Genomic DNA, 70262 nt, shown 5'->3' on the forward strand with positions numbered 1-70262 from the left:
TAGCCCAGGAAGGCTTCAGGGAGGGGATCTGTGAGATCAAAGAAAATACTGTTCTACTCCATATACTTCATAGTTTTGAGTTTCTGAATTGTATTCTACATGTATGATCACTTGCATATTTGTAATACGTTAGGAAGAACAATGCAGGAAAAAACATTCTCCTGTCTCAGTCCCCTGACTTCTGCGATTATAGGCATGCACCACTACACCAGACTCAAATGTTTCTATGGGACAGGAGGCTTGAGCAGAGCTGGGATCCAGGCCGACCTCAGCAGGAGCTTGCTGCCTCAGCCCCTCTGCATGCAGCAGCGGCAGGCCCCTCCCTAATCAGTTCCCTGCTTTTCTCAAAGTCAGGTACAGGAAGCCTCACTCACTTCCCCCACTGACTCCTGTGCCAGGAAGGCATGCACTCTGAGCCAGTTCCTGCACCAGTTAGAGAACATAACGATGAATGGGAGGCAGGTCCAGGACCAAGTGAGCGCCTCACAGAGTGGCATAGTTAGGGGTGGGAGAAAGAGCCGTACAGAGAGCTATAAAACCGAGGCCATGCAGCACAGCAATAAAGATTAATAGGTGGCCATGTGGGAAGGCAGTGACAAGCTTGACCTTTGGAGTGCACCACGCCTGGTTTGAGGGCTGCTCGTTAGCCTGTCCCAGTTATGTGATCTCCCCAAACTTAAGTTTCCTCCCCTACAACACGTGGGCAGTGATAAACTCAGCACAGCCCGGGCTAAACACACAGGCCTTGGAACCAAAGTGGTCCTGGGGGGAGACAGGTCCCTGTTGACCTAAGACTGTGTCCTGTGAAACCAGTACTTCTCTCCCCCCCACACACACACTCACATGCATGCACACACAAACCATGCAGTCCTTTGAGAAAGCCTGATGAGAGGTTCTGCCTTCAAATCATGTCCATAATCTAACCACCCCTAACCATCTCCACTCTGATCGCCAGGGACACTCTCCTCTCTCCTTCCCTCCCTCCCTCCCCCTCCCCTCACATGCACACACGTGTGCATGCACACGCCCTCACACACAAACCATGCAGTCCTTTGAGAAAGCCTGATGAGAGGTTCTGCCTTCAAATCATCTCCATAATCTAACCACCACTAGCAATCTCCACTCTGATTTCTAGGGACTCTCTCTCCTCTCTCTCTCTCTCTCTCTCTCTCTCTCTCTCTCTCTCTCTCATTTCATCTCTATTCCACCTCTTCTCAGATGGCTGTCACTCCTCTGCTTGGAGCCTGTGTGTGTTAGTCATGCTCGTCAAATTGTTGACCTTGCAGTGTTTGAGGGAGCTGAGCAAACAATGTCAGAAAAGCAGGGCCTGGCCCGCCGTCAGCCCCAGTGTTTGATAGCTACTTCTCACCACCACCAGCTCAGGGACTGAAAGGCATACGCCCATCATGCAAAAATAGAGACAAACCAAACAGCAGGGGTGGGTGTTTCCACAAAGCCTGGTGGGAACCTGCTCCCTCTGCCCCCCCCCCCCCCCCGTGTGGTGGGAAGGAGAGAGCTGGCCTGGGTCTGAGGAGGGTGGTTCTGCCACAAAGAAAGCTTCACAAAGGACCCTGGTGCAGGAGGAAGCAACGTCCTTAGAGAATGTGCAAGGAGCAGACAGAGTCCTGAGTGAAAGTGAAACTATTGACCTCCAATTCCTCAGACCCGTGGGAACTGACACAGCCTACCTCTGGTCCATGTGTGAATTCTGACGGAGTGAAGGGAAAGCATCTGTCTCCCCCACTCCCCTCCAGATGCCGCTGCAGGGAGTAGCTAATTCCTCCTTCCTGTCCTAGTGTGGTAAACTACCAAGGTTCAAGGTCAGCTTGTAGTTGGTGTCTTTCAGCGGAGCTCACAGTCTGCTTGTCGCCCCTGTCCGTTCAACCCCTGAGCCGTGCAGAGCAGAGCAGGCTGGCATGGGGAAAGAAGGTGGGGTGTTCAGATGCAACTCAGGATCAGAACATAGAACCAGGAGAGCGTTAGAGGCCTAAGACAGAGGAAGGCTGGAGAATAGAACGGCACTGCCTCTGTCACCAGCGGTGACACTGGAAGACACTTTTGGGTAGACGGTGACAAGGACCAGAGAGGGATCAGCTTTGAACAATGACGCTCTGGACACCCAGCATGCCAACCCCAGTCAGTCTTGATTTTATAGCTAAAATCAAGGCATCTTCAGAAGGTGTTCTTCAGGAGGCTGTGGGGCAGAGGAGACCCCACAGGATAACCTTTCCAGCTGCAGAGACCCCTGAGTTGTCCGCAGTGGCCCCTTCCTCCACCTGTTTCCACAGCTGGACATGGTAGCTCATGCCTGCAACCCCAACCCTCGGAAGGCTGAGGCAGAAGGATCATCCATGTGTTCCAGGCCAGCCTGATTACAGATTAAGATCGCATCTCCCAGACAAAATAAAACTAGCTTTTCTGACCTCGGATGCAGTGCTTCCCCGAGCCCTACCCTAACCCTCAGGACACACTTGACGGGGATAAGGCTCTGGTCGTGTCAGGTAGGTTTTCTAGCCCTGCTCCCCAAAGCCGTGCCTCCCTGCAATCACCCCAGGGAAGCTGGCATGGGGCACTTAAGTCTTCACACTCCATCTTTGCTCAGCAGGCCATCCCACCTGCAGCGCCCTTCCCTCAGTCACCCCATGTCAACTCTGCCACCTCCAATGCCATCTGCTGATGAGCAGCCCTCCGAAGATGCGCATGTCGTGTGAATATGCACCGGGAATATGCACCGGGAAGGGCCATTTGGGAAGTCAGTGTTAGTACCTTCCTCATCCTGCATGGGACAGCCAGCCCATAGATTCAGCCAAATGGGACACAGAAGGAGGTAATTAAGTCAGATATCCTGAGACAGGAGGTTATCTGGTTGAGTGCAAGGTCGTGACAAGGTCTTCGGAGAGTGAGGCAGGGCTATCTAAGTCAGAGAGAAGGGATGTGGCCGTGGACACAGAGGCAAGGTGATGCACCGCGGGGAAGGGCCCTCCAGCCACGGAAAGAATCCAAGCAGCTCTAGAAACTGGACAAACAAGGAAGTGGTGTGTTCATTATTTTTCTGGTCGCTATGACAAAATACCCAACAGCAGCACTCCAGCAAAGGAAGCATTTATTTCTGCTCAAGGCTCGAGGGGGACAGTCCGCCGTAGCAGGGAAGACATGGGCACCAGGCAGGTGGTCACATGGCACAGAGTCAAGCGGCAGAAGCCATGTGCTGGAGCTTAGCTCGGTTGCTGTGGAGTATCCCCTAGACAAGACGACTCAGACACGGGCTGAAGCCAACAGAAAGCCTTGATTCGCCGAGTCCCGAGTCTTTCTCAGGCTGAGCTTTAAAACACAAAACTATGCCCTGGGTTGGTATAACTCAGTTAACAAACAAGAACAGCTGTTAATCAGACGCGGAACTACAGAAGCCAAAAAGCAAAGTTTAGAGACTTTCCCAGAACTATATATAGACTTTGGTGAATTAGGTCTTTGTTTTCATTTTGGCTGGTGGTGCTGTCTATGTGCCGAGTTTTATGGCCTGAATGATACTTCCATCATGTTGTTAATTGTGCTAAGGTCTGGGGACCTACTAAGGTCTGAGGACCTGTTACACGATGTCTTTTTGGTTTTGGTTTTTTTGTTTTTCAGTCCTGGTCTCTACCCTACAGATGGTGCTGCCCACGTTTAGGATGGGTCCTCTGACTTCCCTTAAGCCTCTCTGGAAACAAGCTCCCAGACACACCAAAGGCCTTGCCTCCTGGCTGATTCTAAAACCAGTCAAGTTGACAGTTAACCATCAAAGTGGGTTTTCTCGGCCCTCCCCACCCCGGCATTTCTTACCTTCGCTCCGATTTTAGCCATACAACCCGTTTCAGACTTTTAAACCACCACCCACCCAACCCTGAAACAATGAGACAGCAAGTTTGAAACAGGCCTGGTGGCACACCTGCAGTCCCAGCCAGCACTCAGAAGATTGATCTGAGGCAGGGGGATCCTGGACTGGACGACAATCTGGGATACTAGAGAGACCCACCTCAGAAACAAAGAGATGGTGTATTTGTATTGGTTTGTGTTAAAGCAGCGACCAGTTACATAGAATCTCTTCTCCCAGGAAGCCCCCTAAACTGGCCCCAGGCCCCTCCCTCCTCTGAACTCCTACTGTGATCCACCTGAGCTTCTCTCTCTTCTTTCTTCTCAGACCACTCAGGTACCCCTAAGCATCTATCTAGTACCGATGGGACCAAGCGTGTCTGAAAGTCTACATAAAACCTAATACACGTGCGGCCTGTGTCTTAGAAGGGGTGGGGGACCGTCATGAGCATCCTCCTCCATTCTTCCTCCAGTTCACAGGAAGGAAGGAGGCCTTGATGACCAGGGTTCAGGGAAAACAGGAAGAAGAAGGTTGCCAGCCCTCCCTCCCCCATCTCAGAACCCCACACAGCCTCACAGGTTGAGATTTCCAGGCCACATTTCTTTTTCACCCCACCCCCACCCCATGAGTTAAACAGGGTAGGGCAAGGCCTGGTCAGTGGGTGGGGCTGGCAGGGTGCCATGCCCTTCCCCAAGGCTGCCACCCTCCCTGGTTTGACTGTACCTGGTGCTGCCAGGCAGCGGGAGTCTCCTCACTCCTTCCGCATCCCACCAAGCTGAGCTGGGGAGCCAGTAACTCATCCTACAGCCCTCCTACCTGCCCTGTCCCTCACCCTGCCAGGCCTCTGTCCCTCTTAGCTCCATGTCTGCACTACACTGATTCCTGGCCTTCTAAATGCTTTAGCAAGGCCCAGCCCCACTCAAGTCCAGGACACGACCTCTCATAACCTCTCTGCCTGCCTCGAGGAGTAACAACAAGTTCTGACTGTCCCAGCCCAATCTCCAGGGATGAGCCCACACATAAAATCCTAGCTACCCACCCCCCACTCACTGTCTCTTTACAGCCACTATGTGCTTGCCTTACCACAGCCTTCCAAAGGAAAATGGTTACCACCCATTTCACAGATGAAGAAACAGAGGCTCATGTGTTTGTAGCACTGACTCTTCATAGCCCCTGCCTTCCACCACTTTCACGTACTTCCTAAGCAAACTCGGGAGACATGTAAGGGTAAAGACAGCCTTAGAGGCCAAAGCCCTACAGTACAGGCTGTGTCGTTTACCCATGGCCTGGCTTTGGAATGTGTGTATGGCAGTGATCAGCACTTTCCAGGCCAGCCTCTGCTCCAGACGGAGGCAGCTGCTAGCCTTTCTACAGGTTTAACAGCATTGACCCACCCTGCAAGCCCCTGGACCAAACTGCACTTCTCTCTGGGTCTCCAATACCAGATAAGGGGAACAGGTCTGGGTTTTGATTCCTGAACAGACTGGGAAACATTTTCAGGGAAGCCGAGAGCCTCACTTGCACAAGCACAAAAGCAACTAACTGGAAAAACAGGGACCCTTTGTTTTCAGGTTGCAAAACTTGGTCTTCCCAGATGGGGCCAGGGCTGGAACAACTTAGCTCCACAGCACCCCCTAGAGGCCAAAGAGGATGTGACACTCAGCAGCCTAGCAGGCTACTTCCTCCTCCAGCTTCTTTTTCTGCCCCGCTGACCGAAACTTACGCTGACCAGAGGAATCATGAGAGCAAACATGTCACAGCACAGCAGAACCCACACTCTGGACTGCCCCCCTGGCCTCCCTACAGCAGCAAAAACGATTGAATTGATAAGTATTACGAGAGGAAGAACCCAGAAGGGCCAGAATTCCAAAGTTCCACCTGTGCAACTCTGGGTTTACGTCTCTTCATCTCTGGCCAACAGAAGTATAGGGGAGGTGCTGTCTTCCAAGAGGGAGCACTTCCCTCCCAGCTGGAAAACTAGTTTATCGGACAATTTCCCGGTGTGAAATATGGCCACAAGGGGGCGCTGCAGCCATAGCTGTGAGACAGCCTGCGAAGCCGCAGGTTCACTCTGCTCTGGCCTGCCTCGGGCTGCCTCCAGAACAGCCCAGCCTCCTGCCTAAGAGTAGCTGGCCTGCTACAGACACAGTATATTCAAAGCCACAGTCCTCTCGCGTCTCATTTCTATTGGCAGTAGAGTTCAGGGCCACCCTTGGGTAGCAAAACTGCGGCCACCTTGGATAGACTAGGAACACACATTCAGTGAGATCCAGAAGCGTGACTAAGCCCCTCCACGTAAGGTTTGAGCCAGGTGCCTGCAGCAAATCCCACATGGCCTCAAACCCAGGTTCTGCCTACCTCAACTAGCTGTCTGTCCCTTAACAAGTTTGCTAAAACGCTCTGAGCCTCAGCTTCTCCCTGGAGCACCTGACAGGAAAGGCATGCTGGAACAGCCATTAACTCTGGCTTAGGGGCCTCCACCACACACAACCTTTTTCTGGTGTCACCTACACAGATAGAAAACGTGGGCACTGGCAGGAAGGCCTCAGGACTCTGAGATATGAAAGTTGGTGCCGGCATCCACAGCCTGAAGGGAGCCTGAGTTCTCAACTCCAATGTGGCTTTTAGTAACCATTCTCTCTCTTGCCTCTGGGTGTGTGTGTCCTCACCTCCTCTTCCACCTCCACCACCCCCTTCGCCTTTCTCCCATCTTACCCTCCTTCCTTAGCCCCCTCCCCTGGCCTCCCCCCCAAGTCTAGATCGGTGACCCAGTTCCACACTCCTTAGCTTGAATATCTCCCCCATCACAGCCTATGGCTTCTGTGTCACCTGCAGGTGGCATGGGGTGCCATGGAACAGGAACTGTGTGCTGAGCATTTGTGGACTACGTGGGTCACTGGACCAGCAAAGTATGAACTACAGTGTAGCCTTCCGGGAGCAGTGGCTCTAAGGCCAGCCTCTTTTTCCTGTCCTCTTAGCTCTGTCAACTTGATTCTACCCCGTGGATTTCATGGGCTTTGTGTCTTGTTTGTTCCCATAGTCCTCCTGAGTTTGCCAAACTTTTCCTTTGTGAATCCCAGGGTAGCAACTGTGTCCTTGCTGTGCCCCCTGCAAAGGGGGACGGTGCCAGCTCTGGAGTTCAACAGGCATGACAGTGAGGTCATCAGAGAAAAGCAAGGGTGATGGCCTAGCCAGGGCGCTTGGGATAATGACATAGTTCCTATCTGATCATTTGCTGGGAGGAAAGAGACACTGAAAATTGAGGAAGTGGGCGGCATAGAGGAGGCCTCTCCCTGCCGTTCCTCGTGAAGAGTTTCTAGGACAAGACGCAAGTGTCTTCCTTGTTGCACACTGCTGTGGGTGAGAGCTTCTCAGGAACTATGAGTGCTCTTGTGACCTTCTTCATATTGGGGACCCTGAGCAGTGTAGACATTTCCCACTCAGCAAAGCAAAGTGAGTTGAGACACCCTGGTTGCCCCAACAACATCCTTCAGAGGCCATCATTCCCATGGCTGCAGTAGAGCTCAGATAACCTGGGAACCTCTGAGAACCTCTGGGTACTGTTTCCTCTTCTTGGGAACTCAGAAGGCACGGTAAGGACCTGAAACGTTTGAGAGTCCTGTAAACAAGACAAGTAACTCCTTCATGATGAGAGTATTGGGGAGATCAGGGATACAAGGAACATACCTAAACACAAGAAAGCCAATATACAGCAAGCCAATAGCCAGCATCAAACTAAATGGAAAGAAACCCAAAGAAATTCCACTAAAATCAAGACCAAGACAAGGCTGTCCACTCTCTCCATAGCTATTCAATGTAATACTTGAAGTTCTAGATAGAGCAATAAGACAACGAAAGGAGATCAAGGAAAGGAAGAAGCGAATTGGAAAAGAAGAGCAAAACTTGCGCTATTTACAGATGATAGTACACATAAGTAACCCAAAAATCCACTGGGGAACTCCTACAGCTGATAAACACCTTCTGTACTGTGGCAGGATACAAGACTAACTCAAAAAAAAAAAAACAGTAGCCCTCTTATATACAAATGTTAAATCAGCTGAGAAAGAAATCAGAAAAACATCAACCTTTACAATAGCCACAAATAGCATAAAATATGTTGGGCAACTCTAACCAAACAAGTAAAAGACCTGTATGATAAGAACTTTACTCTTTGGAGAAAGAAATTGAAGAAGATGTCAGAAAATGGAAAGGTTGCCCATGCTCTTGGATAGGTAGGACTAACGTAGTAAAAATGGCAATCTTATCAAAAGCAATCTACAGATTCAATGTAATATCCATCAAAATCCCAGCACAATTCTTCACAGACCTTGAAAGAGCAATGCTCAACTTCATATAGAAAAACAAAAAAATCCAGTATATCCAAAACAATCCTGTACAGTATAGGAACTTCCAGACGCATCACCATCCCTGACTTCAAGCTCTACTATAGAGCTACAGTAATGAAAACAGCTTGGTATTGGTGTAAAAACAGCACATGGATCAATGAAATCAAATTGAAGATCCTGGTACTAATCCAGACGCCTATGAACGCCTGATTTTTGTCAAAGAAGCCAAAATAGTACAATTGGGGAAAAAAGCATCTTCAACAAATGATGCTGGTATAACTGGATATCAACATGCAGAGGAATGCAAATAGATCCATATCTATCCCCATGCACAAAACTCAAGTTCAAGTGGATCAAAGACCTCAACATAAATCCAGTTACACTGAACCTGAAAGGAGAGAAAGTGGGAAGTGGCCTTGAACGCATTGGCACAGAAGAGTGCTTCCTAAATATAACACCAGGAGCACAGACTCTGAGAGCAGCAATCAATAAATGGGACCTCCTAAAACTGAGAAGCTTTTTTAAGGCAAAAGATATGGTCAATAAGACAAAATGGCAGCCTACAGAATGGGAAAAGATCTTCACCAACCCCACATCTGACAGAGGGCTATTCTCCAATATATGTAAAAAAAGAAAAAAAATCTCAAGAAATTAGACACCAAAACACCAAATAATCCAATTTTTTAAAAAGGGGGTATAAATCTAAACAGAGAATTCTCAACAGAATTCTCAAATGGCTGAAAGACATAAGGAATTGCTCAACATTCTTATCATCAGGGAAAGGTAAATCAAAATGACTCTGGGACACATCTTATACCTGTCAGAGTGGCCAGGATCAAAAACACTGATGACAACTTATGCTGGAGAGGATGCAGAGTAAGGGAACACTCCTCCACTGCTGGTGGGACTGGAAACTTGTACAGCCACTTTGGAAATTAATGTGGCAGTTTTCCAGGAAATTGGGAATCAGTCTACCTCAAGACTTGGCAATACCACTCTCGGGCATATACCCAAATGATACATACTACAAGGACATTTGCTCAACTATGTTCATAGCAGCATTATTTGTAATAGCTAGAAACTGGAAATAACCTAAATGCCCATCAACCAAAGAATGGATAAAGAAAGTGTGGTACATTTACACAATGGAATATTAGTCAGCAGTAAAAAACAATGACATCTTGAAATTTGCAGGCAAATGGATGGAACTAGAAAAAAAACAATCTGAGTGAGGTAACCCAGGCCCAGAAAGCCAAAACACAGTATGTACTCACTCATAGGTGGATATCAGATGTAAAGCAAAGGATAACCAAGCTACAATGCACAATCCAAGAAAAGCTAGGTAAAAAGTGATACTCTAAGAGGGACACACATGGAGGACCCAAGGAAGGAAAATAGTTAAGATCTCCTGGGTAAACTGGGAGGGGGTAGAAGGTAGGGGATGGGGATGGGAACATGAGGGATCAAGAAGACCAAGTCGGAGGAGGGATAGAGAGGAGAGCAATGAAAGAGATGTCTTGATAGAGGGAGCCATTATGGAGCTCTCTGGTTTGGATATGCTGTCGCCTTCTTCAGTGAGCCATCTCCCTAGCCCCTGGTTATTTTACTCTTTGATGAGAAATGATTTTACATTTTTAATCTAAGTAGCCCTTAAAATATTTGCATTTCACAGTAAGCAAAACACAAGACTGTATACAAATTTAAGCAGTCTTAGGAGCCAATAAAGGAAGAGGAAAATTATGGCCGGCCACAAAGCCCAAGGGTATGGTTATTGATGCTTCCATGAACTGGGCGTGGTGGAGCACAGCTTTAGTCCCAGCCCTCAGGAGGCAGAGGCAGGTGGATCTCTATGAGTTCCAGGTCAGTCTGGTCTACAGAGTGAGTTCCAGACCAGCCAGGGCCTCATAGTGAGACCTTGTCTTAAAAAGATGGAAAAGAAGAAGTTGTTGCTAAATAGATGCCTTAATGAATTTAAATAGAAACAATAACTGTACTCCTACCCAGACTTCTAATTTTAAAAGATTTCATTCTGTTCAGGTTTTTAAGACTTTTTTTATTGATGTGTGTGAGTGACAAAGTGTGTGGGGGTGAGTGGGGGGGGAGTGTGTGTGTGTGTGTGTGTGTGTGTGTATTTTTTTTGTTTTTTTTATTGAGAAAAAAAATTTCCGCCTCCTCCCAGCCTCCCACTCCTCCCCCCTCCCCCCACTCCTTCCACCCTCCCCCACTTCTCTCCCCGTCCACCCACTCCTCTCCTTGTCTCCCCACTCCTCTCCTCCTCCCTCTCAAGTCTGAAGAGCAGTCAGGGTTCCCTGCCCTGTGGAAAGTCCAAAGTCCTACCCCCCTCCGTCCTGGTCTAGGAAGGTGAACATCCAAACTGGCTAGGCTCCCACAAAGCCAGAACATGTAGTAGGATCAAAACCCAGTGCCATCGTCCTTGACTTCTCAGTGTGTGTGTGTATTTATATACACCCCAAGTGCAGGACCCATGGATGTCAGACAAGGGCCTTGGGTTCCTGGAACTAGAGTTACACCCAAGTAAGTGCTGGGAACTGACCCTGGGTCCTCTGCAAGAGAAGTGGGTGCTCTTAGCCATCTCCTCGGCCTCAGAGCTATTTCTTAATTATTGACACCAAAAAAAATCCACAGGCCCAGAAATGCAGGAAGGGGCTCAGACCGCTATGAAAGGGATTCTTCAGTTGCCTCCTCCGCCAGTCATTGTTTACATGTTAAACCTGACTATTTGCTATGGGTTTTAAATTTCCTTTGCTTTCTTGGTATTCCCCCAAGGTTTCTATTAGACCTGGTGGAAGCACCTTTGGAAAATTCCAGTACTTGTTAAGTCACGTTGCAGGGGCTGGGGGAGTGGCAGGACTTAGTTTTATTCCCATTTGTGTCTGAGAAAAGAGAGAAAAGTCCTGATGGTGGTGGGGGCTTGTGACAGCCGAGACAGAAGAGATCATTCCAGAATACTGTATGTGTAAACTGGGGGGATAACTCAGGTGGTAAAAACTTTACTTTGCATATACAAGGACCTGTGCTCAACCCTCAGAACCCACATTTAAAGAAGGAGGTGGGGGGAAGAAGAGGAGAAGGTGGAAGAGAAGAGGAGGAGGAAGAGGAAGAGAAGGAGGAGAAGACGCTAGACCAGATGCAGTGGCACACAATCCAGTAAACTTAGTGAATTCCAGGCCAGTGAGAGACCCTGTCTCAATAAAGAGCTAGGCAGCACCATGGATTTTCTGTGGCTCAGAAAGTCAGAGAGGACAGCCCACCCCAGTGCCCTCTTTCCTCCATTTGTCTCCGTTCTGTTCCATAAACAATGAGAATCTCTGGCAAGGAAACGGAAGCCCAGAGATGAGAAATGGCTGGGATGAAGATTCCTCATTGCCATGATGGCTGCCTACTTACCCATAAGAGAATTTCCAGCCAGCTCCTGTTCAGGAGGTGGCATCTACTTCTGTACCCAGTAGGCACCCTGTGGTTGTTTTAGAATGTGCAGAACTTAGGTGGGCCTGGGAGACAGATCAAACCAGATCCTGTGCGGGCTGTCAAGTCGGTTGTGGAAACCAAAGGCAGTGACATCAATAAACTTTCTTTTTTTTTTTCTTTTTTTTTTCTTTTTGTGTGTGTGTGTGTGAATCAGGACTTATATTTATTTTTTTTTTTTTAGTTGTTGAAAAAAAATTCCACCTCCTCCCCGGATAGAAGTGGGAGACCTTGGACTTCCCGCAGGTCAGGGAATCTAAACTTTCAGTTCTAGAGAGAAGAGGTGCCACTGCAGTGGTGAGGTGGCTGGGGTGAAGGACACTGGCCACAATAGCAATGACCACAGATGTCATCAATGCCTTGGTGCCGAGAGGAACCCAACTGAAGCACAGTGCTTAGCTGCAGGGGGCTCCCAGAGATGGGGTGGGATGAGCATACAAAGGGAGTTGTTGAGGCTCTTGACACCACCGGTGAGCCCTGGGGTGCCTCAGAGAAAGCAGTGTTGGAAGGACAACAGGGAATGCTCCCAGCTTTGATGCTAATTCCCTACATCAGAACAGAGACCGTTTGTGTGCTGGCCACAGCCATCCTCCACCACGGTGATCCACAGCAAAGATGGCTGCAGTTACACAGACAGTGTCTTGGGATTTTTGTTGCTGCGAAGAGACACTATGACCACAGCAACTCTTATGAAGGAAAACATGTCATTGGGGTGGCTCACTTATGGTTCAGAGGTCCATTTTTATTACAGCGGGAAGCAAGGCAGCGTGTAGGCAGACATGGTGCTAGAGAAGGAGCTGAGAGTTCTTACATCTTGACTCACAGGCAACAGGAAGTGATCTGTCTCACTAGGCATGGCTTGAGCACATATGAGACCCCAATGCCCACCTCTGCAATGACACACTTCCTACAACAAGACCATACCTCCTCTTACAAGGCCATGCCTCCTAATAGTGCCGCTCCCTTTAGGAGCCATTTTCTTTCAGACCACCACAGACAGTGAGCAGTTCTTAGCCAAGTCTTACCCTCCACCACAGACAAAGACCCAGAAGAGTGTACAGATGGCATAGATTTGTCTGGGGCCTTCCGGATGTTTAGAAGAGTTCAAGACTCTCCAGCCTGTCCTCCCACCCTCTCCAGACCACCCCTTATCTCTTTTTTCCCTAACCCCTCTCTACTCTCTACTCAATAGCACTAAGAAGCAAGTTCTGGTTCCTCACCAGCCTTCCAGGCCTGTTCCCCATCCACGCCATAAAGCTGATCTTAGAAAGAGTTAAAAATTGTTAAAAGACCAGAGAATTCTTGCTAGGAGGGAGCATTTGGAGCTATGTCAACCTGACTGTGAGTGACTTGGGTAAATAGTATCTGCCTCCTCTGAACCTAATCATAAATGACAGACAGCATAGCCCACCTGTAGTGGAGTTTGCAGGAAGACCCCCTGACCACTATGGCTGCGAAAGGAGAGCCTGCCCCATCTCACAACCCATCCCCTCCACATTGAAAGGCACCGGCTAGCCACGCAACTGCCTCCAGCACAGGCTGTGAGTCTAGGAGGGAGGAGAAGCTACCTATTCGGGTCATAATTCTCTTTCTACCGCTGACAGACAAAGACAAAACAAAGAGTTTTGTTGTTGCTGTTGCTGTTGTCGTGGTCATTGTTTTGTTTTGTTTTGAGACAGGGTCTCTAGTATCCCGGGCTGGACTCAGACAAAGCAGAAGACATCCTTGAACTTCCTTCAGTCTCTAGCTTCTGGGCGCTTGGGATCTCGGGCATGTGCCACCGTTCTTGTTTGGGCATGAGATTCGGAGAGAGCATCAGAGCCTGCGGCTATGAGAGCTCACTGAGCCAGCCACAGCCTTAACAAGTAGGAGAGGCCAAAGGGAGGAGGCTCGGAGATCAAAGCCCCAAAGATTTATGGGTGTCAGAATAACAGGAGAGGAGGGAGTCCCGAGGGTTTTCAGCAATCTAGCTGTGATCCTCGTTCCTCCACTGTTCAATCAGCCACCCACCCTCCCTCTGCACTGGCAGACCCAGAGCCTAAAACATAATCTGTGCAAGGTCGCAGGTCATATACGCGTCCACAATAGATGAATCATATTGAAAGAAAATATGACCAATATTATGAGGTTTCTGTGAGAACCCAACGAGGGAGCATGTGTGTTGTGCTCAGCACAGTGACCCGTACGTGATGCACATAGTAGGTACTCAATAAATATCAGTTCCTGCCCCGTCCTCCTACAGATAATTGTCCTTAGTCTTGGTTGTACAACTTGTCCAAAAGGAACCTTCTTCTAAAGTCTGTACCACCCCAAGATGGAAGCCATCAATTAGCCTTTTAGACAGAGCACAGGCTCACGGCCAGACTCTCCAAGTCCAACCCATTGCATAAGCCTAGAAGCCAGGTCCTAATGTCCTAGAGAAGGAGGTACCCCGTGCAATCTGTTCTGGCAGGAGAGACTGTGAGACAGCTGCACAGCTTCCACGTGGTAACACCAGGGGCTCAGTGATGGCGTGCAGCGGGGCACACTATCAAATCCATGACTACAGCTGGTACCGAAAGTTGGCTTCCTGGGGACTGCTGCCTTCCAGCCCTGTTCTCTGGGAATCCTTCCTGAAGGCTCTAGGACTCACCTAATGTCACTTAGTGACCTCGCTTCAGGGTGTGGCTCCTGGCCTCGCAAGGGAAAACCCCGATGGGTACAGAATTCAGGGAGAGGTGTGGCTGATGAAGAAAGAGTCTTCAGAACCTGGGCTCAGATGTCTAACAGGTTATGTTCCTCACACTGGCTCCCCATTTTCCACACCAGTGTCCTCCACCCTAAATCTTCCTTCCCCAAAGACCACAGCTGCTCTAAGACTCCCTGCTATCCTTGATCCCCTCCTTTTTGACACCATGCAGTCTTTCAAGAAATCCTGACCATTGTTTCTGCCTTCAGATCATAGTCTAAACATACCCAGCCATCTCCACTCTGACCACCAGGCTCTGTGTGTGTGTGTGTGTGTGTGTGTGTGTGTGAGAGAGAGAGAGAGAGAGAGAGAGAGAGAGAGAGAGAGAGAGATTCTTTCCTCTCTCTCTCTCTCTTTCTTCTTCTTCTTCTTCTTCTTCTTCTTCTTCCTCTCTCTCTCTCTCTCTCTCTCTCTCTCTCCCTTTCCTCCTCCCCCCTCCCACCAACCTCTCGATTACTGTTCTCCAGCTCATCTCTGTCCCAGCCTCTCAACTGGCATGTCACTCCTCTGCTCGGAGCCCTGCGTGTTAGTCATGCTCATCAACACGGCCGCCATAAAGACCTCAACACCCCTTTGTTTTCCCATGGTGAGCATGTGTTCCCTGATCACATAGAGGCTGATGTGGCTGTTCCTGGCTGGGCAGCTCTCCTGAAGGTCCCCATGCAAGCAGAACCCTCCCAGGCAGGCTCCACTCCTCACATCTCAGACCTATCTGCCTTTGTCTGTGTGTTCTGAGGTTTCCTGCGAGCAAAGTCCAAGTTCCTTAGACATCTCTCCAAGGCTATGAGTGATCTCTCCCACTCTGGCCTTGTCAGCTTCCACTGAGTTTCTCTCTTACACTGCTCTGGCTCCTGGGACAGCGTTAGTCTCCCTTGAACACATCAGATACATCCTCACCTTAGGGCTTCCTCACCTGAGGTATGTGCCTGACCACGTACCTGCCTACCCAACTCTAGGTCTCACTTAGTCTCCACCTTCTCAATGAGCCTGGTCTTGGCCACTTGATTTACCAGACTCATACCACAGTACACCTGTCCCCTTCCCACTGCTCTCTTCTATATGCACCTAACACTTCAAATACATACATTCACATACATGTGTGTGTATTTGTATATGTGTGTATAGATATAGATGGTATAGATCATTCACATATATGTGTGTATTAGTATATGTGTGTATAGATATAGATGATATAGATCATTCACATATGTGTGTATTTGTATATGTGTGTATAGATGGTATAGATCATTCACATATATGTGTGTATTAGTATATGTGTGTATAGATATAGATGATATAGATCATTCACATACGTGTGTTAGTATATGTGTATATAGATATAGATAATATAGATCATTCACATATGTGTGTGTATTAGTATATGTGTGTATAGATATAGATGATATAGATCATTCACATATGTGTGTTAGTATATGTGTATATAGATATAGATAATATAGATCATTCACATATGTGTGTGTATTAGTATATGTGTGTATAGATATAAATGATATAGATCATTCACATATGTGTGTTAGTATATGTGTATATAGATATAGATAATATAGATCATTCACATATGTGTGTGTATTAGTATATGTGTGTATAGATATAGATGATATAGATCATTCACATATGTGTGTTAGTATATGTGTATATAGATATAGATAATATAGATCACTCACATATATGTGTGTATAGATATAGATGATATAGATCATTCACATATATGTGTGTATAGATATAAATGATATAGATCATTCACATATGTGTGTTAGTATATGTGTATATAGATATAGATAATTCACATATGTGTGTGTATTATTATATGTGTGTATAGATATAAATGATATAGATCATTTACATATGTGTGTTAGTATATGTGTGTATAGATATAGATGATATAGATCATTCACATATATGTGTGTATAGATATAGATGATATAGATCATTCACATATGTGTGTTAGTATATGTGTATATAGATATAGATAATATAGATCATTCACATATGTGTGTATTAGTATATGTGTGTATAGATATAGATGATATAGATCATTCACATATGTGTGTTAGTATATGTGTATATAGATATAGATAATATAGATCATTCACATATATGTGTGTATAGATATAGATAATATAGATCATTCACATATATGTGTGTATAGATATAGATGATATAGATCATTCACATATGTGTGTTAGTATATGTGTATATAGATATAGATAATATAGATCGTTCACATATATGTATGGGTATTTGTATATGTGTGTATAGATAATATAGATCATTCACATATATGGGTGTATTAGTATATGTGTATATAGATATAGATGATATAGATCATCCACATATATGTGTGTGTATTTGTATATATGTGTGTATAGATAGATATAGATGATACAGATGGAGAAGATGCCTTTTTACGGCAGTGGTTTACTCTTTCTAGGCTACAAACAACGTTTTAAAAAAGAAACATAGCCGGGCAGTGGTGGCACATGCCTTTAATCCCAGCACTCAGGGAGGCAGAGGCAGGTGGATCTCTGTGAGTTCGAGGTCAGCCTGGTCTACAGAGTAAGTTCCAGACAGCTGGAGCTACACAGTGAAACCCTGTCTTGAAAAAAACAAACAAACAAACAAACAATAAATAAATAAATAAATAGCACAGCTATTGAATTGATGCTTTAAAAAGTCACATTTTTGCATTTCTGAATATTAAATAAAAACAACATTGGTTAAAACAAAGGCATATACTAAATATTTGTTGATTCTTATACTGAATAACTTGGCCAAATAAAAAGTGACAAACGCACCCACGTGTAACTATTTTATGCCAGTAGTAAATTATCTCACAAAACAACTGTATTATTTTTACTTATTGCAAGTATTGTTTCCCCTCCCTTATCTATAATACAATTTTTATAGTGACAGAATATTTGCTTCTTTCAGCCAATCAGTGATGTCTTCACAGCACTAAGAATGGAGGCGCCTGAGAGATCTCAATAAAGATCTATCTACCGAGAACTGTGAGTGAGGGTTGGTTTCATAGTTCAGTTGACAGAGTGTTTGCCTAGTGTACATGAGACCCTGGGTTTGATCCTCTCAACACCATATAAAGTATTGTGCTCATACACACCCACAGTCTCAAGCACTTGGGAGGTAGTGGCAGGAGGATCAGAAGTGCAAGGTCACGCTTGTCTACTTGGGGAGACTGAGGTCAACCTCAGTTACATGAGACGCTGCCCGACCGATGGCCTCCCCCAGAAAAGCAGAATTGTTGAGAGAATAACATGAGAATCGAGTGGTTTTGATGTCGCTTAAGGCAGTGAGAATGCTGTTGGGATTAAAACACAGGACTCTCTGAGTCCCGGAGTGCTAGTAAAGTAGGTGCTGGCTAGTTCCTCCTGACTACATCTGCAGATCCTAGAGAAGTCGTGTACTTAATGACCTGTGCTACTGGCTTTACGAGCAGAGGAACACATGCCTTCCACAATTAGTCCAGAAATTTTGATTTCTTGAGATGGTTCAGCGGGTACAGACACCTGCAGCCAAATCCGATGACCTAAGTTCGATCCCTGGAGCTCACATGGTAGAAAGGGAGAACTAACTTCCACAAGTTACACTCTGACCTCCACACATGTACCATGGCCACATGCATACACACAATAAATACATACATACACAAATAAATAAATAGGCAATTATTTGCTTATTTCTTGTAGTTACAAAGCTGAAGTAGCTAATAAACTCAAATTTGAATTTCAGGAGCCACATCAGTTAATGTTTGAGCCACAACTTTCTTTTAGAGAAAATTTAAACCATGCCAGGCCTGGTTGGCACAAACCTGTAATCCCAGCTACTCAGGAAGCTGAGGCAGGGGGATTGCAAATTCAAGGCCAGCCTGCTCAAGTCAGCAAAATCTTGCCTCAAATTTTAAAAAGTAAAAAGACAGGAAGACATCTTCGTGGTTGAGTACTTGCCTGGCACTTTTAGGACCCTAAATTCAGTCCCAAGTACAGGAGAAAAAAAAGTTAGTCCCCGGTTTGGGAAAGATGAGGCCACAAATTGAGAGCGCTGTCTGGAACATTTCCCAGTCTTAGGGAAATTAATTGACTCACAGTACCCCAAGCTCCAAATTATTCCCAAGATCCACCCTGGATTGTCTGGAAAATTCTAACTAAGCCAGACCCTACATGCCTGGAGGAGGAGGCCAACTTCAAAGTCCAAGTCTAGGGAAGAAGACTTGCACAACACGGGAACTTCAAGACGCCCTTCAGTAGGTACTATGAGCAGAATGCGAAGGCTGGCTTTGGGGATGGGTTTTTGGCCACGCTGAATTGATCAGTACAGAAACATGGGGACTAGAAGATCAGCTTCCAGTCTGGGAGTGTGGGAGAAGTTCTAAATGGTCACTCAGCTAAATGACAGGAATCCGGGGAACCCTTGTGATCATAAGGAGGGAGGACTCTGAGTACTGAGGGAAACGGGGACACTGAGTGAAATTTTCACACAGAACCCTGTTCTCTCATTCCTCAACAGTGAGAGCCTAGAAGACACCATTCAGACCAGTGGTTTTCAACTTTCCTAATGCTGCGACCCCTAAACACAAATCCTCATATGTGGTGGCCCCCCAACCATAAAATTATTTCATTGCTACTTTATTACTGTAATTTTGCTACTGTTATAAATCATAATGTAAATATCTGATATGCAGGATATCTGATGTTTGACCCATCAGAGGATCAAAAAGTGTTATCCAACCCCTCAAAGAGGTCGCGACCCATAGGTTGAGAACTGCTAATCCAGATTCTGGCTGTGAAAAATACATAGGCAGCTGGATGCAATGGTACATGTCTGTAATCCCAGCATTTTGGGAGTGAAGGCAGAAGGATCCCAAGTTCAAGGTTACCCTAAGCTTAGAGCAAGTTGAAGGCCAGGCTGGGCTACATAAGACCCTATGGAGAAAAGAAAGGAAAGGAAATACACAGAAAAGGACATAGGACATCATTAGAAAGCTGAGGTGGAACACTAGAGAGGGATCCCAAACTCCCTACTCAAGCTTGCTAGGTGTCACCTTGTACAAAAGATACCATTCTCCTCCCACCTGCAGAGATCCCAAGGTCTTGTATATTTCTGAGCTTCTGTATCCATGAATGCCCTGTCCCCTTCACTAGTCCCTTCCCCAGGAATCTGACCCAGCCTGCAACAAAGTTAGGCATTCTCTCCTTCCACAGGACAAAGGCATGCCTCGGTCAGTTTATGTCTTCATGTATTTCCTATACAGGATGGGGTCTAGGAAGGAATCCCAAAAATGGGCTATCTTCATTTCTTTTCCTCTTCTTCTGATAGAATACTCTGATAAAAGTGAGGGGGGAGGGATCATTTTAGCTCACGGGTCAAGAAGGTACAGTCCATCCTGGCAGGGAAGTCAAGGCAGCTTGAAACAGCCAGTCACGTGACATCCACAGTCAGGAAACAGGACCGAATACAAGTTGATGCTTAGCTCTGGTCTCAGTCACTGTTCTGTTGCTGTGAAGAGACACCAGGAAGGACCATGGCAACTCTTGCGAAAGAAAGCATTTCATTAATCAGGGCTTGCAGTTTCAGAGGTTTAGTCCATGGTCATCGAGGTGGGAAACATGGCTTCATGCCAGCAAGCTCTGGAGCAGTAGCTAAGAGCTACATCCTAATCCATAGGCAGAGAGAGAGAAAGAGAACGAGAGAGAGCTTTTGAAATGGCATGAGCTTTTGAAACATCAAAGTCCACTACCAATAACACACTTCCTCCAACAAGGCCACACCTACTCCAACAAGGCCACACCTACTCCAACAAGGCCACACCTACTCCAACAAGGCCACATCTAATCCTTCTCAAGTAGTGTCACTCCCTGATGACCAAGCACGGGGCCATTCTTATTCAAAGCTCCACAGTTCTCCTTTTACACAGTCCAGGATTCCCTGCCCATAGAATAACACCACCCACAGAGGGTGAGTCTTCCCATCTCTATTAGCTACTTCCTGTTGCTGGGATAAAACACCGTGACCAAAAATAGCCTGTGGAAGAGGGGGTTTATCTGGGTGTACCGTTCCAGAGGGAGAGCCCATAGGGCAAGGGGAGGCTGGATTAGGAAGCTGAGAGATCACATCTTCAGTGGCAGAATGGCAGCAGAGAGAACAAACCAGAGGTTGGGCCAGGCTATGAACTCTCAGACTTCATCAAGGCTCCACCTCCTGACAGGTCCCTAACCCCACTAGACAACGCCATCAACTGGGACCAATTGTTCAAACACCCAGGCCTATGGGGGACATTCTCATTCAATCTACCACATCAACTAACACCAAGATCCATGGGCATCCCCAGAGGCCCATCTCCCAGATGGCTTCAGAGTCTGTCACGTTGTCAAAACACTGACCATCGTGAGGTCTGTATTTGTCTTTCCTCTTCCCAAATCCTGCAAAGTCCGGAGCTTAAGGGAAGTCTAATTAGAGCTCAGCAGAACTACCGGTGTGACTAGATTCTGCAGGGTAGCAAAAGGCCAAAATCAAGGCGAGTTCTCACCTGGAGACTGATATAAAGTCCACTTCCAAATGCTTTCTTGTTTTTGGATGTCAGTTCATAGCAGCTAAAGGGCTGAACGTTTCTTTCTTTCTTTCTTTTATTCTTTATTTTTTATTTATTTATTTACTTATTTATTTGGTTGGGTTTTTTTTTTTTTTTTTGAGACAGGATTTCTCTGTGTGACAGTCCTAACTGTCCTGGAACTCACTCTACAGACCAGGCTGGCCTCGAACTCACAGAGATCCACCTGCCTCTACCACCCAAGTGCTGGGATTAAAGACTTGCACTACTTCTGCCTAGCGAAAGTCACTTTCTGATAAGGGCCTTCAGCAGGAGATCCTCCATCTTTCTCACCATATAGCCCCTTTGAACTTTAACCGCCGTTGAAATCTCATGATCCAGGACCAACAATATGGCTCAATGGGCAAAGATGCTTGCCTCCAATCCTGACCGCCTGAGTTTGATTCCTGGGACCCACGTAGTGGACAGAATCAACTCTTCCGAGTTGTTCTCTGACCTCCACACACATGCCGTAGCAGCACACACACCTGAGTTCTATCCCTTCGCATGGTAGAAGGAGAGAACTGATCCAGTTGACCTCCACACAGGCACTGAGACACATGCGCCCATGCACACCACACACACACCAATAATAAACACATAAGCCATTTTTCCTTGCGAGGTCATAGAAGTCATAATTTGAAGAATGAAACTTTTAAAAATTCTTTATGACATTTGCTGAAGTGAAGCAGCTTCTCTCTGCCTTGAGGTAAGTCTTCAAATCCTCAGGCCACCACAAAAGGAGTTTGGTTGCCCTGGAGCCAACAGGAGCTGTCCTTGCTAAGCCCTGCCAAGACTGCTAATTCTTGGGCCATGTGTTGTCTTAAGCCTTGGCCAGGTATGTCTAGCTTGTGACCCATGGGCCCATATGTACCCTAGGATAGTTATGAATATGGCTCAATACAAAACAGCAAACTTCCTTAAAACAAGAGAGACTTTTGGCAGTGTCTTTTCTTTGTAACTAAAATGCTTGATTCTCCAGCATGAACTTTACAGATGACAAAGTTAGTTCATAATTATCAAAAGGTTGAGGACTAGACTAGGAAAATAGTTCAGTTAGTAAAATCTTTGCCTTCGAAGCATGAGGACCAGAATTCTGACACCAGCTTGGCATGGGGGCCCACACTCGTAATCCCAGCGCTGGAGAGCTATACATAGCTAGATCTCTGACAGACCTGACTAGGTCATCAAGGGAATGAAGAACAGAGAAAGACAGACACACAAACACACAGAAGAGCTGGTCAGACAGACTGAAATCTCAGCTAGAGAAACCTCAGCACCTTAAAAGCTCAGCACGTTTATTATGAAGATTTGAGTGGGGAGGCGGGGTTATTGCGTCAGCTGAGGGAGGTGGGGTAATTATACTCCGATAGAAAAAGGAGGCAAGATTTCTGGTATGCCACTGGAGCAAGGAGAGAGGTTTAGCTCATCTCAGTGGGAGTACTGTCTGTAGGGGAGCAGACTTTGGGCTGTAAACATCTGGGAGAAGAACGCTACGGTGGAGATTTTCTGGAAACACTATCAGCATCTTCACCTGGATCAGAAGAGAAGGCTTTGCCGTTTCCCTCAGAGCCTCTGGGAAGGTGGGAGGGGAGAGGTTTTGCCGTCTCCCTTTAGGTCTGAGATGAGGATCCTTGAAGGTGGTCATGCCCATGTCAACAACACACATTCGCTCAGGCCTCCCTCCACTTCCATCGCCCTGGGGCTTGTGGGCTATACATTCTAGCCTACGCGTACTCACAGACACACCCAAACAATCATTACTGCCTCCCAGGAGATTCTCAGTTCAATCAAGTTCACAACCGAGATCAAAACATCACACTACTTAATCTCAGAGGAAAAACACGTCAGAGGCCAAGTTTAATTTGCAATAGGAGAACTTTATTAGGAAGTCAGGATAAGGAAGGCTGTGGGGCCACCCCCAGGACACACGGAAAAATCAAATTCTCCCCAGCCATGAAGCCTCCCCAGCAAGGGACACAGCCAATAAGAGATGTCCAGAGGCACAATGTCATCTCCATCCAGTTCCAGACAGGGACCCCGGCTTGTTGCCAGCTAGTCTTGAAGTCAGGATACAGAAAGTATGCTTCATGTAGGTTCTGCCCTCCTGGGGCAGTCTCAGCTGGGGCTGGGTGGGGAAAGTTGACCAGGGCACTAGTATCGCATCGGGAAGCCTGTGGAAGGGTGGAAAGGAGAGAGTAAGATGAGAGACTTTGGGTGGAGACCTAAAGAAAGATGAAGAAACTAGGAGCAAGAAGCCTGGCTCTCATAGAGCTGGGGAACCCCTGAGATGGAGAAACTGAAATCAACCAGCCTGTGACCCCATCCAATTCCCAATCTCTCCTGCAGCCACTCTGGGAGTGGAGAGTCCATGGATAGATCTCCTTCACCATCCCACAGCCTTGTCAGGAAATTCTTCGACTGCTCAGGCAAAGATAACCCCAACCTCATCCCTTGATGTATATCCCTGTCCCTGCACAGCAATTGGACATGCAAAGCACACAGGATCCCTTGTAAAAGAATCGTTCCCTGGTGCCAAAAGGCTTCTCTGAGAGATACATTGCAGTGTTGTTATCCAGACATTTACTATAACATCATATTGGATTTCATTATATTGAAGATGAAACCATAGTTTGAAGCTTAGTGGTTTTATTTGTTTACTTACATAGATATTTTGCCTCTGTGTATATATATGTAGCATCTGTGTGCCTGGTGCTCTCAGAAATCAGAAAAAAAAGACCATGGGATCCCCTGAAACTGGAGTTCTGGATGGTTGCAAACCACCATGGGTACTGAGAACTGAACTCAAGTCCTCCACAAAAGCAGCAAGTGCTCTTCACTGCTGAGCTATCTCTCCAACCAGATATTGAATTTTTACTGCATTAAATTCAACTTGTACGTGAGAATTATTCCATGACCTAGAGACCACCTCACCTGCACGAGTCCTTCTAGAGGCAGATGATGACACCAGTGATATGCTCCCCTCAACAGTTGTGCCATAACTGACCCCAGACTAAGACCCCTTTTCCCGTGTGTTGTCCCTGATCCAGCTCTCCCAATCCTAACGCTGATTGAAGGCACTGGTCATGGAACCCCACAGTGCTGCACCCATCATTGGGAAATTACATGGTTATGAGAAAACAACTTGCTCATTCCGAACCTCATTTTCCATAAGCAGAGCCTGTCTATAGGCTGCAGCAGAAATGCACGTGACAGTGTACAGTTCTCAACCCATCTCCTCTAACTACTGAGACTTGGGCCTTCTGCAGATTTAATTTCATCCAATGATCGATTAAGACGCAAGAAAGTTTCTACACTAGTTCACTAGAGACTTTCCTAAAATCCATTCCTGTTCAGATATACAGTTTCTCCAAAGAAGTCCAAAAATACACACACACACAAAAAGGATAGTTACCTAGGTGCACAAGACTGAGTTCAGTAACTGCTTACCTGGTGAATCTTCGTCACAGTCGGCAGGTTTGGAGGAGCTCTGGGACTGAGAGGGCCTTCTGTCTCCTCCACCGTGGCCGCCTCCACTGCCTCCCCCAGAACTGCTTCCTCCTCCATGGCTGCCTCCACTTTTTCCACCATGGCTGCCTCCGCTTCCTCCTCCATAGCTGCTCCCACTTCCTCCTCCATGACTGCCTCCACTTTTTCCACCATGGCTGCCTCCGCTTCCTCCTCCATAACTGCCCCCACTTCCTCCCCCATAGCTGCCCCCACTTCCTCCTCCATGACTGCCTACACTTCCTCCACCATGGCTTCCCCCACTTCCTCCTCCATAGCTGCCCCCACTTCCTCCTCCATGACTGCCTCCACTTCCTCCACCATGGCTTCTCCCACTTCCTCCTCCATAGCTACCCCCACTTCCTCCCCCATAGCTGCCCCCACTTCCTCTTTGTCCTCCTTTGCCATGTCCGAAGCCAATTTGTCCAGCTCCAGAAGATTCACTGAGGATAAAGAAAAACACACAGGTACATATACAAGGATGAACCTGGACAGAATCAAGACTCATGTGTGAACTGACACATCCCAGCTGGGAGGGAAGAGCACCCTCCCCTCCCTGGAGCAGAAGGTATCCCCTTTCTCTCATTGTTACCATTCTCCTTTCCAACACTCAAAAGCCCTGAATGCTCCCCCAAACATACACCTTGGGATGGCATCCTCAATCAGACCCTTGCATACAAGAACTTATCAGGCGGCTTCTATCAAAAAGGTTAGAAATGGTGTCAGACGCCTAAGGACTTCTACAAGATTCCACACTATAGAGTCTACAGACTCTCCCCAGGACCTACAAGTCTTGCTGGCCGCCTTCAAGGAGGTTGTGGTAAGTCTCAATCTCTTTTTCCAGCCGTGTCTTGATGCCTAGCAGAATGCCGTATTCCTGGTTCTGGCACTCCGTTTCCGCCCGGACCTCAGAGAGCTGGGCCTCCACCTGGCTGATCTGTTCCTGGATCTGCTGGAGCTGGCCACAGTAACGGTTCTTTGTGTCTTCCAAAGCATTCTCCAAGGCTGATTTCTAGGGAGCAGTAGGAGACTTTAGGAGGGGTGTTCCAATCTTGAGGATTGTGTAAAGACATCCCGTGCCCAGCCCTGGCAGTGACCCTGGAGCAGGACTACCAACCGTGCTAAGCTGAGTCTGCAGCTCGATCTCCAACTCCTGGATGCTGTGCCGGAGCTGAGACACTTCCTTCATGTTGCTCTCCATCTCCTGGCCACTGTTTGTCACTTCTTGTTCGATCTGGGTCATCTGCAAACCAAAGGCTCAGTTAGGAACAGATGGAAAACACTGTGCCTCGCTCATCAGTATCTTCACCTTTAAAACCAAGGCCGAGACCATGCCAAGGACAAGCCAGTGAATTCTGGGTCCCACCAGCCAGGTGTTCCAATTCTCTAGACATCATAGACCTTTCCAGCAAGGTTTCAAGGTCTTTCATACTTCGTCCCAGAACTACCTTACTAATCCTATTTCCTTGCATACATGCAGAATGGAATGCCTTTATCTACCAGCCTCTAAGCCAAGCTTTGGAGACCTGGGGAGGAAGGGAGCAGGCATGAAACTCAGTGTACTGCAGAAGATGCTCTATATATTTGTCTCTACAGTCTCCCATCACATAGGATTACAGTGAGTTGTCCACGCTCTGGACAACCACTCCACAGTTGTATCTGTGTGTTACAAATGAAGAAAGATGTGTGGCATCCATTGGACGATGGAAGATAGATAGATAGATAGATAGATAATGGATGGATGGATAGATAGATAGATAGATAGATAGATAGATAGATAATGGATAGATGATAGATAGATAGATAGATAGATAGATAGATAGATAGATAGATAGATAGATGATGGATAGATAGATGATGGATGGATAGATGATAGATAGATAGATAGATAGATAGATAGATAGATAGATAGATAGATAGATAGAGTGAGCTATGCTGAGAGATGAAGAGGTAGATGGATGAAGGGGTGGGAAAGGGGGGAAGGAAGTGGAAGGACACCTAGGACACCTGGAAGGAAGGTAGGAAAACTGAAGGGGCAGCCCGCTCTGCTCACCTTGGACTCATAGTGTTGCTCGATGTCCTGGCGGTTCTTGGAAATGAGCTGCTCGTACTCCTCACGCATATCATTGAGGACCTGGGTGAGATCCGTGCTAGGGGCAACATTTATCTCCACACTAACATCGCCATCATTCTGACCCGTCAGCTGCTTCATCTCCTGCCAGGGAAGAAGAGGACATGAGGTTGGAGGGGGCTCTGCCCTACCATTTTTCAACCCTCTCCCACAAATCCTCTCAGAATGCAAAAGAAGAACCCTGCTGAGAAATCAGAGCACTACTGGCTCTTCAGGCCATGCTGGAGAGAGATGGGAGTGTCCCCTTCCAGAGCGAAGAAGAGAGAGCTCTCAATGCTCCACAGCACCCCCCCCCCGCTAGCTCCACCCATCTGCTCCTCCCTGTACCCACTAAGCCACAAGCACAGCAACCTACCTCCCGGTGGTTCTTCTTAACGGCCTTCAGCTCATCGTCCAGAGTATCAATCTGTATCTCCAGGTCAGACTTCTCCATCTTCAGACTATCCAACACCTTCTGCAGGCCATTAATATCAGCCTCCACCCCTTGCCGCAGGGTCTGCTCCATCTCAAACCTGCAGACCAGCCATGGGTAGAGAATGATCAAGAGGGTACCAGATCCTACTGGGACCTCGGGAGCTCTGCAAATTAAGGATGAGGGGGAGAAAACAACAGTATAGGAAGAAGAAATAGAACAAGACTCACTTAACTCTGAAGTCATCCATGGTCATGCGAGTGTTGTCCATGTCCAGGAGTGCTCTGTTGTTCCTTGTTGTGAGATCCACAATCTGAAAGAGAAGGTTGCATGAATAAACCATGCTCCCTTGATATGACCAGCTTCAAGGGGAGGAAGAGGCTAGACATAGCCAGCAGAGGGGATAATCACATCCAAGGTGTTCAGGAAGCAAGGGGTCCATCAGTTTGTGTATTGTATGGCACCACACGGTCTTTCACAAATGTGCCCAGTGTGTTCTTGAATCATTTAGCAAATATTTGAAGGTCTTCTGCAAAGGCAGTGTAGGACCTAGGACAAATCCCAAAGGAGCCCACCATCACCATTGACCACAGAGTCCAAATTATCCCCAAAAGAGTCATGAAGAGGAAAGGTGGCTTTGGCCATCCAGGGAAACCAGGAAATATGTTGGAAAGGAGATGACAATTGAACTAGGTCCTGAAGGGTAGCTAAGATTGCATGGGAGTAGAGGGATGGAAGAGATTTGCTGATGCTGGAGAAAGAGTACGTTCAGAAATACAAGGATGAAAGAGCAGGAAGGCTGAATGAGAACAGTAAGGAGCCCAACCGTGGACTCCTGTAGGGTGGAGACTGAGCGTAGGCTACGTCTATGGCTGCTCAGTGCAACACAGAGGGTAGCCACCCATTTAAGTTAGTGGATGAAGAAGTGGGTGTGCAGATGTTTGGATGGATGGATGGATGGATGGATGGATGGATGGATGGATGGATGGATATCATCCTCACAACCAGCAATTCTCTCCATCACTGATCAACCAGCCCGCATACCTGAGACCTAAGGACCAGAAAAGATTAAGAAGGACTCCTCAGAGCCCAAGACAAATGAGAAATGGAGGATAAGTCTGACTCAAAACCAAGTCAAAGAAAGCTCCAATCAGGTCCCAGTCTCGGTTAGTTCAAACTTCCTCCCTGCTCTGCCCAAACTCAAAATGAAATACCAGAGTTCAAATCCAAGTCCAAGCCCCTAAGACCTTAGCAACCAAACACAAGTTTGCTTGCAATGAAAGTGTGGCTTCTAAAGGGTGACTGATTCCCTGGCATGGCTTTGCTTGGACTTTAGCATCTTACCTTGTCGTGAGAGAGGTCGTGAAAGGGAAGGAAGGAAGGAAGGAAGGAAGGAAGGAAGGAAGGAAGGAGAGACAGAGATTTCATCTGTGTACATACCCTGTCCTTCAGGTCTTCGATAGTGTCGTAGAAATGAGAGTAGTCCTTCTGGAAGATTCTGGACCCCTTCTTTGAATACCATTCCTGGATCTGTTTCTCCAGGGAGGTGTTGGCCTCCTCCAGTTCCTGTACTTTATCCATGTAGGAGGCCAGACGGGAATTGAGGTTCTGCATGACGACCTTCTCATTGGTATTCAGAATACCACCTTCACCACCTCCAGAGCCACCACCAAAGCCACCACCAAAACCACCTCCAGAGCCACCACCGAAGCCACCACCAAAGCCACTTCCAGAGCCACCACCAAAGCCACCACCAAAGCCACCTCCAGACCCACCACCAAAGCCACCTCCAGAACCACCACTGAAGCCACCTCCAGAACCACCACCGAAGCCACCTCCAGAACCACCACCAAAGCCACCACCAAAGCCCTTAGAACCTCCCCCAAACATACTGCAGGAACTCCCTGCACTGAAGCCCCCTCCAGATCCTCCACCATAGCTGGAGCCAAAACTGCCACCACCTCCACTGCCATAGGCCGAAAGGCCACCTCCACCAAAGCCACTGGAAGAGCTAAAGCGGCCCCCTCCTCCACCAGCCCTGGAGGAGCGACTGAACGAAGACCGCATGCTGCCTCCGCTGCCCCCTTTGCTTCCTCCACCGCCGCAGCCGCCTCCGCTGCTACTGTTGCGGCTCCAGAACGACGAGGAGATCTGTCTGCAACTCATGATGCTGCCTGCCAGAGTACGTAGGCAGGAAACGGTCTCGAGGTTGCTGGGTACTGAGCCATCCCTGGAGCTGCCTACTTATAGCCCCTGCTAAAGGTGGCACGCCTGGGTGTGCCCTCACTCTGTGCCAGCTTCCCCCCACCAGTAGACTCAGAGAAGGTCTAGGGTATGGGAGCAGCAGGGAAGCCCCAGGCTCTGCGTCCTTTGGTGACTGCCCGTCAGCAGCCCAGCCTCTCTCCATTGTGTGGGGTAATTTGATGATATTAGGCTGTCAAGGGCACTATAAATCAGCCCTGTTGCTGAGGGGGTGACCTATATCCTACAGTCTGGTGTCTGGCTGACCTTGACAACAGGTCTAAGACTCAGCCGTCTCAGTTTCTAAGATCAAAATTCACGGTTGATGGTCACTGTCTAAACTCACTCTGCCCATACCCGGTGGTCATCACCTTGGGTTGAGCTGCGACCCTGGTACAGAAGTTACTGTGAAGGCTAGGAAAAGGGCAGACCCTGGTCACAGGGAGATGTCAGGATGCGCGGAAAGCCAGCACCTGCCCTAGTGAAGCCCCTATCAGATAGGAAACCCAGTTGTCGTCATCCTTTAGGCTGACAGGAGAAATAGGGCCCTGCTCCTAGGACAAGCCTGTTTGCTGGGACGGTGCTGTGGCCGAAAGATGGAGGTGGGTGCACAGCTCTGCCTCCTCCAGGGTTCCAGAACAGCATGTAGCACTCACATGGAAGACTATGAGAAGACAGAAAATTCAATAAACACAGCCCTGTTATTGATGGGTGACTTTACTGTAGGAGTATGATGGGCCTGGCCTCTCTGACCTCATGTGTCTGTGTGTGTGTGTGTGTGTGTGTGTGTGCGTGTGTGTGTGTGTGTGTGTGTGTGTGTGAGAGAGAGAGAGAGAGAGAGAGAGAGAGAGAGAGAGAGAGAGAGACGCATGTGTGTACACATGTGTATCTACACATATGAAAGCCAGAGTTGTCACTTCCCACCTTATTTTTGGAGGCGGGGCCTCTCACTAACCCTGGAGTTCACTGATTCATCAAAACCACCAAGCCACAGGGATCCCTCTCTCTCTGCCTCCCCGGTACTGGTATTGCAGTGCACTGTGTGGGATTACACTGCAATGCCCAGCTTTCTACATAGGTACTGGCAATCAAACTCGGGTCTTGTCCTTGCATGACAAGCACCTTGCCCCCTGAACCATCTCCCTAACCTCTGAACTGATGTTTTCATAGAGCCCCACTGTGAGAATAGACTTTCTCTTGGTTGGGTGCCTGCCTTACTCTCAGCCCGGGGGTGGCAGGATACCAGGATGTGACTCTCTCTTACTCTGGATAGAACCTCATGCTTATTCTGGTCACCAGTGCCAAAAAAGATTGTAAAGAGGCTATGGATTCTGCTGCCAGATCACCGGGGCACAGTCCAGACCCTGCTCCCTGGCTTGCTTTCTCATGTTGAGCCTCTGTTCTCGCCTCCAAAACATGATTTGCCCAGGAAAGGAGGCATGAGAAAGGCTCAAGAAAGACCAGACTGCTTCTGATCATTCAACCCCTTCAGTCCCCACACTGCTGCCTTCCCTCGGCCCTGAGAGGTCACTTCAAACAGCCCTTCTTGCTCCTCTCTTGCCCCTTGACCTTTTTTAAAATATTTAAATCAATGTGTGTGTTCTGATGGGGGAAATGCACCTGCTGTGGCACACAAGATGGACGATGACCGTGGAGTGGGTTCTCCTTCACACTCACTCCGGTCCTGAGGTTCAAGCTCAGCCCTCCAGGTTTGTGCAACAAGTGCCTTTCACTCTGAGCCGTCTGGTCAGACCCCTCGACCTCTTGAGATGCCCCTGAGATGATCCTTCTAACATGCGTCTCCTCCGATTTCTCTGCACTCTTAGGACAAGATCCATGCTCCTGGTATTCAAGGCCAGTCCCCAGTCTTTGCATCATTGCCCCGTTTCTCCCTATGTGATGCTACCTGAATGACCCTCAAACTCCTGCAGTTCCTTTCCCACTGAAATATTCGTTCATAGCTGCTCTAGTGAGCAAACCTGTGTGCCTCCTCTTCAAGGAAGCCTCCCTAAGCAAACCTGTGTGCCTCTTCTTCCTGAGCACTCCCCCTCGGAACTCCCCCTTAGTCCGTCCTTTGCCCAGTTCTGGGCTCCGACCTTGTATCTTAGGCCCTCTACCACTAGCTGCACCTCCCCACTGCAGCAAGAATTCCTCCCCTCCCTGACCTCAGCAGGGGCTTCTCTAAGCCTGTACCTGCTCGTCTTGTACATTCCCCAGTGCCCAGACCCCATGCCTGGTCAAAGTAGATCCCAATAAAACAGGATGAAAGAGAAAGAACAGTCATTTTAGATGGATGCCCAGGGCTGGAAGAAAACTGAAAATAGGAAGAAAGTCCACGAAGGTCGACAAGGGCCTGAAGCCTTGGAGGTGTGGCTGAGGGGTTCAAGGCTCTTCCTAGCAAGGGTCTGGAAGAGGGTCTCTGGGTGGTAGGAATGTAAAGAGTAGCAATTGAGAGAAGCTTCTGGGTAGAGCAGTCCGGGTACTGGGGCAGTAGAATTGCAAGTTGGAGACCAGCCTGGTATACATAGCAAGATCCTGTCACAACAGCAAAAACACTGATCACATGATAAGAAGAGCATTTCCTTTTCTATCTGCCATCTCCTGATTCTCAAGGAAAGAAATCATCATCAGCACTACAGTCCCCTTAGCAGCCTCCACACCTGCCAATCATCCTGGCCAATCAAACCAAGCCTACCTTGGCTGAGAACCTGAAGGCAGCATCGGCATCTGGTTAGACATGCCTGCCTCCTTGCCTTCTGTGAACTACAACTGATACTTACTTTCCTCTTTTTCTGTAGTAATATAGAATTTTCTCCACAAATATGCTTGTTAAAGGAAAAGTGAGCTAGTTTACCAAAATGAGTAAAATAATATTTAAATAAGTGGTACAGAACGGGGTTTTTGTTTCTTTGTTTGGTTTGTTTGGTTTTTGTTTTGTTTTTTATTTTATTTATTTTTTTGAAACAGGGTTTCGCTGTAGCCTTTGAAGCCTGTCCTAGAACTGCTCTTGTAGACCAGGCTGACCTCAAATTCACAGAGAGCCGCTTGCCTCTGCCTCCTGAGTGCTGGGATTAAAGGCATGCATCACCACTACCCAGCATAGAATATGTTAACAAAAACAGACAAGTGGGTAGAAATGAATGTTCATAGCATTTTTTTTTGCAAGTTTAACATACAAGAAACTCTTAGACCGAGGCTAGAGTCTGATCACTGTCCCTACTTCTTGATGGTTCTAACCTCTGCTACACTCCTGCCAGGCTCCCCTGGAAACACCCAAGACCTGTCCCCCATGCCATCCAAGCCCAGACCCACTCCTTTCTCCCAGCTTTGCCACAGGCATCACCAGTCTCAGAACTTCAGCTGGCGGAAGACAGGTTGGGCCAAGTTGGGGTAGGCAGCTTCAGAGAGAACAGCCCTTCTGTGACTCTAGACTTAGCAAATGCATTCTGTTACGTTTGGTTTGGCTTGGCTCGGTTTTGTTGTAGGGTCTAATATTGTAGCTGACCTTGAGTTCATGATTCTCATGCTTCAGACTCTGAAGGTCTGGGATTACCAGCATCTACTTGCTTTGCCCTGAAGGTTACACCTATCTGGACTATCCTCTGCCTGAATCTAGAATCCCTAAGCATCCCCTCCAATCTGAGTTTCTGCAGCACCTGGATCATCTCTGTATGTGGCTCCAATGTCTCTACCCCTGAGATGGGGTCCTCCCCACTGAGCCTCAGGCTGGGCCACCATTGGTCTCACTCTCCTTACCCTTGTGACCTCGACCTCAGTGTCCCCATGCGAAGCCCTCTCTTGCTGAGTTGCCAGGAACACACATACATTGCGAGATGGAGGGATCCCAGTATGAAAACCCAGTTGTCCATGTGTGTATGCATTCTCTCCCCTCCACCCTCCTCCCCTCATTCTCTCTCCTTCCTATTCTCCCTCCTCCCACTGCCTACCCCCATCTACCTCCTCCCCACATCCTCCTTCCTTCCCATCCTTTCTCCTTCCTGTTTTCCTTCCCCTCACATCTGGATCTGCTTCCAACCCAAAGAGGAGCCAACCATGCTTGGTAACTCCTGTGAACCAGACATACATTGGTACTACATTTTTGCACCGTCTGCCTGGCACGGGAAAGGTTGTCCCAAGGATGAGGAAGTTAACCATCCCGGACCGAGTGAGAGATCTCTTCCTGGCTGTGCAACATGACTCATTCTTTTACCCTCTTGGGGCTCAGGGTCTGCCTTCTGGATCCTACTTCCCACTCCTCCTGGCAATGAACAAGGACTAGATCTCATGTAGCTCAGGGTACCCTACTCCAGGTGGCCATTAAAAAAAAAAAAGTCTGTCTCTATAGTTCATGTCCAGACGGCAGCTAATATTGGAAAATTCAAACACATCTTGGGACATTGTCCTGACAGTTGAATGGCTCTAAGTATGTTTTTTTTTTCCTTGCTCCTGGACCATCTGGATAACCTGCATTCAACCCTCTTGCTTACAATTTGTTCATCCCTTTAGTCAATTGGGCCCCCACACCAGCCTCCCAAATACAGTTCCTGCCCTCGGAGCACAGATGGAGCTGAATAAAAGGACTTTGAAGACCAAAGAGACAGAGAAAGGAACCCTAAATGGATTCTACCTTCAGGTCTCAGGGAAGCGGGTCCCTCCTAAGGGTATGGGGACTTAAGAGGAGACAAGGCCAGCCTGGCTCTGGCTACAGACACCTCCTGCTTGCCTGTATCCAGCCACCCAGACCTTCTGGTCCCACGTGCTCCCCACCACCGTGTGTCCCTGAGCTCAGGTGGGGCCAGAAGGTCCTGAGTCATCATGAGGCTGGATGCTGGCTGAAGGAACATAAGCGTGACTCACGGCTGCTGTCCTGGCTCACAGGCCCACCCCTCCATGAACCACCTATGCATGTGGACACTTGGGATGATACACAGCTGGAGGTGCCTGCATGTATCTGTCAACAAAGATTCGTTTTTGCTGAATAGTCACCTGCCATCACCCCACCTACTCAGACCCCGCCAGACTGAGGTGCCCGGAGTCTAAACCTGGAGTCTTCCATCTATTTAAGGAACATTGCTTCCCCTCACCCCTAAATCAGCTTCCCCGTGGTAAGTTTTGGGTGTATCTTTCCTTGAGTACCTACCAGGTTCTACACATTGCACTAAGAGCTGAGGATAAAATGATGAAGGAGCCCCCAGCAGTAAGGCACCTGCCCCACAAGCACAAGAACCTGAGTTCAAATCCCAGGAAAAAAAAAGCTACATTTGGCAGTGTACATCTGTGTCTCCAGTGTTGGGGATGCAGAGGCAAGGGGATTCCTAGCCAAACGGGCTAGACTTGAGAGAGACATTGTTTTTAAAAGTGAGTGGGGAGCCACTGAGGAAGAAGCCCAACCTTAGCCTCTGGCCTACACATCCATACACATGAAGGTGCACCCTCACACACATGTGTACATACATGTGAATACATACATCACACACATACACACACACACACACACACACACACACACACACACATACCAGTGATAAGCAAGCTTTATCTCCTGAAGCAGCTATGGGACAAAGCAGACTCCCCCAGTAAATATAAAACTCACAGGTGAAGCAAATGTTCTTGGTTGCCAACTGGGAAGCATACAGTAAAGCCTGCCACATGGTCAGAGAGATCAGGGGCAGTTATCTGAGAGACGCCTGAGTGAGGGGTAAACAGAGACCAAACAAGAAGAAGAGATGAAAGTCACCCTGAGAGAGGGACCAAATGCCCTAGTGTGGTAAAGTGATCGCAACTCAGCGTGGCTAAAGGGCATAAGCTTCGTCAAGGAAAGGATTTTGGAAGAGGAAACTGATTACAACTTCATGTGAGGCTTAGATGAGCTACTGGGATGGGCCCAACACACTCTAAAATGCTATCCTGACTCCCAGTGACAATGGGCATACTTCTGCCCTTCCTCTTGGACCATATGGATGGCTTGGGTCTCGATCATCAGGTCATCCTTTCGGTCTACCGGGTCACCACTTCAGATCAAGAGCCTGTGCCAAGTAGGTGTTGCTGAGGACACATAGTCCCTCCCTCAGGAACCTGAAGGCTGGATGTAGCCAGGTTCAAACTATATGGCTTGGAGCCGGGTGATCTCCCTTAGAAGAGAGGATAGGAGAGATCATCTCCATCTGCCTAGCAAAGCTCCATTCTGTGTTCAGAGTAGGCGGAGAAAGTAGCTCCTCCCAAATTACGTTAGAGGGGCGTGGCACTACAGCCCATATCCGGCTAGCCCCAGGACTCTGAGAAGCAACTTTCTTGCTTCCACTAGGCGGTGCTATCGAGTCACTTTTCTGGTCGGCTTCACTGGTGGGAACAGAGCCCAGGTCTCCAGTGGGTGCTGGAGCCTTTTAGACCTGTGAAGAAGAGCTAGTCACCAGTAGAAATCATTTGTCAGCTCTACTGAATGTGGTGGTGGAAATCGGGAGAGGAGGGTGTCCGTGTGAGACCCCGGAACTGCTGTGATGCCTGCCCATTGCTTAACCATCCCCCAGTTCCCAATCTGAGCTTGCATTGCTTATAGCCAAGTGGCCTCAAGCAAGTCTGCCTTTTCCCTGTGTTCCTTCCGAACATCAGTGGCAGCAATCCAAACAAGGACAAAGGGTTTCACACCGCACGGTAGAACCTAAGGAACTCATACATCCATATTCCTGTAAAGCGGGTTCCTTCGGAGGATAAACTCAAATATCACAGGGAGGGTAATGACTAGAGACCCACAAGCCATCCATAGCATTCTGGCTTCCATCTCCACTAGTGAATGCGTGTGTGTGTGTGTGTGTGTGTGTGTGTGTGTTGTTCTCTACCCAGCCCACATGACCCTTCAAGGGTGAACCACCTCCTCTATTCTGTGTCACACTTGACAGGAAACTCTGTCCTGATATCTTGGGGCTCAACATCCATTTAGATCTCATGAAGCCCCTTTCCACGTGGTTCCCACCATCCAAGGGCCTGAGAACCGTCCTTTCCCCATCTCTGAAACAGCTCTCTCGCCTTTCCTCCTCCCTAAGGTACCAATCCTGAAGCTCCAGGATGCACACTTTCAGATGAGACACACCCCAGCTCAGCCCTGCAGGGATCCAAGACTCAGACCAAAAGTTATCAGAAGCTTCATTCACAGGCCAATTGTGACTTGCCTGGTATTTGTAGGTAAGGACAACAGACGCCAACAACCCTTCATTCCTTTTCTTAATAATGCCTCCTCTTGAACTACCACGGGCAGAACACTATACACCATGCTCAGCTCATTGGCTCCATAAAAACATTTAATTCATTAGCACTGTGTAGCGCTGTGTAGTGAAGGTTTTTGTTCTCCATCTTACGGAAAAGGAATGCAGATTCAGTATCCTGACCCGATTCTCCAGGCTGGTGGGAACCCAGGATTCAAGCATAGGATTATCAAGTCTAAGGTTTTTCCTCCCTCGTCCATGATGTCTTTTGTCATCCCCACCCCCACGTTCAACTCTACCCAGCCAGATGAACAAGCTATTGAAATGGATATAGAGCTGGTGACTCTTTCCCTAGCCGGGAGCAGTGAGCCCTCCCCACCCCTGGTATCTCTGTCACGTACCCAGATGATGCTCCTCCCTCTCCTACTCCTCAGTCAGCCATAAAAGAAAGCAAAAGTCGCTCATCTACCAAGGGGAGGCTCTTCACCACGGAGCCGTGTCTGGTCTTAAACTCACAGTGGTCCTTTTGGATGCACCTTCCTGTGCCGGGTTGCATGTGTGACCCATCAGACTCAAGTCAGCTGGAGCGTAAAGTGTACTTACTCCTTAGATTTGTATGTCAACCACAAGATACAGGGTCCATCCTTCTTATTGTACAATGAGGAAACTGAGAGCCAGGCTCCCCAAAGTCACTAATCCAGAGCAGGGCTAAGGTTAGAAACCAGCTGGAAGCCTCTGGAAATGCCCTTGTCATGAATGGTACCCAGCATGCTAACACAGCTGTGCCTTGAGCCCACGCACTCTAGGCACTATGCTGAACAATGTTTTTACCGGTTGTGCATCCCCAAAACCAGGAGACAGGACTATCATCATCCCCATTTTACAGACATAGAAACTGAGGCTGGGAGAGGGTCATCAATTTCCTCTAAATCAGTAGTTCTCAACCTGTGAGTCAAGACTTCTACGGGGGTTAACTGACCCTTCCACAAGGGTCACATATCAGATATCTGCAATTCATAACAGTAGCAAAATTATAATTATGAGAATAACTTTATGGTTGGGGGTCACCTCACCATAAGGAACTACCTGAAAGAGTCGCAGCATTAGGAAGGCTGAGAACCACCTCTCTAAACTGAATAAGAATAGACTCAATTCTAGACAGTCTCAGATCAGGGAGCTAAGACCACCAACAAAGCATGAGCCCTTATCTTGGATTCAGAGTTTTAGGGGACTAGCGAACGCCTTAGTATTGCACACAAAAATGTCTACTTATTTGGAGACAGGATATACAAAGAAAAGTTGTAGATAACAATACAGAGTTATTTTAAAGGATCACAAAATCATTAAGAATCCTTAACCTAAGGCCAGTAAGATGGCTCAGCAAGGGAGAAGTACTACATAAGTTCAATCCCCGAACCCACCATGGAAGGAGAGAGTCAACTCCACAAAGTTTTCCTCCAGCCTCCTCAAACACATACTACACTGCGCACATGCACTCACACACATACCGTGACCACACAGTGATGACGGTGACAATAATAAGCTTATCATTTTATTGTAAAGACCCTTCACCTAGTGTACTGTCTGGCACCTAAAGGCATTCCACATCTGGTAAATACATGGACAATTGAATGAATGGAGAAATACGCCTCTGCCCTAAGAGATCTCATGACCTGGCACACACAGCCATCTATATCTTCTGATGGTGAGAGCCAGCCTGGGACCTGAGCCAAGCCCGCCCCCAGGGTCCTTTCTCCCAGTCCCAGAGGCCAGAGCCAGGTGCTCGCCTGAGCTCCAAGGCAACGCTTCCCACATTTCTCCCACCCCTACTTCTGACAATGACCAGGGAGACAGTGATTGTGCAACTCAGAGAAAGAAACTTTATTGATTGCCAGCAGGGACGCAGGTCAAGTAAAGGGCGAAGTGCGTGGGGACAGTAGAGGGGCTCTTTCAGCAGTATCTGCGTCCACACAGGAGCCTCCTACGCCTGAGTTGTGCTTAGCAGCCTTAGTTCTTGGTACGCAGGACCTGCTCATGGCTGGAGACCACCTTGCCATCGTGCACATCCATGACCTTGGTGCGGATCTGGCGGTTGGTGGAGGTCACTGGGGAATGCGAGAGAGAAGGCGTTAGTGGAGGTGGACAGGAGTGTTCTGAAGCCAAGAAGCTGAGGAGTGAACTGTCTCCTGATGCCCTCTGTCCTGATTGCCACCTCACACACTGCTGCTAGGGCACCTTGTTGTCATGAACAGTCTGTGTCCTCAGACTGGAGCACTCAACTGGTGCTGTTCAACTAAATCCAAACGCATTAGAAGGTCCAACTAAACCCAAATGCATTAGATGGGCTATGTAGGGTGCTGTCCGTGGTGCTGATTTCCATTACTGCCGTCTACCCAGACACCCATTCGAGGAACAAGTTGAAGGTCACCAGTCCTCTCCGCGAAATTGCTGTTTCTATCTGAAGAGACTCATAGGAGATACTGAGTAAGAACACTTAGCTCAACCCCCAAGAAGGTCTTAATCTAGGTCCTAGATCTGCTGGAAGATCTGAAGGTATTTGAGAGCTCAGGCATGACGGGAAGGAAAGTCTTACCGTCTCTGGATGACTGAGAACCAGAGGAGAACTGGGAGGATGAGGAGAACTGGGTGGATGAGGAGAGGCTGCAAAGACAGAATAGGGCACGGCGTGAGACATACGGGGGACATTTGTGAAGAGAAGGGGCATGGACTAGAGGGTGACCAGAGACTCACTGGGCATCCTCGCCCTCCAGCAGGCGACGGTAAGTGGCGATCTCCTGCTCCAGGCGTGTCTTCACATCCAGCAGGATCTTGTACTCCTGATTCTGCTGCTCCATCTCGCAGCGCAGCTGAGCCAGCTGCTCCTCCACGCTGCTGATCATTTCCTGAATCTGGGACAGTTGCATGCAGTAACGGCCTTTGGTCTCCTCCAGGTTATTCTCCAGGGATGCTTTCTGTGAAAGAGAGAAATGGGGTGGTGGATTATTGAGAATGGCCATGCCCCTTCAGGAAGTCCAAGGCCAACCAATGCACGCAGCTGCATTCCTACCATGCTGAGCTGGGACTGCAGCTCGATCTCCAGGTTCTGCATGGTGCGTCGGAGCTCAGAGATCTCGCTCTTGCCGCTCTGCACCAGCTCGCTGTTGGTGGCCACCTCACGGTTCAGTTCCTCTGTCTGTGAAAAAGAGAACACTGTTCACACCAGGAAATCCTGGAAGTCATATGGTCTATACAGCTTCCTCTCCAACTGGCACCCACCTTGGTGAAGAACCATTCCTCGGCATCCTTTCGGTTCTTCTCCGCCATCTTCTCATACTGGTCACGCATCTCATTCAGGATGCGGCTCAGGTCCACACCGGGTGCCGCGTCCATCTCCACGTTGACGTCTCCACCCACCTGGCCTCTCATGGAGGCCATCTCCTGCAGAGGCAGAAAAGGTCCCATAGTCAGAAGCCTAACAGCTGACAGGGCTTTCTAACGAGAGGTGGTCCTGTCCTGAACACTGCTTCCCCACCTGCCATTCTATTGCTTCTCTCCATTCACCCTTTTAGGCTGGCTTTTCTGTTTGGCTCTCACCTCCTCGTGGTTCTTCTTCAGGTAGGCCAGCTCTTCCTTGAGACTCTCAATCTGCATCTCCAGGTCAGCTCTGGCCAGGGTCAGCTCATCCAGCACTCGGCGCAGGCCATTGATATCGGCCTCCACACTCATGCGCAGGTTCAGCTCTGTCTCATACCTAGAATGATCCGAGAGAAAAAGGAATGAGCTATCCATCCCAGCCACACTGGAAGCTTTGTTCTCTTCCTGTGGGTATTATTCCCAGGGTTGGCACCCAGGGCTGTTGTGGAGAGCCAGTATTAGACACAGTGCCCATTGATTGCTTAGGTCTGAACATTCCTAGGGTCCAGGGAATAAAAATCACCAGGAGGCATTCATCTGAAAGACGCACTTCCAGCTGCAGTCAATAAGACCCAAGGCCTCCAAATATGACAGCCTACTGCATTTTAAGGGCAGGTGAAGGGGGTGTGGAGCACCTCTCCCTAAAATGATAGCTCTTACACCTGGCTGTGGATCAGAATCACCTATGTTACAAATAACTGAACTCCCAGGGTGGAGCCCAACAGTCTTGTATTTTTACAAGCACCCCAAGGGGTTCTCCTGGCACAATTCAATGCTGGTAGAAAGCACGGCTCCAAAATGCCCCACCCTACAGACACTGGAAGCTCTGAGCCACCACACTAAAAACTCACTTGGTGCGGAAGTCATCAGCGGCCAGCCGGGCATTGTCGATCTGCAGGAGGACATTGGCATTGTCCACAGTGGCTGCAAGGATCTGTAGAATGGAAAGGCCATGGGTCAATTGTTAAACAGATCTAGGCAGATGTCACTGCAGCCTGCGCTGGCCCTTCTCTCTTGCCCTTGCTTGAGTTCTGTTCTTCTCATCCCATGAGTTTTTCTTCACCACAGCAGCCTGAGAGACAACCCCGCATAGTCATTTTCAACCCAGAACTTCAACTCCTGGTCAACAGACTCGAAAGCTGGAAAGTTCAGGTCTTATTGCTATCACTCGCCTGTAAAACCTAAGATGGGTCTTGGCGTTCCAAAGCCCCCCTAGGGCTCACTAAACACCCTCCATCTTCCAGAGCCTCCTCTCCATACAGAGCAGCCCTATCGGCCGTCTGCACACACACACACAAACACACACACACACACACACACATTCCTTTCTAAGCCCAAGGGGCATGAACCTCAGGTGGGACTTTCCCAAGAGACAAAACCCAACTTGCCCAGGGGATTAGAAAAAAAGGAAACCAGAGAAGAAAAGAAGACAGATGGATCCATAAGCCTGGCTGGGGTTCCTGCCAGAGACTTGTCTAATTTCCGGAATTTATGTGAGACACTAGAGCCAAGTTTAACAGGAGGGGGAAGAAGGGTTCTGAAGCACAACCCCACCAGGATGTCTCTGGTTCCAGGGTAAATATATGGGTCACGATTAGCTGTGGCTGTGGGTTTTCTATGTCTGCCTGGCTATAGAGAAAGACCAGCCAATGTTCATGGGTGGCGGCAACCTCGGCCCAGACTAACGAGCTAATGAGGGGTTTGGGTGTCTAGCTTGGTGGGTCCCGTTACAGCCTCCCTCCTCCCTTCTGCTGGAGATAACCGCCTTCTATAGTAGAAGGCGGGCCCCTGGCGCTCTAGTCTCTGCTCTGCCCCTCCTCTGTGTGATCTTTAGCAAGTCACAGCCCTCTCAACAGTCCAACTTCTTCCTCTGCAAAATGTTAAGGGCTGGAACCATTGGTCTCATGGGAGCTAAAAATGGGAGCTTAGAAAAACGTTGGAAAAGGCAGGAAGGGACACCATCTTCTCACTGACCACACTAACGGGGATGTGCAGGACCTCAGAGAGGGATCTGGGACTGGAAGCTGTCCTGTCTAGGAGTCTAAGGATGATCTGAAGCACTGGAGGAAACTTGAATTGCAGGTCCTGCTGCCCAGTTGACCCACCTTGCTCTTCAGGTCCTCGATGGTCTTGAAGAAGGGGCTGTAGTCTTTGATCTCAGCAGGCCGCTGCCTCTGGTACCAGTCACGGATCTTCACCTCCAGGTCAGTGTTGGCCTCCTCCAGGGCACGCACCTTGTCCAGGTAGCTGGCCAGACGGTCATTGAGGTTCTGCATGGTCACTTTCTCACTGCCCACCAAGAGACCATCACCACCGCCAAAACCACCACCAAGGCCACCACCGAAGCCACCACCAAAGCCACCACCGAAACCACCACCAAAACCACTACCAAGGCCTCCCCCAAAGCTGCTGCTGCTGCTGAAGCCCCCACCATAGCTGCTTCCCATGCCACAGGCTCCCCCAGAGGAGAAGCGAGAGGAGCTGACTGTCAGGCCCCCATAGGTGCTGGGAGCCCGGCAGGATCCTCCAGTCAGGACGGAGGAGATGCGGCTAGAGCCACCACCGATGCCACAGGAGCCTTTCATGGAGCTGGAGGAGGTGAACTGGCGGCTGCAGGTGGTCATGTTGTCGAGGAAGGTGAGAGAGCGAGCAAGTCAGAGAGCGGAGAGAGGAGAATGCTGCTCAGGTACGTTAGAAATGGATGACAGGGCTTTATAGTCATGAGTAGGGGGCGGGCCTGGCGTTTTCCATTCCCCTTGGCTTTCATCACTCACGGGCTAGCGCCAACTCCCCATCAGATCCCTCCTCTCCTCCGCCTCATCATGTCTGTCATATTTTACTGGAAACTCATTGTTTGAAGTGTTTTGGGCTTTCTCGTCCCGCCAGGCATGATTCATCAGGGGAGGGGTGGGCCTGCAGGCTATACTTTCCCATGAGGCCCTGGGAGTCACAGCACTCAGGAACCCACACTCTGGGCTCAGGTAGGATGACAGAGTAGGGCCTTACCACACGGTAAACCTGCTGACCCGTCAGTTCCCAGTAAATGGGGTGGGGGTCCTTTACTACATGTGGAGGAAGCCCACCATAGCCGGAAGTGGGGATTTAGCTGCAGGTACTCCAGCATGGCCACCCTCAGCACTACCTGCTAAGGACTAGTCATCCTTAAGAGGTTCTCACAGCCTCAGCCATCCAGGTGGCTCAGACTCGAGACAGTTCCCCTCAGTCCTGGGTACAGACCCTAATATCCACTGCACACCTGCACAAAGACCTGTGACATTAGCTACTCAGTCACCAAAGGTCTCACAGACACAGCCAAAGACATTGAGAAAGAGCCCGGACATGATGCTTCTCGGAGCCTCAGTTTGCTCTTCTGAAAAATGGGAGCAAAAGACACCCACCCACTGCTTCTACTACAGACAGCTCTAGAAGTCTAACGGGACAATGATGTTGAAGACTTTTGTCACCTTTGTGTGGCATGGAGTCTGGCCAGAGGGTTAGAGCGTATTTTGGTCTCAAAGTATGTGAGGCTACATACATGCCTGGGAGAAGCCAAACTTTTTTGTTTCCAGCCCCAGATATCCCCCTCAGATGTCAGGATAGCTGAGGTGAGAGACAGACAATCGACTCAGTCGCCCGCACTTGCTCCCCCATGGACTTCACCCAAGACATGTATCAAGGAGGAATTCAGGCACCTGGAAATGAGGCCGGACTGAGCCAAGGGCATGGCCAAAGTGGACATGAGGGTTCCCTGACTCCTGAGTTCCTGAGGGCCAGCAGACATCAGCTAATTCTGCTTCAGAGGTTTGTATATCCAGCTTCAGTTATCCCGTATCGAACATGGTTGAGAAACTCCCAGAACACCCACTTCCTGCCCCCACACCCTCCTGCCAGCCCCTCAGTCCCATGGACCCCAGCAGGCATGTTGGGAGGAATGTGGTCGTGTCTGGGACTGCCTGGCATGTCCTATCTTCCCAGACAGGCCCCAACAGCCCCTGCTGAGGCTCTTACACTCGTGTCAATATCATCTACTCCCAGAAGGGAAGCAGCGCCTCAGACAGCCAACCCCCCCTGACCCTGCCCGCCACCAAAGCAGAAGTCAACACCCTCCCCACCACAGGGCTTAAGAGCTCAGGAGACAATGCTAAGGCAGGCTATTGAGGCTGAGGGCTCCCCCAAATCTGCCGCTCTAAGGACTAGCGAGGATATGAGTAACCTGCGGCCCCACCCGGCTCCACCCACCCTTGACAGACACTTCTAATCTCCTTCCAGAGAATATTCTCCACAAGCCTGACCCAGCCCTTCAATTTCCCCAGCATGAGGCAAAGGGGATTTGGACTGAGGAACAGATACTTCTATTAGAAACTGTTGCTGTCGAGTTGGGTAAGAGGTAGGGGGTCTCCTTCCTAGAGAAAAAGGCAGAATTTAGGGAGATCCATGAAGAAGAGCTGGGTGCGGAGTCCAACCCCAGCTTCGTTAGTGACCTAACACCCTAGACCAAGAAAAGCCCTGTGTCCCCTGTCAGTTGGTGGGACCCCAAGGAGCCTCCCTCCCAGTGCTCCTCTGCCACCACCCTACCTCTCCCCCTCCTCTTCTTCCTCTGCCCTCTACTCCTCCAGTTCCTCCTCCTCTGATCTTCATCTTTACCCTGCACTTCCTCCCCTCCCACCCTGCTCCTCCATCTTATACAAGGGGAACACAAACATAAAGATACAAGGGAATAAATGTCAGATAAACACACACAGTCTAAGGGAAGACCCTTGCTAGGCCTCCCCCCACCCCCGCGCCGACTCTGGTCCCCCAGGTAAAATGCAGCAAGGTCAGCAGACACAGACCCCACAGCCAAGGAGCTGACTAAGGCCCAGCCAGCTGGGGAATAGGAAGGTGACAGCACTCTCCCATCCCCATGGTGCTGACGGTAACATTTTCAGGACATGCATTCTCTGAGGCATCGAAGGTTAATGAGTTAGAATGGGTATCAGATAGGCACCTCTGCCTCCTGAGACCTGGCGGACCCCTACCTCCTAGAAGCATGTTCTGTGTGAGCACCATATCTGCCCCTCCCTCCAGTCTGCCCCGGGAACAGGGAAGAAAGGAGGGGCCTGGGCAGTCAGCACTATGTGGTTAGTGAGTCTCCTACACTTCCCTGAGGTGGGGAGACCCATGCCAATCTAAACAGGTGAAAGGACTGGGCCAGGCAACCCCCACACTGCCTCATTGTGTGCTGAGGCCAGGGTGGAGCTAAGGGGTTGCATCTTCAGGGAGGAGGAGTCGGGGCTGTGGAGAGAGGCATGAGCCTTGCCCCAGGAGCCCACAGTATAGTTGGAGAGATAGGGGAAGAGACTGTCTCTGCCCTTGGAAGTCTTGGGCCTGTAAGAAAAAGAAAAGGCCTTTCAAGGTGCAGGCCTGAGAGAACTAAGGACGGCCTGCCTCTCATGAGTGCCTGTCCCAAGTCCTCACAGATTCAGCAGCTTCAACAATGCAAGCCTATTCCCCCAGGTCTGGAAGCCAAGTAACCCCAGAGAAGATGGAGGGGCCACACTACCTCTATGATCTAGGGAAGGATCCTTCCAGTCAGTCCTCCACCAGCTTCTGGTTTCTCCTGGAGTCCCTGGGTTTGTGGCAACAAAACTCCAATCTCTCCTTTTCTCTCCCCACAGCCTTACTGCGCACCTGATCATCTTGATCTGTCTCTTATGGTGTGCTTATTGGATCTAGCGCCCCCCTCGTCCAGTGTGACGTCATCTCAGTCCTTACCTTATCTGTCCCTCAGAGATCCTACTTTGGAAGTAGCCTTGACTTTGGAAGGGCACTACATAAACACTATGTAAACCCTCTCCACCGTGTTAGCAGACTGAGTGCTGGTAGCCAGCTGTGGAGGAGGCAGGGGAAACTTGGGGAGATAATTATAAGAGGTGGGTGGAGCCAGTCTGGAGGTTTCTGGAGAAAGCAGCTTTGTTCGAGTTAGAGTGCTGGGGCCAGGCCAGCAGGGAGACCAGGCTTCTCAGCACTCCTAGAGACTTTCACTACCTGCCCCCACCCTTCAGCCCTCAGAGCAGTTTTTATTTTGTTTTTGGCTTTGCTTTTATTTTTTAATTTTGTTTTTGAGTTGGCTTTTTTTGTTGTTTGTTCATTGTTTTTCTTTTGTTTTTGCTTTATTCGAGACACCCGCTATGTAGCCCAGGTTGACCCCAAATTTGTCATTTCTGCCTCTACTGCTTACATGCCAGTACTGGTATTATAATCCCTTGTCACCATGCCTGGCTATTTTTAATTTTTTATTGTAAAATAATTTTAGATTCTTAGAAGTTTTCAAAAAAAAGAAAAATTGGTCAGGCTTGGTGGTGCACACCTATAGTTCTAATTCTTGGGAGGTGGAGGCAAGGGATTCATCCTCAAGGTCAGCCACACGGCAAATTTGAGGCCAGCCTGGGTTACATAAGACTCTGTCTCTTTAACAACAATAATAATAAATTTCAAAATTGCAAAAAAAAAATAGAATCCAGAGAATGCATTCGTACCCTTCAGCCAGTTTCCCTTAGTGCGAACACACATCACATACGCATGGTACAGTTTTCAAAACAGTAAATTAACACTGGCACAAACAATGTGATTAGTCAACTGCAAGTGTTCCTGGAATTTTGCTGGATTTTCCGACAGTGTTCCCTCTCTGCTACGGACTATAGTTGTGGATTTCATGCTACACTCACTCATCCAGTCCCCTGAGCCTCCTTGGGTCCAGGGCAGCTCTTCTACCTCCCGTCTTCCGTCTACCTACCTTGACACCTTTGAGTCACTTTGATTGACTCTCTAGTGAAATATCTCTGTTCCAGTTTCCCTGCTTTCTCATGAACTAGACAGTTGCATTTGCCAAGAAACCCTCACAAATGATGCTACATCCTTTCAAGCATCGTATTAGGTCAGAGGACAATAGGTAGACACATTGTTGTGTCTTACTGCCACTGAGTTGATGGTATACACGGGCTAAGACAGCCCTGGGTTAGAATTCTCCACCTGGAAAAATCTCTATTTTGACTTAGTAAACATTGGGAAGGAAAGACCTGGAGGCTACACATAAGTCTGATTTCCCCTTCATCTTTGGCCCTACTGGCGGGAAAGAACTCCTATCACCCATCTGACTTGCTCTGGACTCCCTAAAGAGCTGTAGCTCCAGGAGAGGCCTAGAGGAGGACAAGAGTCCACACTTAGAGAAAAGATTCTTTGGCTCCCTGCTCTACCTCACGTCAGACTGAGTGTCCTGGACCCATCTCACTGCCCAGTCTAGAACATTCCCATTCTGGCTTCCTTTAGAGAAATGCTACATATTTCTCTTTAGTCGTGTGGAAGGTGGGGCAGGGAGGGGTGGTACAGAGGCATCGGCACTGGTCAGTACTGAGGATTTTGTTTGACTACTTGATTGCTTGCTTGTGACAGGTTCTAACTATGTAACCAGGCTGGCTTAGAAGTCACAGTGATCCTACAGTCTCAATTTTCCCTTTGCTCTGGGATTATAGATATGCCCTCATGCTAGTCCAGACATTTCCCTCTTACTGTTTCCTTGAGTCTTTTCTTGGCCCTTCCAACCCTATGGGAAAGAAATAGACAGTTAGGTCCTCCCCAGGCACAGGTGGGAAACACGATCCCAGTGCCAAGGCTGGACTTCCCTAATTTTCCTGATAAAAAGGATCTTTCTTCTCTTCCAAACCCCTAAACACCACCATGTCCCTCCCTGCCAAGCCTCAGAGAGAGGTCTCCTAGCACTCCGGCTATGATATACAGGACAGCTGGGACCCAAACAGCCTCTACTGCAGAGGATAGGGATGACTAAAACGTGTGGTCCTGAACAGGGATGTAGGCAGAGAGCCAAATCAGAAGGCAAGGATGTAGGCAGGGAGCCAATCAGAAGGCAAGGATGTAGGCAGGGAGCCAATCAGAAGGCAAGGTTGTAGGCAGGGAGCCAATCAGAAGCCTAGCATACTACACAAAGCCGATTCTTTTTCTCTAGAGAGCTCTTCCATGTGACTGGTTGCTGGTCTCCCTGGCTAGCCTGGCCATCTGAGTCATGTGTCCTTGTAAGAGTTTGGTCCGACTCAGTAAATGGGTTGAGCCAAGTAAGTTAGCACCTGAAGTCTGACCAGGTTGCCTAACTATGCTGCAAAGCCTATGAGACAGAGAATGAGTCCCACACTACGAATGAAGATTGGGGAGTAGGGAACTTCTCAACTTCTGCAGCAAGGGAGCTGCTTCATAAGTTCCAACCGCTGCTTAGCCTGGATTCAAGCCTCATTTGTCAAGGACAGGTTCCCTTCTGCTAGAAGGTCCCCAAGAGACACAAGCTCAACCTAGGCTCTAGACCAACCTCTTAAGTTTACAGATAGGAATGTAAGGCTGAGGGCTAAAGGGACATGTCCAAAGACACACAGAAGATCCCACTTCAAATGTAAAAACATTTGACAACACCACCAGGGTCTGGGAGAGGTGGGGTAAGAATAAAAACAGGGTGCTTGCTCTGTCTGCACCGCCGGATCATATCCAGGTTAAGAACATGGGTGGTCAGTTACTAGGTCTGATTACCAACCAGCCACTGGCTTCCAGCCCAGGGAACATACAGCTTTCGCTCTCCAGCCCAACACCCCTGATGTTCCACGGTGAGCCAAGCCTCCAACAGGCCAGGCTCATCGCAAGCACCTACATCCCCGTCCGCCTCACAGCCTCTGCCTTAATTTCTACACCTCATCTCTCCCTTTCCAAATCCCTCACACTCCTTAGGACCGAACCTTTGCTCCACACGGCTTTAAGATATGTGTTCTACTAGACACTGAAGCATTGAGCAGTTGACCAATAAAGGGCAGAAGGAGAGAGGCATGGAAGGTGGGGTACCAAGGAGGAAGAGAGGAAACGGGAGTATAGAAAGGTGGATAGATAAGACAGATGATAACTAAGTGGTCAAATGGATGGATGGATGGATGGATGGATGGATGGATGGATGGATGGAGGTGGGCAGATGGTTGCGTAAATGGAAGGAAGCAAAAATGGAAGGGTGAGATGGGGGATCCAGGTGATTGTTATAACGCTTACATAGCATGTGTAAGGCTCTGGATTTGGACAGGTGAGGAAGAGAGCACAAGAATGTGTAAACAAATGAAACTAGGATGGAGGGACGCAGGGGGGAGGGAGAGATGGACGGACGGACAGACAAGCTGGCAGGAGATACATGAATGGCAGATGAGCAGGTGAGTGAAGGAAGGGCAGCTGCCCAGCCCAGGGCAGAGGAAGTGAAGGTTTTCGCTGATGCTTGAGGATCAGTGGGATACCAAACCAGCAGAGGACATGAAGAACGACATCCCATTTGCTCAGGGAAGTACCTGAGCAGAGAAGAGGAAACAAGAAAGCCATCCAATGGAAACTACAAGCAGCTGAGCCTGGCTGCATCTCTCAGCTCAGAGCTGGACCCGCCTGATGGCACCAACAGCAGAGACTGGGGATGAAGAAGGCCATGAGGCTCTCAGACTCTATCCTGACAACACTGGGACTCTTTCGGGGCTCTCAGAAGTGGTGCATTGGGCTGTTGGCAAAGGCCGCCATGTTTCTCATGGAACATACCTGGCCTGGAGGGACAGACAGAAAGGAAAATGTAAAGAAGTCTTGCTGTTATCTGGACAAGGAATGGTGTTGGCTCAGATCTCTCCACTCCAAGAGGGCTCACCCTATCAGTTCAGGTCACCTGGCATTTCCCCAGCCTCAGCCTTGCCATTGTCTCTGTGACCTGAATCCTCCTACGGTTCATTCCCATGCCTCAGAGAGCTGCAAAGTGCTTCACCGGGTAGATACTCAACAAGCTAATTCACTGTGCTTACTCTGGTCTGGTGGGGGAGCCCCATTCTTTGCCATTGAAGCTGACTCTCGGTGAAGGATGAACAAGCTTTATTCCCCAGGCTGAAGGGAGGCCAGAGTCGAGAGGCTGCCAGGCGGGGTGGGTGGCACACAGAAGGCTTCTTGAAAAGAGAACTTTGACTCAGGATCGAAAAGCAGGAAGAACTCTGGAGGGTGGAGCAGGGAGGGCATTTCCAGCCAGGGGTGGGGCTGTGGGAACTCCAGCAGCACAAGCTGAATTGCTAGAGAGTCAGCATCAGGGTTCAAATGGCTGTGTCAGGAGTCCTGAGCCATCAGGACTGAGAGACAGAAACCATCCCAGTAGGTTCTACCTCAAGGGAGGGAAGAAAAGGAGTCTTTTCCACCAGGCGGGGATTTGAGAGCAGACCCAACATCTTGCAGTCTATCTGCTCCCCAAGACTGAGGGAGGTTGCTTGTGATTGTGGGAGGAGTAGAGTTTCTACAGTCAGAAAGACTGGGGTTCAAGGCTGGGTACTGACGGTCAGTTTTGGGGAAGCCCAAAGCAAGGTACCTGAATCCTTGAATTTTAATAAAGTCAGTTGTGTGTCAGAAAAATATTTAACAGTCAGTTACCCAGGAAAGACAGGAGTCTAAACTTTGATCATACGTTTATTGTAAATTGTGTGAACAGAAGAGGTGGGTGGATGCTATTGCTGTTTTTCCACCAGCTCATGTGTCATTCCCTCCCCAACTCCTGCAACCAAACGTAATTCTGACCTGAATACCAGTTGACGTCTATTGTCAAGAATCTGAGTGAGCAGAGGTGCCTCAGAGCTTGAGAGCCCTGACTGCTTTCCCAAAAGACACATGTTCGATTCCAGCATTCATGTGGCAGATCACAAGCAGACGGAACTCCGGTCCCAGGGAGTCAGACGCCCTTCCTGGCCTCTGCAGGCAGCATGCGCATATGTGGTGCACAGACCTACGTGCAGAAAAACACACATGCACATATAAAGAAAAAGACCCTAAATGACTTCTGAAAAGTTTGAATACAAAAAAAAAAGTTTCTGGTGTTTTTATTGTTTCCAACTTAGTGGCAACAGACACGGCACACTTCTAAGATCAGTTTTCAATAAGCCAGGCATGATGGCTCATGACCGTACCCCTAGCACTTGGGAGGTAGAGGCATAGCGATTGGGAATTAAAAGTTATCCTCAGCTATATAGTGAGTTCCAATTCAGTCTGGGCTGCATGAGACCTCTAAAACAACAAAACAGGGCCGGGTGGTGGTGGCGCACGCCTTTAATCCCAGCACTTGGGAGGCAGAGGCAGGCTGATCTCTGTGAATTCGAGGTCAACCTGATCTATGAGAGCTAGTTCCAGGACAGCTAGGGCTGTTCACAGAGAAACCCTGTCTCGGGGGGGGGGGGGGGGGAACGGAACAATAACTAGAGCCCCAATGTGTACTATTTGTTGTTTTTGCTGTGTAAATATGTCCACTATGGATAATTTGAAGTAACCTAGGTAAAGCTGGCAGAGATGTACAGTAGCATGCCATTATAGAACATGTCTGCTATACAGATAAAATAGTTCTAAGTACCCTTTGGGAGCACAGATATTAGTCAAATAAGAAGTTAGATGTTTCAAGAATTTTCTACCTTTGTTTTAGTATATTTTACTTAAATTACGTTTACCTAATTTAATTGTTAGTATTGACCACATTTAACAATCGGTTCCCAAAATTCCTCAAGACTTAACCCTGGCTCTGAAGAGTAGGTATAAGCAGGCTCCAGTGTGCCAAGGAGCCTTGAGTTCAGGCTATAAACAGACTAGGAAGGAAACAAATCACAAACAAAACAACTCTGGCCCTGAGGAAGGATGGGAAGGTGCAGGTGAAGGCAGGGAGAAGAGTTGGTGGCCTTAGTAATAAGATAAGATAATCTAGGTGAAAGGAAATAGCTGTCACCCAGCCTTCACCAGAAGCACCAAGCACCGTCGTATAAGCTCCTCCCTTATACTTCTGTATTAGCTGGTCTTTCTCAAAGGGCTCTGACCTTTGTGTTCTATTAGCTGTTGTCTCTGCCATTGTGCACTGATGATTCCTCTTCTGTCACACCCATGATGCATCTGTCCTTCAGCTGTCCTAGTGTGGGTGACAGCTTGGTGTCCTAAGACTTTGTTTACATCTTTAGTTAACCCATAAAGAAAAATGAGATAGTGGTACTGATCTATTGATAGGGCTAGAGGTGATGGTGAGGGTGGAGAGGGTAGTGGTGATGGTAGTGATGGTGGTGATGGTGGGGTGATAGTGTAGGGGTGATGATGGTGATGGTGGTGATGGTAGTGAAGGTAGGATGATGAGGTGATGGTGTGGGGTGATGGTGGTGATGATAATGATAACGGGGTGATGGTGGTGATGGCGGGGTGATGGTGTGGGGGGATGGTAGTGAAGGTAGGATAATGAGGTGATGGTGTGGGGTGATGATGGTGATGATGGTGATGGTGGTGATGGTAGTGAAGGTTGGATGATGAGGTGATGGTGTGGGGTGATGATGGTGATGATAATGATAACTGGGTGATGGTGGTGATGGTGGGGTGATGGTGGAGTAGGGTGGGGGTGATGGTGGTGATGGTAGTGATGGTGTGTGGGGTGTTGGTAGTGGTGCTGGTGATGATGGTGGTATTAGTGATGATGGTAATGATGGTGGGGGTGGGGTGGGGATAGGAACAGTGGTGTTGGTGGGGCTGGGAAAGGTAGTGATGGTAATGATGGTGGTAGTGGTGATGATAATGGTGGCGGTGGTGACGACGGTGGTGATGGTGGTACTAGAGTCAGACAAGTATTGATGGGGATGGTGGTGATGGCAGAGGTGGTGGGCAAGGGAAGTATAAAACTAACAACTATTTATCAACTTTTGATGGGCAAAGCGAACCCAATTTAAACAACTCTCCTTCAGGCTAGCTTAGAGATCAAACTACTCTCTTGGGGTCTCTCTCCAAAAACCTAGCACTCACAAGGCTTTACCACACCACATTTCAACTTCTTCACCCTTCCCTTCCTCGGAGTCACACCAGAAGGTAGGTAGGAGGAACCCAGCCCAGTAAGATCAGCTTATAGGATGCTTTTATTCCCAGCACCTTGAACCAACTAAGCTTGCAAGCCTTCCTGGGACCATCCGAGCAGACAAGGCGAACAGTAGCCATCAGTTAGTCTTTTGTGCGTTCCAGGGCCCGGCCTCCACCACTTTGCCTAGAGGAAGAGTGGATAAGAGACGAACACCAAGGCCAGACAGTTGAGAAAGAGTTCAGCCACCTCGGGCACTGCCCACCCCCACACACGGAGCCACCTGAAGCAGGAGGACAAAGAGCGCCTTACCTGCGAGATGCTGTCAGGAAATACCTCCTTCAGGCCAGGGTGACACCTGATTTATCACTGCAACCCCGCTCTAGAGCTGTCCTAGCCCGGCACACCGCCTGCCGGGCGCAACCTGAAGAGAACTCGGGCCCGAGCCACGGGTCTGCTTCTACAAACAGAACTTCTCTACAAACCTAGTCAAATCAAACAAGGCCAGAGGTTACTTTGCCTGCCAATCATGGATTCTAGGGCAAGCTTCTCAGCCTCTTGGAGCCTCAGTTTCCCCACCTGTAAAAAGGGATGAATCAGGCTGGTGAGTCGGCAAGAAGGCTTGACAGTGGCAGCAGGGAGGAGGTGCTTGATCTGATTTGACGTTAGACGGCAGGACACAGATGTCTATCTACAGGTTTGCTGCAAGAATCTTATGAGGCAATAACGGGTTGGGCCATCTGAGAAACCGTCAAAAAGGAGAGGGAAAGGGTAAAGTGTGTGCTTTGCCCACCTCCTGCAACCTTGAATATTCACGTGAACCCTTTTAAGTCATAATACCTAAATGCACAGGGGAAAAGACAAACTCAGACAGGTGCAGGGCCTCCCATTCATCCTTGTCTCAGACACACACACTCACACACCACACCCCCACAACCCCTTCCCCCGCTCCAACCAGCTCCTGCAAGGTCTGCATTCACGACTCAGCTTTATTTTCTTCTTTGGGTTGTCATACTGAGCACAACACAAATTACAAATTTACTCTCTTGACAAGGAAGGGGCTAGAGAGGTGGCTCAGCAGTTACGAGCCCTTGTGGCCCTTGTGAAGACCCAAGATCAGTTCCCAGCACCCACTCGACAGCTCCCGACTGCCTGTGACTAGAATCCCGAGGGATTTGACACCCTCCCGTGTCCTCTCCTGGCACACGCACAGACTCAGGGACACACACGTGCATAAGCATAGATTAAAAAAATAAACAGTTTTAAACTGGCAAGCCAGAACGTTAATTCAGGCAAACATTTTTTTGGTCTGGGTTTTGGTGGGGTTTTTGTTTGGTTGGATAATTGGTTTGGTTTGGTGTTTTGTTTTGTTTTGTTTGTTCTGAGGAGCTAGGGATAGAACCAAGAGCCTTGGTATGTGAAGCAAGCAAGCTCTTCAGTGCTTGATTGGTTTTTAGAACCAAAGTCTCTTTGCATAGCCCAAACTGGCTAACAAGCCTCACTAATAAACACATACACACACAGAGGGGGGAAGGGGGAAGGTAAGGGAGGGAGGAGATATTTAGTATGCAGTATTAGGCAGCCAGATAGCCCTGAATGGATGTCAGATGGCAAAGAGAGATTCCCCCTGAGTGCTGTGGAGAGAGATACACTCTGTGAAAAGCACCTGCAGTGTGTTGCCTTTACCTGTGTGAAATGAACAATAACTGACCCCTCATTTATATAGCTGCATACCGTATGTTTGTGATATATGAACAACTGAAGAACAAAAGGACACACAGAGGTGATTAGTGCAGATTAACATGGGAAGGGGATCGGAGGTTGATGTGAGTGGAGAGGGCCGGGAGAGAGGAGAAGTGGTCCAAGTGAAACAGGAAAACAAACACATTTTTTCCATCTGCATAAAATCATGTGTGTGTGTGTGTGTGTGTGTGTGTGTGTGTGTGTGTGTGAGAATATAGGGTACAGAAATGTAACAGGGCCTGGAATGGAGCTCGGTATAGAATCCAGCATGGCCAGGGCTCTAGCTAGGTTCTATCACACACACACACACACACACACACACACACCATAAAAAAAGAAATTATTAAACAAAAAAATAATTGAAAACTAAAGAATCAGCTGATTGCGGAGGCCCAAAAATGTGAGCCTATTTCCACCTTGTCTGATGGTCAGAGAGTGTGGAGTTTGCTCAGATTTGATGACAACAATCAGGGCTACACATCCTGACCCAGGATGTGGTTACTGGGTTCTTTTGACATTAAGATGGCCCTTACTGGTAGATCCACTCCTCCTGACAAAAGGTCAGGATATGCAAGCGTATGTCTGCTCCTTCTTTTGTAATAGGAGGTTAGCTGGGGAGTGGCTGCCTTCAGGATACTTGGTCTAGAGTGGCTTCACTGCCTAAACAACAAAATCTTAATGGTTTGATGTCTTAAAGTGTTAAAGCAATTAGCTGTTCCAGTTGTCCTTTGTATCATGTTAAAGAAATCTTCTGTTGATTCTTCCCCCTTTTGTACTGGGGTACAAAAGTGTATGGAAAAATTAAATGCGGGTGATTTCAGGACTCACTGGAACTCCCTCCCGGTACTAGCCTACGTTTTCTGTTTTATTATTTGATTCGCATCTTCATACTCTTTACTATTTTTTCTGATCCCAATGCCCTTACCCTGGCAAGAGGTATTTTTGTCGAGGCTGGTCCCCGACAGCTGATGAAGCAGAATGATGCGTTCTAGAACCTCAGCACTTTAAGAGGTGGAGGCCGGAGCATCAGTACAAGGTCATGCTCGGGGGCTGGAAAGATGCTGGAGAGATGGCTCAGTGGTTAAGAGCATTGCCTGCTCTTCCAAAGGTCCTGAGTTCAATTCCCAGCAACCACATGGTGGCTCACAACCATTTGTAATAAGTTCTGGTGCCCTCTTCTGGCCTGTAGGCATACACAGACAGAATATTGTATACATAATAAATAAATATTTTAAAAAAGAAAAAGGTCATGCTCAACTGAGTCGAGTGTGAGGCTAGCCTCAGTTGCATGACATCCTGTCTCCAAAAATACTAAAAATAGAAAGAAAAAAGGCACTGATTTCTTGAATACCCCATCAATTTCCTACTTTAGATAAGACTGCGAGGCGAGCTGTGGTGGCTCATACCTGTAATTACAGCATTTGGGAGGCAGAAGAGTAGGAGAATCTTGAGTTTATGACCAGTTCAAAAAAACCAAAGACTGTATATAATGCTTGCTTAGTGTGCATGAGGCTCTCGCTTCAATCCCCAGGAACTACAGAAAAATAAATAAATAAATAAATAAATAAATAACTTTGGGCTCGAGTGATCCTCCTGTCTCGGCCTCCTGAGCAGCTGCCTCGGCAGGTGTGCCCAGACTCCAGGCTGGTCAGTCCTTTCTCGCTGATTCTTGTTTCTATTAATGTGACATTAAATGAAGCCCTTGAGAAACCTGGAGATCATCTTCTGTGCATATTCATAGATAATGAGACTGGAAAATAGTCTGGGGGATTTAAAACTCTGGGCATCAAATGATGGATACGTGATTTTCTTTCTTATATTTTCTGTTTTGTCATAGAGAAAAGCGGGAAAGGGAAGGGGATTTCACTTTGTGTGTGATAATGTTATAGTTGGAGGAAGAAGATGGACTCTTGAGACCAGGTGTGATAACAACAGGTAGAATCAGAAAGGAAGTCTGCAGAGCATCTGTCATAGTTACCTACCTCCTTCTGCACAAAATCCCCATCAGGGACCTTCTACTATTGGGGGAAGGGACACAGACCTACATCTGTCTTCATAGCAGCCCAGATATACATTAGAGGAAAGGCCAGGTCAAGAACCCCCACCACCACTACTCAAAAAGAGTACTTGTCTTCTACAACATGAGTATCTCCCCACAGAGGCTGCCCTGTGTCCATGTGATAAATGTGCCCTCCAGAAACTCCCCTGAAAAGATTCCCTGAAAGCCTGGGAGAAAAGACTTCTGAACCACAGCCCCATGGCTTCACCCCACCCGTCGTCACTGAGCCATTCTTACTTGCTAGACACAGTCTAAGGCGGCTGTTGACTAGCAAAACACCAAGCTTCGTCTGTTTGTCTTTAGAGAGCGTCAGAGGTCTTAAGCCACGGCAGTGGGCGGTCTAGCGTAAGAAATCGCTTCTCTCAGACACCGGGAAGAAACACCGGGCTTTTTATAGCTCTTGGAAACAAAAGGCCCAAAGAAAGTAAACCTCACAGGCTCACAACTCGTTAATTTGCATCAGCAGAGGCGAGGCACGGGCTATCATTAACTCTTACGCTAGTCATTGTCTTAGCAATTATCTAAAAGGGTGTTTCACAAACTTTGACACTAACTCAGGCATGAGGAATCTGAGGGTGTGTTCAAACAGACAAGCAACAGTGCACATCATGAGTACTCTGTCTCCTGATCCTGGCCCAGGAACTCAAGAAGCAACTAGGGTTGGTTTGGGACTTGGATCAGCAGGCATTTCCAGGTGGAAAAGCAGGTTCCCTTGTCTAAGGGAAGCTTCTAGAATCAAGGCCCCATTCCCGTCTTAAAATTGTGGGGTACGTGTGTCTGTGGTTTGCTCATTGAGGCAGGGTCTCGTGAATTACAGGCTGGCCTCAAATCACATAACCAAAAATAACCTTGAACTTCTGATCCTCTTGCCTCCACCTCTTGAGTGCTGAGATTACAGGGGTGAGCCCTGATTTATGTTGTACTGTGGGATCAAACCCAGAGTTCTGTGCATGCTAAGCAAGCACCCTACCAACTAGGCTGCACCCCCAGCCCAATATTGGCCTTTAAAAGGCAACTGTTTCATGTCTGCGAAATTCAGCAACAGACCGGAAAAACTGCCGTTCCAGCTCTTCAAGGGGTTTTATTAACTGCCAAGCCCCAAGAGTACTTCTTGATTATGTTAGGCCTTGTTGTCATTTGAATTCTGTCCAGGCCACCTCTCCCCCTGAGGAACTCGACTCCTGCAGTTTTATGTCAATAGTATTAGGAAACCAGACACTTAAACTCAACTACAGTATTTGCAGGGGGTCATCTTTGCACAACATTCAGGTTTAAATAAGGTCATTATTGAGTCTTGGCGGCTATAGAAGAAAAGTGTGATCCACAGCCAGTGTTCTGACACCTCATTCTGAGCGATCCCTGAGCGTGAGCACCAGTGTCTCTGCATAAGGGTCCCCGAATAACATCAGCTCTAACAAATCACTTGATCAAGGAAGTGCTCAGAAGGCGCTGCTCAAAGTTGGCGCACGCATGCCTTGAAATGCGCACCCCACCCCGGGTTCCCTGCCGGCAAACAGGCAGACTGGCATGATGCCTCTTGAAATCCATCTGACAATTCAAATCAAGCACCTTGAAACATTTCTATCTGTTCATTTGGTAATTACATTTCCCAGAACTAGCCTAAGGGAACAATCCAAAAATGTTTACTTATGAAAGTGTTCTGTAGAAGGATATTCTCTGCTGTGCTCTCTCTGGGGTAAGAGCAGGCACACATGGTGGGAAGAACACCAAAAACGGATAAAGCTTTTAGTAACACAGGAACGTGTTTTGTTTATAATATTCATACAAATTGACAGTGGATGTCACTATGTTGTAGACCGCTTGCTTAGCATTCTTGAGGCTCTCGGAGTAGATGCACAGCACCATGGGAAAAAGCTGAACGCAAAATGAATTCAATGTATTGTAGCTGTAATTATAATATATGTAAGTGTTTTCATATGCGTGTGAAAATAAGAAACTTGTTACCAGTATTTGCTTTGGGGTATTGGGGCTTAGGTTTGAGTGTGACTCATAAGGTTCACCCTATAATCTGAAAGACAGGGTTGGTGACCATAAAGAGGGAGATATGTTTGCTGAACAATTAACAAAAATTATTTATTGTAAAATAATGAATCGAGCTCAGCAACTTTGAATGATGAATATAGTTTCACTTCGCAAAGCAGGAGTTTCAGATTAAAATGACAAGCTGAATGCATGGTTTAGTTTCTCCTTCTAAGCCCCACTAGGCTGACTGCGATTGGATAAAATCCATGAGGACAAAGAGGAAGAGTCCCAATCCAAAGGACAAAGGGGCTTACAGCAGTGACGTGTCAGAATCTGGACAAAGAAAACGGAGGACTTGCCCAGGCAGAGGGCAAGGATGAAGCAGATCCACATCGGACCCCAAAGCGTCACTGCCAGCAAAGACCCAAGACACCCCTGAGAATAAGGTAAGGCTGAGCTGGAAACAGGAGCCTGGTAGCCAGCTGCACTTCAAACCAGCCTAGGCTACATGGCGAAACCCTATCTCAAGAAAACAGGAAGATGGGTGAAAAGTCTTTTTTAAAAAATTTATTTAAATTTATCTTTGTGCACTGTGTGAAGGTGTTAGATCCCCTGAAACTGGAGTTGCAGACAGTTATGAGCTACCACGTGGGTGTTAGTAATTGAGCCCGGGTCCTCTGGAAGAGCAGCCAGTGCTCCTAACCACTGAGCCACCTCTTCAGCCCTGGGTTAGAGATCTCCATAGTTCCTCTTTCCCTCAGTGCCCCTGATAACTACTGACCACTCTCACTTTGGACCAGAAGAATCTGGACATTAACTCTAAAAAAAAATACTCCACAGTGGATCAGAACTGAAAACAACAACCAGGGCCAAGAACCCAGGTAACACACCGAAATGGTCAGTTAAAATTTTACAAATTAACAGACTGGGACCTTCTCATCCCCTGCTCCCAGAAAGCTGGTAGGTGGTGTTTACAATGCACACAAAAGGTTAGAGACATCCGGGGCACTTCAGTGAAGTGGATTATTCCCCCACCAAATCAATCCGCAGTAAAAAGGCCTAGAAGACAAGCCCTGTACTGAACACACACTCCAAACAGATCCTTTGTACCTTCCTCTTAAATGTGATTGGCTACCAAGGACCAGAAGGAATCTGAGAAGAGTTTCTGGTATGAAAGAGGGAGTCAAAAAAAAATAAGAAAGAAAGAAAGAAAGAAAAGAGGCACCTTGAAGAAGAAAAATAAAAGAAATGGAATTGTCTCAGCCACAGCTAACAGGCCAAAGGGACAAAGTATCTTAAGTCAAGAACTAAAGGCTACAGACAGCGGGTGGTGGTGGCACACACCTTTAATCCCAGCACATGGCCAGGCAGATCTCTGAGTTCAAGGTCAGCCTGGTCTACAAAGTGAATTCCAGGACAGCCAGGGCTCTACAGAGAACCCTTGTCTTGAAAAGACCAAAAATTAAAATAATAATAATGAACCTACTGACAAAATATCCAGCGCTAGGGAATATCAAAATCATCGCAGTTTTTTTTAAACTTTAAATAACACATTTTGTTGACAAAATTAAGAATTTTTTTTCAAAAAATAAGAGGGAAAAGACAAATAAAATTGAAAATCGTATGAGATACACATGAAGAGAAAAGAGTTACAGAAAGAGAGGAAGTAGAGAAAGGAAACTATACAAGTAAGAGAATTTTCCAGAACTTAAGTTTCTATGCTAGAAGTATGAACTCATGCCCAATCCAACGGCAGAAGACACGGCTGCATCAAGGCACATGCGAGATCCATTCCACTAGGAAGAAAAGAACTACAAAGTTCCAGTAGAGAGACTGGGAACAGAACAGGGCAAAGGATCCACAGCCAAAGCAGAACGAGACTTTTTAGTAACAACACCAAGAGCCTCAGACACTGAGGACAAACAGTGTCCAACCTAGAATTCCACACCCAACCAAACCATCTGTCAAGAATGAGAGCAGACAAAAGATCTCTCCAGCCGTGAGACATTCAACAACAACAACAAAGAAGCTAACCCATATGAATCGCTTCTTAGAAAATAGCCAGAATATGTGATTCCCTAAAATAATTGAGGAAGAGAGAGAGAGAGAAAGAGAGAGAGAAAGAGAGAGGAAGAAGGAGGAGGAGGAGGAGGAGGAGGAGGAGGAGGAGGAGGAGGAGGAGGAAGGGAGGGAGGGAGAGCTCACATAGCAGACTGGAACAGGACAGAAGACCCCTAGAAAGATATCTTCAATATGACATTGATAGAAATCCCACAGTGTTAACTCATTAAGAGGATACATATATTCAACAGTAAATCAGGGTGAAAGTGAATGAATGATATGTACATAGAAAATCTAAACAAATTGGGTTAAAAAATGTTTAATCCAAGGAAACTTAATATGCTATAAAAACGGGATTTGACTATGAATAACATATAGTCACAATAATGTAAACGTTTCTCTAACTGAAACTTTGATTCTGTTCAGAAAATGGAGAAGGTCCATGCCATATAAGAAGTACATCTTCATCCTTCAGACAGACGAGGAAGCATCTGGTTAAAAGATGAAGCTGAGCAATCCAGAAATGAAGTAGGAGATTGGCATTTTAAAATAAGGAAGAAAATACCAAAAAGAAAGAGGCCAAGGTTGAAAGTGGGAGGTCGGAAAGGTGTTAGGAGCCAGCTGGGGACTGGCTCTTCTGCACACAAGTGGAACACACACACACTCATATACACACATCTGGGCACACATACACATTATGCTACTATACATACTTAACTTTTTTCCTTCTAATTCTGGAAGACAGCCAGGCAAAAGGAACAGTGCCTGAGAGGTGTGGACCATGCAATTAGTCAGGAAGACTTGACTCATGGGAGTGGCAAGGGAAGGGCTGAGTACAGAAAGAACCATCACGGGCCCTTGAGTAAGGGAGTGCTGAGCTCCGTTCTCCTGACTTTGAGCAGGTTCTTGTACAAAGGGATCCCTGGTAGAAACTGGGAGTGGAGAAACGGATGGAAAGAGACACCTACACCCAGTTCCTGGGAGAGAGGGGAAAAGCTATGGAAATGGTGTTAGCTGTGGAGATGAGAGAAGATGGGGAGGAAGAGACAGGGAGGAAGGCATGGACAGCAGATGTTTCCCAGGAATTCAACAACATTCAGATGAAGGAACGAAAAAGGTGAGGAGAGAGGACAGGCTAGGAGAAGAGAGATTTTGTTCCTGGCTGTGACGCCATCCCAAGGCTCTGCCTTCCCTTCAATACCAAAATCAGTGTGTGTGTGTGTGTGTGTGTGTGTGTGTGTGTGTGTGTGTGTGTGCGCGCGCGTGTGTGTGTGTGTGTATGCTCACATGAGTGTGAGCTCAGAAGCACACTTGTAGTATTCATTTATGTATCGAAGAGTTACTCTGAAGCACAACCCTGGAGTTCAGGACTTAGAAATCTTTGGGGAAAACTACCTGAACAGGTGGGATGGGGCTCATAGAAAGACATGAGCTGTAGCCAGACCGAAAACCTGTAGTGGACCTCCAGATGCCATGTGCTGTTATCTTTAATGCACACACACGAACTTCCCCAAATCCCAGGAGTATTTAACCCTAAAATGTCCCTAACTAGACCTGTCTGACAGGGGCCCTAGAAGAAGATAAAGATCCTCTGTGGAAGGCCTCACACCGTGGCCATCAACACTCGTGAATATCTTCCCACCTTGTATGCCCCCTCATCCACCAGCACCATCCCTGATGGCACGGAGAACCTCTGGAAACCTCCTGGAAGATCTTCTGAAACACAATCAGTTCTCTGCATCTCTTTAAGTGTGTGGACCCCAGATGAGTTCCTGGGAGCCCCCTTTAATCCCTCTCCCATTGGCTTAGACAAGGAGATCACACAAGTTTGCATCAACCAGAAAGTCAGCTTTATTAGCCCATTACCAGCAGAGGGGAGGGGAGACAGCTGGGGTCCACGCTAAGAAAACAGGGTCCTGGCTCAGGCCTCTAGGATGTGAGGCTGGCATGGGCCAGGAGGCTCTGAGTGAAGCAGACTAGTTCCTGGAACTCTGGCTTTGGCTCTGGCTGAAGCTGGATGACCCTTGCTCCTTAAGGATGGACCGGGGCTGGTGAGAGGAGGAGAAGCCTGCAAAAGAGAAACAGAAAGTGAGGTGGGCTCTGGGAGCTAAGAAAGCTGCTGGGTAGGGAAAGGGAGGCCCAGGGCTCTGGGACGAGCGGCTTGGCCCTTATACCACAGAGCTGGGCTGTGGACTCCAGGAGCCTTACCTTCTCGGGAAGAATAAGACTGGCCAGAGGAGTGCTGGGAAGAATAGGACTGGCCAGAGGAGTGCTGGGAGGAGGAGCTGCTGGGATGGGGAGAAGAAATGAGAGCGTTAGATATGCTAGGAGTCACAGGGGCAGAGGTGCTGCGAACAGGGACAAAGAGCCAACTCACTGGACACCCTCGCCGTCCAGCAGACGGCGGTAAGTGGCGATCTCCTGTTCCAGTCTTGTCTTCACATCCAACAAGATATTGTACTCCTGGCTCTGTTGCTCCATCTCGCAGCGCAGCTGAGCCAGCTGCTCCTCTACGCCGCTGATCAGACCCTGGATCTGGGACAGCTGCATGCAGTATCTGCCCTTGGTCTCTTCTAGGCTGTTCTCCAAGGATGCTTTCTGTGAGTGAAGGAAAGCGGAAAGGTAGGTGGCGATGGTCACTGTGTCTCTGCCCTACTGTCTGGGCACATTTTTTTTGACAGGCACATGGATCTTGACCCCAGCCGGGGTAATTGGAAGAGACAAATTGGAGAGATGGTTTCCCAACATCCTGGCTTCAATTTCTCCATCTCTATCATGTGTACCACGACTGTCCCAGTCTCATTCCCATGAAAAGGAAAGGGGAGGTGGATGGCGACCCTCTTGGGAGATGGTGACTAGGATCCGCCTGGGGTGGAATCCCTCATACCATGCTGAGCTGGGACTGCAGTTCAATCTCCAGGCCCTGGAACACTCTGCGGAGCTCAGACACCTCACTGCGGCCGCTCTGAATCAGCTCACTGTTAGAGGCCACTTCTCTGTTCAGTTCCTCAGTCTGAGACAGAAGAAAGGAGGAGGTGTGAGGCTCTCTCCCAAGTCTCCCTGTCCAGGAGTCCTGGAGGATATGGGGAAGGTAAGTCCCACCTTGCTCAGGAACCAGGCCTCAGCATCTCTGCGGTTCTTCTCCGCCATCTGCTCATACTGGTCTCGCATCTCATTCAGGATGCGGCTCAGGTCCACACCGGGTGCTGCATCCATCTCCACGTTGACGTCCCCACCGGTCTGACCCCTCAAGGCAAGCATCTCCTAGGAAAGATCACAAGGGGGTGGTCAGCTCTCCTAGGAACCTCACCAAACAAGCCTTTCATCCCCAAACCCAGAAGCAGCCCCACCTCCTCATGGTTCTTCTTCAGGTAGGCCAGTTCCTCCTTGAGGCTCTCAATCTGCATCTCCAGGTCGGTCCTGGCCAGGGTCAGCTCATCCAGCACCCGGCGCAGCCCATTGATGTCGGCCTCCACGGTCTGGCGCAGGGCCAGCTCATGCTCATACCTGGGAGGACAGAGTTGCAGATGGACAGCCCAACTCTTTTCCCCTGCCCTCTGCCCTCTGCCCCCTGCCCTCTGCCCTCTGCCCTCTGCCCCCTGCCCTCTGCCCTCTGCCCTCTGGCCAGCATGATGGCTGCTCACTTGGTCCTGAAGTCATCAGCTGCCAGCCTGGCATTGTCGATCTGCAAAATGGGCTGTGCATTCGCCAGAGTGGCCGCAATGATCTAGAGCAGGAATGCAAGGATAGGAAGTCTGAGCAGCCAGCCAGGCACTCTCTGCTCAAGGGAGATAGGCAGAGGGGGGTAAAGGAGTTTCCCCAAACCCAGTGATCACCCGCCTGGCAGGTCAGCTCCTACATCTTCCTCAACTGATTACTTCACCCAACTCTGGACATGCAGGGTGCACTAAGATCTACCACCGCCTCCATCCGGGGCCCAAAGTTAAAGAGCTGAGCATTCAACACAAAGTAGCTTCAAGAGCACGAAGAGTCAGGGTCTCAGTTCCAGCTGAAGCTGGAATGTTCAAGAGAGACCCTCCGCCACTTCTCTGGCTAACTCTGCCCATTAGCCTCCAAAGTCTTTAGTCTTCTTGTTTATGTATCAGATTCTCTAGAAGTGGCTTCCTAAAGACCACAGCAATTCTAGTCTCTCAACACTTCATCCGCTAGATCCACCCACCTTGCTCCTCAGGTCCTCGATGGTGTGGAAGTAGGAGCTGTAGTCTTTGATCTCGCTGGGCCGCTGCCTCTGGTACCAGTCACGGATCTTCACCTCCAGGTCAGTGTTGGCCTCCTCCAGGGCACGCACCTTGTCCAGGTAGCTGGCCAGACGGTCATTGAGGTTCTGCATGGTCACTTTCTCACTGCCCACCAGAAGACCATCACCACTGCCAAAACCACCACCAAGGCCACCACCAAAGCCACCACCGAAACCACCACCAAAGCCACCACCAAAGCCACTACCAAGGCCTCCCCCAAAGCTGCTGCTGCTGCTGAAGCCCCCACCATAGCTGCTTCCCATGCCACAGGCTCCCCCAGAGGAGAAGCGAGAGGAGCTGACTGTCAGGCCCCCATAGGTGCTGGGAGCCCGGCAGGATCCTCCAGTCAGGACGGAGGAGATGCGGCTAGAGCCACCACCGATGCCACAGGAGCCCTTCATGGAGCTGGAGGAGGTGAACTGGCGGCTGCAGGAGGTCATGTTGTTGAGGAAGGTGAGAGAGCGAACAAGTCAGCGAGCGGAGAGAGGAGAGCTCAGGAAGGATGTGGATGCTGTGTGAGCCTCAGACACCAGGTTCCTTTATATGTGCCTGGGGAAGGCGGGGCCCCGCGACTGCTGACTCTGGGTTCCCCTCTGGATTTCGTCACTCAGTCCCGTCCAACTCCCCACTCTGGATTATTCAGCCCAGGGTGGACTCTCCCTCCCCTCCATGTGCTGGCTCAGAGTTCCCACCCAGTTCTGGGGGTGTGGGGCCGGGAGAAAAACACACAACTCAGAGTTAGTCCTGACTCAGGCTGTGTGGCCAGGAATCGGCTTCTGTTCCTGGAGCCCGAGGGGACAGCAACAGTGAGGCCTTGATGCAGGCAGTAGCAGCAGCTGCGTCCTCAGGCAGTGAGTCAACGCTCAAGCCTCCCTGCCCTACAGTGAGAACCTCAGGTGGCAGGAGCCCCATTGATGCTATCCCAGACTGTCCTGGGATGCTGGCGTGGGATTCCTACCCACCATGCTGTAGAGCTCAGTTCCTCACTGTGGAGCCCGAAGCCTTCACCTCCCCTCTCTCTGCCGGCTTTCCCCCCACAAGGACAAGTCTGGGCTGGGTAGCACAGTTCTTCCTAGTTCTAAAAATCAAAGGGTTCCCTTCCCCATGGGGTCTAATTTAGTTTTCAAGGTTGTCTTTTAGACACCAGAATGTTCACAGCTGCGTACACCATGGCAACCATGCCCTATGCAGCCACACACCCATCCTGCCTCTCCCTCACTGCCCGGTACGGGAAGATCTTGTCCGGAGGAGCTGCAGGACACATAACAATCACAAAGAAGCGTGCCTGGAGGACCCTACCTCAGTGTCCCAGCCTCTTCACTCTTCTTTCGATCCTAGCTGCCTTCCACACCCACCTCCATACCCTGGTCCCTAACGTAAGACCCTGCACCTAGAGAACATTCATTCCCAGCACACAGCGCCTCCACGCCACCTCCTGCCCTCACCTACTCAGGGTCCGCACTGGGATCTGTAGTGGGCTACGGTAGGAGGAAATCCCATCCTGTTCCTAATACTGTTTGTGTCTCCCCACCCCTACCTCCACTCCACCTCACCTTACTATAGACCTCAGAGTCCCCGTGCGGAAACCAAACCATCTTACCCAGAAGCTAGCTGCCCAGCATCTTTCTGGTGGCTACAGTTCCAGGCTGGGTTGGTGGCTTTGTTCACCTAGTGGGCGCCACTGTCTTGTTCCTTGTACTGCTCAGGGATACTGTCACACTTGCCACACAGTTCTGAGAAGCAGGTCCGAGGTGGGTGTCATCCCCACCGTCGATCGACAGATGAAGGCGTGAGAACACAGGAAGCTCAGGGGGCCCCCAGCACATCAGCCCCTGAAGACTCCACCATCCCAAACCTCTCTCTTGGCACCCCTCAATTCAGATCTTTTTGTTGATCCTTAAGTTGACCTTGTAGGACTACGGAAGAACAAGAAAGAGGTGGAAGCCAACCATTGCAACTAGTTATAGCCACAAAGTCAGAACTCTGCAGGTTCCCATGAACTTTTCAGGCAAGGAGCAAGTAAGTCTAAGTGTCACCTACCTCCCTATAGTGTTTAGTAGGAGTTTTGGCCACTGCAGGCACAGTCTTGGCCTGAGAAGAAGAATGGAGTCTTGACCCAAAGACAGTCTTTTGGATACCATGAGGCAAGGCCCATGACACTGAACTCTGTCCTCACCCCATCATTTCTCTCTTGAAGGGACAAGAACCCAAAGGGGCTTGACTGAGGCTGAGCTCTGCTAGGGCAGGAAATTCTGGGTTTTGTTACCATAACTCATTGTGATCTATTGACCACTCAACCAGAGGCTAAAATATTCTACGGGTCTCCCTCTTCTTTGGTCTTGACCCCAGATAGAGTCTCCAGTCTTGGGCTTCAGGAAGAGAAGGAATCCAAATGGGACACGTTGGTAGATCAAGCAGTAACGAGTTTGGTCAGAACAAGTAAGGAAGAAAGTAGACAAGAGGGGACTGGACTGAGCAGCAACGGTCTCCACCCTGGAAGGCACTGGGCTCATGTTTTCTCCTCCACTCTGTCATGGACTAGGTCCTAGCTCCCAGGGTGCACACTTCTAGGAAAGGGGTGTGCTTTTCTCAGAAGCCCACTTTGTCCAGAATTTAGTGTAAGTCTATGTATAATATGCAAAAATACACTTAAGGGTTTAAGCACCACTAAAGTGAAAAGCTTACTAGGGTAAAGAGGAACAAACCTCAGCACAGGCTCCCCTGGCAACCAACTCTCGAAGCTGCTTTGACATAATCTGACTGGCAGGGCCCACTATCACCCATAATCTTCTTTTTTTTATATTGGTTTTTCAAGACAAGGTTTCTCTGTGTAACCCTGACTGTCCTAGAACTAGCTCTTATAGACCAGGCTGATCTCGAACTCACAGAGATTTGCCTGCCTCTGCTTCCCACCACCGCCGGGCCACCCATTATCTCTTATACCTGTTTCGGGGGCCCTGAACTAGCCCGTCTGGAGTCAGACACCACCATTATCTTTACACTCTGTTTCAGGGCCTTGATCTGGCCCACCCATGTTCCCCCTGTTCTGTCTTTGGGAAGCCGGTTTAGCCAGATCCTTCTGAAGCAAACTTCTTGCCTGATAAGAGCAAAGCTGAAATATCTACTTAGGGGAGAAGACCTGGAAGGGGGAACTGAATACTAAATACAATTGGCAAAAAAAAGATCTCAAAATCTTGGGGGAACCAGTCTGTTGATGTCTGGATAGGCTTGGATTTCATGTCCAACAACAGACCCATCTCTCTTGAGATTGTAACTGGGTGTCATGGTCACCGAAGGTCACTGAGCTCCAATTACAGAGGTAAAATGTTTGAACATTTATGTTAACAGCATTAAAGGAGACAGGGCCTCAAACCCAGCATCAACTGCCAAGCTAAGGTTCATACCAACTAACTCTCTCTCTCTCTCTCTCTCTCTCTCTCTCTCTCTCACACACACACACACACACACAGAGAGAGAGAGAGAGAGAGAGAGAGAGAGAGAGAGAGAGAAACAGAACTCTTGTGGTATAAAGTCCTACGATGCTTGTCTCCCAGAACATACCCACCACCACAGGAGACATCGGGAGAGGTGTGACCCCCCTCTCAGCACTGAGACTCAATTTATAGTGATATTTTATTTATGTTTTAATAAATAAAGCTTGCCTGAAGATCAGAGGGTAAAACTATGTCATTGGAGGTCAGGCCATGATGTCACACACCTTTAATCCCAGAATTTGGGAGAAAGAGGCAGATAGATCTCTGTAACTTCAAGGCCACCATGGGCTACTCAAAATTAATGCAGAAACAGATCCAGGTGGTAGCAGCTCACACGTTTAATCCCAGTACCAGGGAGTCACACTCCTTTAATCCCAGCACTAAAGGGAACTAAAACAGGAGGAGACAGAGGCTCGGGGCTCAGTCTGCAGTCGTCCAGCCTTGGTAGAGGTAAGATTTCTCTGGTGGCTTGGCTGTTTTGCTTTTCTGATCTTCAGGCAAGCTTTATTTATTAATACATAAATAAAATATCACTATATAACTATAAAGAACAAGGCTGCCCTGTTGCTTCTGACCCTCTGAAGGGTTGGTCTTGGCAGGGCAAGACTGTGTCTGGTCCTCCGGCAGTCAGAGGCAGCAGAGAAGCAGGCGGGACAGTTCCTCTGTGACAGTGAGCCATATTCATGCCAAATTTGTCAGGACCAGGACCACTAAGCTACAGGTGGCAGGCACCGAGTCCAGTCAAGCTGGCACCCTTCCAAGGCAATGAACTCCTCCCCCATCTCTACCCTTCGCCCCACCCCTTCTCAGGTATGAAGTCATGTCCCGCTTGAATTGGCCAGGAAACACCATTGGCCAATGCCACACCTCAATGCGCAGTGGTTCCCAAACCCAACAGAGCCTTACACAGACTCCTTCTCTGCCCCAACCCCTGCTTCAGCATCGCCCAGGACAAGCCTGGTCTTGGGACTCTTTTACAAGCTCCCCCAAGGGATTCCCAGGCTGGAGAAGGAAGAGGCAGCTCTGAGAGCTGCAAGGTGAGGGGGTCCAAGGAGCCTAACAAGACAGAGGGTCCATTGCAGAGCCCCCAGCAACTGATAGACACATAGTTAGCCACAAGAGAGCAGCCTGGAGTCAGGGCAAGCTGCTCAACCTTGGGGAGCCTCGGCTTTCTTCTCTGAGATGTGGAAATAACATTGCTGTCTCTCAGGCATGTTCGAGTAGAGACGAAATAAAGCAAGTGCCTGCTAAACTGCTAAGCACCGCCACAGCAATTCACTAGGGTCTCAGAGCACCCACTATATGCTAGGCACTGACTTGAAGAACAAGACAGAGGAAGCCCTTCAAATGTACAAGCTGGTGAAAATTTTTGATAAGGACAATTCTAGTGCTGTGAGTTTGTGTCTTGGCAGGAGACAGAGCAAGGTCCTCGAGGACAAACAGATGTCCCTCAGACCCCGGTTCTGTGACTAGTCCAGGGTCAGAAGGAATTTACAGGGGTCAGGCTGTTTCTATACACCTCTCCCTCCTGTGTGACCGATGTCTGCTACAGATAGCAAGGCTGCCAAAGGTCCTCCCACCAACCATACACAAGGAGCCCCTGAGGGAGCCCAAGGCTCTAGGATGTGTGGCCTACCAGCCGAACCACCCTGGTTCTGGTACCTCTGTTTTCTCAACTCCTCATGAGACCCAGACTACATGGGGTGGAGTGTATTGTCAGGCCCACCCCATGCCCTGTTCAGCAGTCCACAGGAAAGAGTGCCTTTAAAATGTCTTGAGTCCCTGCAGACCAAATGCTGCCCCTGCTTCTCCTGGACCGAGTGCAGAACTAG

At 48.6% G+C, this 70262-nt stretch overlaps 3 protein-coding genes across 6 annotated transcripts; all 3 read right to left on the reverse strand.

The window, feature by feature from the left end:
* Positions 1–23167: 23167 nt before the first annotated feature.
* Positions 23168–29248, reverse strand: Krt9 (keratin 9). Its single transcript, XM_041644089.1, has 8 exons — positions 28523–29248; positions 27313–27395; positions 27026–27182; positions 26593–26754; positions 25657–25782; positions 25328–25551; positions 24483–24982; positions 23168–23206 (listed from the first exon to the last, which is right to left on the reverse strand). Exons 1-8 carry the CDS (start codon positions 29246–29248, stop codon positions 23187–23189), a joined length of 1998 nt encoding a protein of 665 aa, XP_041500023.1. The 3' UTR covers positions 23168–23186.
* Positions 29249–38423: 9175 nt separating this feature from the next.
* On the reverse strand, positions 38424–42563 carry Krt14 (keratin 14). 3 transcript variants are annotated; one of them, XM_041643902.1, is made up of 9 exons: positions 42410–42563; positions 42042–42331; positions 40788–40870; positions 40117–40273; positions 39799–39960; positions 39590–39715; positions 39274–39494; positions 39116–39183; positions 38424–38627 (listed from the first exon to the last, which is right to left on the reverse strand). In XM_041643902.1, the coding sequence occupies exons 1-9, from the start codon at positions 42558–42560 to the stop codon at positions 38530–38532; spliced, it is 1356 nt and encodes a 451-aa protein (XP_041499836.1). In that variant the 5' UTR covers positions 42561–42563; the 3' UTR covers positions 38424–38529. The 3 variants fall into 3 exon arrangements, with proteins under 3 accessions (XP_041499836.1, XP_041499834.1, XP_041499835.1); XM_041643900.1 differs by having other exon boundaries at positions 42042–42560; XM_041643901.1 differs by lacking the exon at positions 39799–39960 and having other exon boundaries at positions 39590–39694; positions 42042–42560.
* Positions 42564–62653: 20090 nt separating this feature from the next.
* Positions 62654–65376, reverse strand: Krt16 (keratin 16). 2 transcript variants are annotated; one of them, XM_041643907.1, is made up of 8 exons: positions 64858–65376; positions 64322–64404; positions 64028–64184; positions 63780–63941; positions 63565–63690; positions 63055–63275; positions 62886–62962; positions 62654–62745 (listed from the first exon to the last, which is right to left on the reverse strand). In XM_041643907.1, the coding sequence occupies exons 1-8, from the start codon at positions 65374–65376 to the stop codon at positions 62654–62656; spliced, it is 1437 nt and encodes a 478-aa protein (XP_041499841.1). The 2 variants fall into 2 exon arrangements, with proteins under 2 accessions (XP_041499841.1, XP_041499842.1); XM_041643908.1 differs by having other exon boundaries at positions 62886–62965.
* Positions 65377–70262: the final 4886 nt, after the last annotated feature.

Source organism: Microtus oregoni, unplaced genomic scaffold (assembly GCF_018167655.1).
Source record: "Microtus oregoni isolate MIOR12 unplaced genomic scaffold, Mior012 000091F_ref0000469, whole genome shotgun sequence".
NCBI lineage: Eukaryota > Metazoa > Chordata > Mammalia > Rodentia > Cricetidae > Microtus > Microtus oregoni.

What these genes read in the sequence shown, in the direction of transcription:
- Krt16 (XM_041643908.1), bottom strand. Translation starts at nt 65,376, where the DNA reads ATGACCTCCTGCAGCCGCCAGTTCACCTCCTCCAGCTCCATGAAGGGC. An exon ending in TGAAGAAGAACCATGAGGAG is followed by an intron (nt 63,942 to 64,027) that starts GTGGGGCTGCTT and finishes GATCTTTCCTAG; the next exon opens with GAGATGCTTGCCTTGAGGGG. An exon ending in GTCTTATTCTTCCCGAGAAG is followed by an intron (nt 62,746 to 62,885) that starts GTAAGGCTCCTG and finishes TCTCTTTTGCAG; the next exon opens with GCTTCTCCTCCTCTCACCAG.
- Krt9 (XM_041644089.1), bottom strand. Translation starts at nt 29,248, where the DNA reads ATGAGTTGCAGACAGATCTCCTCGTCGTTCTGGAGCCGCAACAGTAGC. An exon ending in ATGGATGACTTCAGAGTTAA is followed by an intron (nt 27,183 to 27,312) that starts GTGAGTCTTGTT and finishes GCTGGTCTGCAG; the next exon opens with GTTTGAGATGGAGCAGACCC. An exon ending in TGCAGACTCAGCTTAGCACG is followed by an intron (nt 25,552 to 25,656) that starts GTTGGTAGTCCT and finishes ACTGCTCCCTAG; the next exon opens with AAATCAGCCTTGGAGAATGC.
- Krt14 (XM_041643900.1), bottom strand. Translation starts at nt 42,560, where the DNA reads ATGACCACCTGCAGCCGCCAGTTCACCTCCTCCAGCTCCATGAAAGGC. An exon ending in AGGAATGGTTCTTCACCAAG is followed by an intron (nt 39,716 to 39,798) that starts GTGGGTGCCAGT and finishes TCTTTTTCACAG; the next exon opens with ACAGAGGAACTGAACCGTGA. An exon ending in TGCAGTCCCAGCTCAGCATG is followed by an intron (nt 39,495 to 39,589) that starts GTAGGAATGCAG and finishes TCTCTTTCACAG; the next exon opens with AAAGCATCCCTGGAGAATAA.